Source organism: Salvia splendens, chromosome 22 (assembly GCF_004379255.2).
Source record: "Salvia splendens isolate huo1 chromosome 22, SspV2, whole genome shotgun sequence".
NCBI classification, from domain to species: Eukaryota; Viridiplantae; Streptophyta; class Magnoliopsida; order Lamiales; family Lamiaceae; genus Salvia; species Salvia splendens.
Window position 1 is genome coordinate 12,701,934 of NC_056053.1, and position 72,089 is coordinate 12,774,022.

Genomic DNA, 72,089 nt, shown 5'->3' on the forward strand with positions numbered 1-72,089 from the left:
AATGCTAAAGAGATGGTCTTGCTTAGGCAACATTAGGCGGCCATGCCACTCTGTGGTCTCTGGACTATTCGTCGGTATTGTGACCAGTAAAATTGTAAGATTTTAATGCGTATTGACTTTCTCTAGAGGGTACAAAATTTTAATTTTACAGTTGTAAGATTTTGAAAAGTTTTATGGTTAATCTAATCAAACTTCTTAAATAAGTTTATGACAATAGTAGAATACTCTGTTTTGCAGTGCAAATCAAATCGTCAATATGTCGTTCAATCCTCTTTCTGCAATACTCAAAGAAAACAAACTCGAGGGCCAAAATTACATAGAATGGAAACAAAATTTGGACATCGTTCTTACGGGTGAAGAGTACAACTTTGTATTCACAACCCCGCGACCTCCAGTGCCAGCGGCTACCGCTGCGACAGGAGTCAGAGATGCACACAGACGGTGGCATAAGGCGATTGAGATGGCTAAGTGTTACATGTTGGCATCTATGTCATCAGTACTCAAGCATCAGCATTCTGCTATGGAAACTGCCGCCGAGATTATGCAGAATCACAAGAATCTTTTTGGTACTCAGAATCGAACGGTTAAGTCTCAAGCCTTTCGGAGTATCATGTCGAAGACAATTAAGGAAGGCTCGTCTGTGAGGGACCATGTCCTCGAGATAATGGGCCACCTCAACCAGATTGAGGTGTTGGGAGGGACGATCGATCCCGAGTCTCAGGTAACAATCATCCTTCAAAGTCTTCCCCCTAGCTTCCAGCAGTTCAAGCTCAACTTCGAGATGAACAAAAGGAATTACACCTTGGCAGAACTGTTGACTGAACTTCAATCAGCAGAGGACCTTATGGTTCAGGCTAAGGCTGCCATGATGACTTCGGCACCTCGTTCCTCTGGCTTTAAGCCTAGTAAAGGAAAAAGGCAGGCACCGAACTCAGAATCGGGTAAAGTAGCTAAGGGAAAGAAGAAGAAGAGGGCAAACAAGAAGCCCACGGGGAAGTGTTTCAAGTGCGGAGAAAAGGGGCATTGGAAGCTAGACTGTCCTAAAAGGGGCAAGGCTACAGGTATGCACCAAGCTTTAGTAGTTGAGTCATGTTTGACTTTGACATCTACTTGCACTTGGGTTATTGACACAGGAGCCACTGATCATATTTGTTTTGATCCTGACTTAATGCAGGTAACAAGACGGTTACATGATAGTGAGATCGAAGTCCAGCTAGGCGACGCTACCAAAGTGGCGGCCGTTGCAGTGGGAGACATTTATTTGCGTTTTAGTAGTGATAGATTTTTTATTTTGAAAAATGTTTTGTTGATACCTTCTTTTAGAATAAATTTAATTTCAGTTTCTAAATTAGTTTTTTATGGATATTCGATTTCTTTTAATGACAATTGTGTTATTAAGAAAAATGGTTCTTATATCTGTCGTGGTATCATGGAAAACAATCTGTACACAATCATTTCTAAACAGTTTAATAATCGCAAATCAGAACTCAATACAACATCGAAAATTTCAAAGAAACGAAAGGAACCTTCAAGTTCAATGAATGAAACGTACTTATGGCACCTTAGACTTGGTCATGCCAATGAAAGGAGGATCCATTCTCTTATTCAACAAGATCTTATTAAAGGTCTAGAGGAGGAAACTTTTCATAAGTGTGAGTCATGCTTAGAAGGCAAGATGACCAAGTGGCCTTTTAAGGCTAAGGGCAATAGGGCCAAGGAAGTACTTGAGCTCGTTCATTCCGATGTATGTGGACCAATGTCTACAGAGGCAAGGGGTGGTTTTCGATACTTCATCACTTTTATTGATGACTTCTCAAAAATTGGATATGTCTATTTGATGCGTCACAAGTCAGAGTCTTTTGACAAGTTTAAAGACTTTAAGACTCTTGTGGAGAAGTATCATGGAAATAATATCAAATGCCTACGATCTGATCGTGGAGGCGAATACCTCAGTGCCGAATTTTTGGACTACTTATCGGAGTCGGAAATTGAATCCCAACTGACTGCGTCGGGCACGCCCCAGCAGAACGGCGTGGCTGAAAGAAGGAACAAGACTTTGTTAAACATGGTTCGATCGATGATGAGTTATGCACGTCTGCCCATTTCGTTTTGGGGACATGCCTTGCTTTCTGCAAGCCATATTTTAGACAATTTACCATCGAAATCCGTACCTACTACTCCTTATGAGTTGTGGACTGGGCGTAAGCCCAATCTAGCACATCTCAAGATTTGGGGTTGTTCGGCTCATGTATTGGAAAATGATCCAACTAAGCTAGGATCAAGGACGGAGGTATGTTTGTTTATAGGATACCCCAAAGGTACGAAAGGTTATGAATTCTTTAGTCTCCGAGGCAAGAAAGTCATTGTGAGTACTCACGCAACATTCTTAGAGGAAGACTATGTAATGAATCATAAACCCACCAGTGAAGTGGCTCTCGATGAGCTGATGATAAGGCTAATTTCATGCATAGGTCTAGGGCTTTAATTCGTGAAATTTCTGGGTCTAACAAACGTTTTAAGCCAGGTGTGTGAAGATTTTCGCCAGGTCCAGCAAAGAAGGGAGACAGTTGCGTGGACCTAGGAAGAAGGTGAAAGAGTGGACATTATGCGGAAAATTGCTCGACGGAGGAAGCCTAGGAGTTGAAGGGTAGAATAGAGATTTCTACGAAGACTCTAGAAGGTTATGTCCGCGTCTATAAAAGAGAGAAGCATGCACGCTGGAGAGATCTTCTCGGTTGGAGACCTCGCCAACAGCTTGTAGCTTAGTTCACTTTTCTTCACACACTTGGGTTCTTTCGTGGAAAATTCAGGGCATACTTGGGGTTCACTTCTAGCTTACACACTTTTCGATCTGGTGGTAACACCATCCTACTTGAGGGCGAAGAAACAATTTATTTTCTGTTTACGTTTCTGCTGAATTCGCCGAGCTTCGCTGTTCGAGGCTCGGACCTCTTTGTTTTCTGGATATTCTCTGTGTTTATGCAAGTTTCGTTTTAGTTTATGCCGACTGTGTTGATCTTTGTTTGTCGATTATGTTTACTTGAATTCTGAGTTGGATTGTTGGAGTTGGTTGTTTTCTAGATTATCGCAGGTTTGTGGTTGGATCTGGGAGAATGGAGTTTGTTTGTGGATGAATCGGGTTCTTAACTTGTTGATGTCGCAGGGTTGTCTGTGATTGTTGTGATCTGGAGTTGATTTGAGTAGATCTGTGAGAATCGGAGCTATGGAGTTGATTGTGCTGAGTGTTGAGTTCGGATGTCTTGGATCCGGAGTGGATTAAGCATTCGACGTGAATCTGAGTCGTGTTGGTTTAATTTTATGCCTAGCTTACGTGTTTTCGTTTCATTTCGTTCAGTTTATGTATATCTGATATACTTCCGATTCGTAGCGAGTTTCCGGCTTCCCGATTTCTATATTCTGTTCGAATCTAGGAGTATGCTCTGTTTTCTTCATTTACGTTTCTGAGTTGGATAGGAAATTGCATGAGTTTGTTAGTTGCAGCTTTTACCGTACTTACCTTATTTGAATGTCCTGGTCCCCAGTTTTTAATTCTTCCTGCCTAGTCATATTTAGTTAATCATTTACACGGTCTAGCGAGTTATTGTTTCTTTTGGTGTTGATGTCTGATTTTACAAGTATTCTGTTTCTTAGGTCTAGCATTTAAATTTCGTGCCTAGGTCTAGTGGTAGTTGTTATAAACCTCAACCCTTTGCGTGGCAGCAGCCGCTTGTTTCCAGAGTCTCTAAACACTACTCACGAATCCATCTTCATGGGATCGACCCCACTTCCCTATACTAATTTAATAGTAATTTGGGTTGAGGGATTAATTTTTGAAGGAGAGTCGAGCGTGTTCAACGACAACAACACTCTGTGTTCCTTGGGTTCCTGGACCTAGTGATCCAGTGGATTTAAGAAGCGCGGTGTCTTGATCCGACTCAGCTCCTACTTCAAATGGCGTCGTTGTCGGGGATGGATGGCGTGCTTAGTGTTAGTGTTCAGAGTCTGTGGTGTAAATAGTTTTGATTTGTTTTCTTTCTCTTTTGTTTGTAGTTTATGAGCAGAGGCTCAGGATCTACCTACTGGAGCAACTCGTCTGTGAGGAAGTACGGCCAGTTTACTTGGCAGGTTAAGGATACAGCCTCTACTGTGACCACCAGATCAGGGTTCACCACAGGAGATCCGTTCCCGAGTGAATTAACTAGCGACGAATCTTGGACGTCGTCAGGACGCGAAGATCCAGAATCCCCACCCGAATCAGAAACAGAGTCAGAAACAAGGGAAGCAGAGGAAATAGTCATGGCGCAGGTAGTAGATCCAGATCCAGAGATCGGTTCTCTCACTGCCCATTTAGATGGAGAACCAGCTCAAGCAATAGTGATGAATCCACGCCAGAGGACTATTGAGATCGAGACAAACGTGCTCGGCATCTTGCCGACGTTCTCTGGGCGTAGAAATGAGTGTCCGTATGAGTTCTTAAATGAATTCAGCAAGTTGTGTGGTATTCAGAAGAGGCCGAATGATGCAACAGATGAGGATTATCGCCTACGTGCGATTCCATTTACCTTGAAGGGGGAAGCTAACACGTGGTTACTAAGGTTACCCCCGGATTCTATTCGCACATGGAGGGATTTCAAATTGGAATTCCTAGATTATTTCTTCCCATCCAACAAGACGAATGCACTGAAGAAAGAAATATTAGAGTGTAAGCAGGATTACGACGAATCCTTGAGTCAGTATTGGTCGAGATTTAAGGGGTTATTGGATGCATGCCCAAACCACCGAATGATAGAGGCAGAGACCTACTCTCTGTTTTACGAAGGAGCGACTCCTGAGTCAAAGGATTTAATGAATTCCTCGAGTGGGGGGAATTTCACAAGAAAGAGGGGAAGTGAAGCAAGGGAAATTCTGGGAAAATTGATCGACGCTAAGAAGGCGTACGATAACCCTAGGAATGCTGTGAGAAGAGGGTCAGTGCATGCCGTAAGAGAGCAAGAAGATGATAAAGTGGAGGAAAGGATTGATAGGCTCGAGAAGGCTCTTTTGAACGCGATTGAGAAAACGAATCCACTGACTTCACAAGGGAAGGAGAAATCTCCGGGTCCAGGAGATAGTCAAATTCAGCAATATTACGGGACCCAGGAAGGAGATTATCAGGCCCAGGTCAATGCAATGGGTAGTTGGAATCCCGATGGGAGCTGGAATCTAGGAAAACAGAGAGATGCACCTTGGCGGAATCATCTGAATTTCAGATGGACTGACAATGAGCAGAATCAGCCAGTACCACAACAAAGTCAGCAGTTTGCACCTCAGCCCGAAAGGCAAGGTAACTGGTCAGGAAGGAATCAAGAGGGGCATGGCAGCTGGATCAATCGGAACCAAGGAGACCACTCAAGCTGGGGGAACAGAAATCAGAATAATCAAGGGAACTCTTATGTGCCACCGCACCAAAGGAATTTTCAGAATAATTACCAGGGCCAAGGAAATCAATACAACAACTCTTCAGGCGGTCAAGGGAACGCTCGTCAGAATCAAGCGAGTGGACCGACGCTGAGTATAGGGCCAGGGCCCAGTCAACCACAAAAGTCACCAAAGAGTATCGATGATATGGTGCACGACCTCGTCAGTTCTCAGCAACATATGCAAAGCAACCTGCAATCGAACAATGACGTAGTGCATAAGCTTCAAGATGCTCAACAGGAGCAAAAGGCAGCCATGGATATGCTGGCTAAACAATTGTCCCAGATAGCCACTACTTTGAGTGATATGAGAGGAAACGAGGGAAAGATTCCCGCCTCAGTAAGGCCACCAGATAGGGCGAATATAAGTCAGGTTACCTTGAGATCCGGGAAGGCATATGATGGGCCAGTGGTGAGAACGAAGGAAGCGATAAGCCCCAAGGAAGGTAAGGAAGAAGATACTATTCCTAGGTCTGGGAACTTGGAAGGAGAAAGTTCTTTGGTCAAGGATGACCTTAAGATAGGAGATTTGGAGAAACCCTTGCCTAAGTCAACTGAGCCATTCTTCCTCGATCCAGAGCCAGTATTTGAGAATGAGGCAGAAAGGGAGGAGACTGGAGAATCAGCTGACAGTTCTACAGGAGCAGGAAAACGATTGAAGCCTTTCCCGAGCCGGGGGGAAGCCAAGAAGAAGAAAGAAGAGCCGGTGGATTACATGGACATTTTTGGGAAACTAGACATTAATCTACCATTCCTGCAGGCCTTGAAATTGCCGGTGTTTAGCAAGTTCATCAAGGAATTTATAGCTGGAAAGGCTAGACCCAGTGGGAAAATTTTGATAGGCGAGAATGTCTCGGCAGTGATTCAAAAGCGGAGGATGCCTTCAAAATGCAATGATCCAGGTATGTTTACCTTACCCATCTCTATTGGTGACGTGAAAATCGAGCATGCTATGTGTGATTTAGGTGCGTCGATAAATGTGTTACCGCTATCTGTATACAAGAGGTTAGTAGGGGTAGGCATGGTGGACACGAAAGTTGTGATCCAATTGGCAGACAGGTCATGCATTTGTCCTGAAGGTGTGCTTGAGAATGTGATAGTAAAGGTACATGATTTCTTGTACCCAGCTGATTTCCATGTGATAAGGATGAGTGATAATGAGTCTGCAGAGTCTGGCGGAGTACTTCTAGGGAGACCTTTTCTACGGACTGCTAAAACTATCATTGATGTTTTTGACGGTACTATTTGCCTTGATTAAAATGGGGAGAAATATACATTCAGCATAGATGAGGCAATGAAAAGACCTCTTGACATTGAAAATTTGTATGCTATAGATGTTATTAACCCCTTGGTCCAGGAATATCTTGAGACAGAGTTAATGCAGAAACAGATCGAGAATTCTGAGATGGGTCATGCCATTGATAGAGAAGTAGCCAGTTGGTGTCAAATAATGAACACAAATGAGTTATCAGATGAGGAACTGGCGGAAGCAATTCTGGAATTTTGTACAAGTCCGGAGCTAGTTAGGTCAAGGAAGACACCTTATGTGGCGAGCATGAACAGTTCTGCTGAGTCTAAGAAAGGAATGACAACAGAAAAAAATCCTTTGCCCCAGGAACAAGATATCCCCAAGAAAGAATTGAAAACACTTCCACCGGGGCTCAAGTATGCTTATCTGGAGGAGAACGAAAACTTCCCGGTGATTATTAACAGCAACTTGACCGAGGGACAAGAAGAGGAACTGCTGAATGTAATTAGGAGAAACAAGAAAGCCATTGGGTGGACGCTCTCTGACTTGGTTGGAATCAGTCCAGATATGTGTATGCATCACATTCGTTTAGAAGAAGGAGCAAAGGCCTGTAGGGATCCGCAACGCAAGTTGAATCCGAACATGAGGGAAGAAGTGCTGAAGGAAGTATTGAAGCTGCTATCCCTAGGAATCATATATTCCATACCAGACAGTGAATGGGTTAGTCCCGTACATATGGTACCAAAGAAGTCAGGAATACAGGTAGTTAAGAACGATAAAAATGAGTTGGTCCCCACTCGACTTGTTACTGGGTGGAGGATGAGTATTGACTACCGGAAGCTGAACGAGACTACTAAGAAGGATCACTTCCCGCTACCTTTCATTGATCAGATGTTGGAGAGGCTGGCAGGTAAGACATATTTCTGTTTCCTGGACGGATATAGTGGATATTTTCAAATCTATGTGGATCCCGAGGATCAAGAGAACACAACTTTCACGTGTCCCTTTGGAACGTACGCTTATAGGAGGATGTCGTTTGGTCTCTGCAATGCGCCAGGGACTTTCCAGCGGTGTATGATGAGTATTTTCTCGGATCTCCTAGAGGATTGCATCGAGATTTTTATGGACGACTTCACTGTGTACGGGAATTCATTTGACTCGTGTTTGGCGAGTTTGGATATAGTGCTGAGGAGGTGCCAGGAAAAGCATTTGGTTTTGAATTTCGAGAAATGCCACTTTATGGTCCCTGAAGGAATTGTCCTAGGGCATGTGGTATCGGAAAGAGGCATACAGGTAGATCAAGCAAAAATCGATGTCATCTCGAAATTGCCTTACCCGACGAATCAGAAAGAGGTGAGAGGATTCCTAGGGCATGCAGGATTTTATAGGAGGTTTATAAAGGATTTCGCAAAGATTTCTCAACCACTCAATCACTTATTGCATAACGATGTGGAGTTTGAGTTCGATGAGTAGTGCAAAAGGGCTTTTCAGTTGTTGAAAGATAGACTAGTATCTGCCCCCATTATTAGAGCGCCCAACTGGAATCTACCCTTTGAAATTATGTGTGACGCAAGCGACTATGCCGTGGGAGCAGTGCTAGGTCAAAGAATTGATGGAAAAAGCTATGTGATCTTTTATGCATCCAAAACACTGAATCAAGCTCAGAAGAATTATGACACCACCAAAAAAGAAATGCTGGCGGTGGTATACTCATTTGAGAAGTTTCGCCCGTATTTGCTGGGGTCGAAGGTGATCGTTTTCACGGACCATGCAGCTATTAAGTACTTGCTGGCAAAGAAGGAGTCTAAACCAAGATTAATCTGTTGGGTATTACTTTTACAAGAATTCGATTGGGAAGTTAAGGATAAGAAAGGAACTGAGAACAAGGTGGCTGACCACCTAAGTCGTATCTTTTAAGGAGAGACCGAGGAAGCAATTCCAGATGCATTCCCCGAGGAGCATTTGTATTATCTGGAAGAACTCCCTAGACCCATCAATTGGGAAAAGCTCATGGCATTAATAGGTCCAGGGGATGCCGAGAAAGGGAAATGTCAGACAAACACTGAGCCATGGTTCGCTGACCTGGCAAATTACTTAGTCACTGGAGAGGTACCCAATTCCCAAGAAATCTCCCGGGCCCAGAAGATGAAATGGAAGAGTGAGGCCAAGTACTATTTCTGGGATGACCCGTATTTGTGGCGAATGGGAGCCGACCAAGTTATTCCGAGGTGTATCCCAGAGTGGGAACAGAGGGGATGTGCTGAACCATTGCCATGCCCTAGCGTGTGGAGGTCACTTTGGACCTAGGAAGACCGCAAGGAAGGTGTTGGACAGTGGGTTTTACTGGCCCACGTTGAATAAGGATGCTTTTGAATTCTGTCAAAACTGTGTGAGGTGTCAACAGACCGGGGGAATCTCCAGGAAGGACGAAATGCCACAAGTTCCAATAATTGTATGTGAGATCTTCGATGTCTGGGGGATGGACTTCATGGGTCCATTTCCGTCTTCATACGGAAACACCTACATACTTGTGGCAGTAGATTATGTTTCGAAGTGGATAGAGGCAAAAGAAACCGCATCGTGTGAAGCTAAAGAGGTAGCGAAGTTCCTTAGAGCTAACATTTTCAACAGGTACGGAGTACCCAGAGCTATAATATCTGACAATGGGACGCATTTCCATAACCGGACTATTGAAGCTCTAACGAGAAAGTACGGAGTTCACCATCGCCTCTCCACACCATATCATCCTCAGTCCAACGGCCAAGCGGAAATATCAAATAGAGAAATCAAAGCGATCCTGGAAAAAACGGTGAATCCGTCGAGGAAAGACTGGAGCAAGAGAATTGATGATGCATTATGGGCATATAGAACAGCATATAAAACGCCCATTGGAATGTCTCCTTACAGGTTAGTATTTGGCAAGATGTGTCACCTACCGGTGGAAATTGAGCACAGGGCGTACTGGGCGGTCAAGGAGATTAATATGAGTCCTCGAGCTTATGAGGGAGAGAGGAAACTGCAACTCCAAGAGTTGGAAGAATTGCGACTTGAATCTTACGAGTCAGCAATGTGGTACAAGGAAAAGACCAAATTGTGGCATGATAAAAATCTCCGGACCAAGGAACTGCAAGTTGGGCAGAAGGTTCTCCTGTTCCAGTCCCGGCTCAAGTTAATGCCCGGCAAGTTAAAGTCCAAATGGATTGGGCCATACACTGTTGTGAGTCTGCGTGCAAATGGAGCAGTAGAAATCCAGGGAAGTTCTTCAAACTCTACTCCTTTCCTTGTCAATGGTCATCGTCTGAAGGTGTTTAGGGATGCCTCGGAGATGTGTGTAGTGGACGAAGTGCCGCTACACGCGCTTCTTGATATCCGCAAACGGGTCTAGGAAGGCAGTGTTCTTAAAGATTTCCTGGGTCGAGTGACTGAAAAGTTTTTATACCCTGACCCGGGGAATCTTGAGAACACTCGTAAGAAATTTTGTAAATATTTAATCGCTTTTCGTAAATCTAGAAAAACCCAAACAAAACAAAAAAAATAATCTTCCAAAAATATTTTCGAAATACCAGACTCTTTAGGAATGTTTTTGATACTGTCATACCCTAAAACCGAGGAGTCTGGCGTTTCAAGTTTTTGTTTAATGTTTTTTCCTAAGTACGGTTTTGCAGAAGGAATTTGCTAGGGCGAGGAGTTGAGAAGTAAAGTTTTGGAGGGAGTTGGCACCAGTTCGAATTTCAAAGGACACCTTTATGGGAAGGCGTACAGTTGCTAGCGTCATGCCTGCAACCGCCTGCAAACCGTCCTCTCCCATACCTATCGGTTAATAACCGTGTTCTCTTTTCATTTTTCCTTATTCACTCTCTCTCTACATCCAGAATTCCCCAAACTTCTCTCTAGGTTTTCTTTCTCTAACCCTAATCAAAGAAATTTCTGTCCTAGTTTTTGTCAAGATTTTCTACAGAATTCTTCATGGATAACAAGCCGAGTACCGGAAACACTTCAGGATCCGCCGATTCAAGTGCGGCGGCGTTTATGGCGGATATACTACAAAAATTTGGGGGACCAGAAAAGGCGATGGAGGCATTTGCCATGTTCGCGGCGGTAATGGGGAAATCTGCACCAGCCGTTTCTACATCTGCCGTATCACAACCGGGAACTTCAGGGGTTTCAACACCCAAACCGGTGGCTGCCGCAGAACCCACCACCGCTGTACCAGAAGAAGCCGTCACTGTTCAAGAACCAACCACCGCAGAATCTCGCGAAGAAGAAGCAGATCTGACCGCGGGTTGGAGTTGTTGGCCGTACGTGAGCCTAGGTTAGGTTCTGTCACTGAGGAGGTAAATCCTGTGTTTGCCGCCGTGGATTTTGTTGAGAGAGACACCCTGCCTGAATCTGTGGGGGTGGGTCTTTCTACTGTTACTGATAGCCATACACAGGGGGAAACCCTTGTTGTGAAGGAGTTTACAGAGGGGGAAACCCCTGTTTTGGAGGAGTTGGTCGAGGGGGAAACCCCTGTTGTTGGTTGCGATGTTCCAACGGGCGGCGAAGCCCTAACTTCTGAAAGACAATCGGCGGGGGAAACCCCAGAAGTGGTTGAGGGCACCGAAGCCCAATTTGTTACGGGAAGTCCGGGTGGGGTAGAGACCCCTATTTACATCGAGGGGGCAACCCCATTGATTGGGAAGGAAGACGACCTCGCGTCTGGCGAGGCAAAGGAACCCGTCGACGACGGGATGACTATAATGGTGGATCTGACTGATGTCCCCGATGGGACCGATTCACCGGTAAACGCAAGGGAAGCAAGGAGGCAGGCTCGTCGGAGTCTGCTTGATGAGATAGACGAAACCGTCCAGCAGACGGAGGAGGACATGCTGGGTCGAGGGGCCGCAGCACCTGAGCAGGCAGATTCTCCCAGACCTGACGATGGGGAGAGCGACGAGGAGGAGCGCAGACGCGCGGTCGAGAGGAAGAGGAAGGGGAAGCAGATCGCTCCTTCCTCGACCAAGAAAGCAAGAGGGAAGTCCGCCGACCATTCTCCCTCTCCACCTGCTAAAATATCGTCCGATGCCGAGTCGGAAAGCCCTAATGAGTCCAGTGACTCCGAGGAAGAACATGGAGTGGAGCTCAATTTTGAGCCGAAAGAAATCTGGATAACTAAGGAACTGCTGAATGCGATGGGGAAGTTTGATGACCCAAAACGTACAGCGATATATGCGGAGAAGAGTACCGTGGGGAAACATGCCAAATCGGGAAAGATGTACGATTCAGCAAAGCTTAAGGGGATCTCAAGCAATGACGAGTTTCGGGGGTATATAGAGGCAATCGGCTTTGACTGGTTGCTAAAGCATAGCACCCTTGAGGTTCCGATAGACGTGGCACGGGAATTTTTCTCGACTTTCCGGTTTAAATCCACCACCGACTTGGATGCCGATTCCATTAACTTCAGGCTCTTCAATGAAGCATGTGATGAGTATCAGGGAGTGGACTGTACGAATGGGTCTGCTAACGCGTACGGAAGATGACGAAGGTTTATGGAATGAGAGAATGGTTGGTCCACCAAAACTCACGTCAGGTTTCAAAGCGCAGAGCGCATGGGAGTTCTTGACTCATCCGAGGGTGGGTCAATTTAAAACTAGTTGTTCGAAGGCTCACCACATCGAAGACAGGGTTCTGAGGTTCGCCCAAACCTTCATTAGCTACAACCTGATGGGCACAGCCAACACCGCCTTGACAACCGCCGACTTATACTTTACCTGGTGCATGGCCACGGGTGTACGTGTTCATTTGGGCTACTGGTTAGCTCAAGCCTGCCACCAAGTAACTGCCAATCCCTCCCGGCATCTATACACATGCCACCTTCTGGGAGCTTATCTGCAGCGCAATGTGATTATGAAGATCCACAAGGCTTGCCGGGAGGTGAAGATGTGTCTACCCCCTGAGGTTTTCAATATGGAGTACTTCTTCAACAAGGGGCTGCTAATCATGCACAAGAGGGATGTCTGTTTTTATGAAGTTGGTAAATCGGAGGCCCAGATCAAACAGGAACAAGAGGTGGCGGGTGTGAAGGACGTTGCTGATGCAGGTGATGCCAGGAAGCCAGTTGTGGAGGTGGATGCAATGAGAAAGGAAGTCAGTTGGATGAGATCCGAGATTCAAAAAGTGATGGAAGGGATTGTGGCCCTGCGGGGTAAAGGAAAAGACAGTGGTGAAGCTGAGAGAGTAAGGAAGGAAGTTGCCGGAGTACGAACGGGAATGGTAGCAATGAGATCGGAGGTTCAGACGGTTAGGGAGGAAATGGTGGCCCTCAAGGGGCGCGTTTCTGATCTGGTGGCAATGTCGTCCCGATGCATTGAGAAGATGACGGAGGGTGTCGCGTTAATAATGGCAATGATGAAGTGGTTGCGCGAGAAATTCCCGGACCAATATTACTTCCTGGACCTAGTGGCGGACCCAGGGCGCCAAGTCCAGGAGATCTATCTATCCGGAAGCAGCCACAAGTCACCAAGCCTCTAATCACTTCGTCCTCTACTAGACCCATGACCTTGAAGAAGACCGTACCCGGACAGACTGACGAGAGGAAAGAGAAGCCGGAATCACCGGCAAGAAAGAAAGCTAAAGTGACCCAACAAGCTGTGCCGCCCAAGTCTGGCTCCCGAGGGGGCCAGACCCCGAATTAATTTCCCCCAACCCAAGTAACTTTTACTTTTCGTCTTTTATTGCTTTCTGTTTCTGCTTTTTGTTTGTTTTAATGTTCTGTGCCAGCATGTTTGCTCTGTACATATGTGTTGCTACTTTCCACACTTAGCCCAATTTCTGGTCTAAGTGTGAGAAGGGGTTGAGCTGTTTTGCATGTTTGGTTTTGGTTGTTGTGCTTTCTCCCATTTAGCCCGGTGTACGGTCTAAGTGTGAGAAGTTTGTTTGTTTTGGCACGTTGTTTATTTGTTTGGTTTTCTGTTTTACATGTTTGTACTTCCCTATTTACCCCCCTTCACTAGGATGGCTTGGGGACAAGCTTGAGTGAAGTGGGAGGGGGAGGGAATAGGTGCAGTCTGTGACTGTAAGTCTTATAGTTTTTTTTAGGTCTTGTCTGTGTGTTACGTGTTGCATGAGCTAGTGGATACAATAAGGCAGAAATATTCCCTTAGTGAGAGCGATTGAAGATAGGATACACGTCAACTTTGATGCCCTCTTCCTTAATAAACTAAAAGCGGTTTGGATGAAGTGAGGACGATAGAGGATACCTTAGATAACCTAGCTGTGCAGCCTTACTATAAAGTGAGTTATAAGCCTAAACACTTTGAGCTAACTTGTAAAAAATAGGCAGCCACTTGACGCTTAGGGAGTAGAGTATAAAGGAGAAAAAATGGGTTATGAAGGAATAAGCTGGACAAAGTCCAGAGCTGGTGGTATAAGCTGGACGAAGTCCAGGAAAAGGAGGTATAAGCTGGACGAAGTCTAGGAAAAAAAAAAGGAGGTATAAGCTGGACGAAGTCCAAGGGGAAATAAAAGAAGAGAAAAAGGAGCTTAATTATCTAAGGGCAGGAAGTAAAAATTACCAGACCTAGGAAATATTTGCCTTACCCAGAAAAGAGGGGAGATAATAAAATGGGGAAACTCTCATAACCCAACGCATCAGTGGTGTAACTTTAACCTTGGAGCGTTTTTGGTCCTAACATCCCTGATGAGGAATGAGTGATCGAGCGAACCTAACCGCTACGAAATCCATAGGTTTCTTGACAAACTGACGAACCGTTTGGGTTGACGAAGGAAGAAGGAGGATTTGGAGACTGTAGACGATCGGAGAAGACTTAAGCTTGTGGGGACAGTCGCCTAAAAGTTGAAGCTAGTGCATGATTATGTGTTCTGTTTTGTGTTCTTTGTGTGTTATTTTCTATTCTGAGTCTGTTAGTTTTCTAGGTCTAGGTTTTTGTTTTTGTTAAATCTTATTTGTAGGATCGTTATTGGGAACCGTGCATTGAAATTCGCCTTATTTCATTTTCTTTTCTTTCATACTTGAGGACAAGCATGGTTTAAGTGTGAGCAGTTTGATAAGGCTAATTTCATGCATAGGTCTAGGGCTTTAATTCGTGAAATTTCTGGGTCTAACACGCGTTTTAAGCCAGGTGTGGGAAGATTTTCGCCAGGTCCAGCAAAGAAGGGAGACAGTTGCGTGGACCTAGGAAGAAGGCGAAAGAGTGGACATTATGCAGAAAATTGCTCGACGGAGGAAGCCTCGGAGTTGAAGGGTAGAATAGAGATTTCTACGAAGACTCTAGAAGGTTATGTCCACGTCTATAAAAGAGAGAAGCATGCACGCTGGAGGGATCTTCTCGGTTGGAGACCTCGCCAACAGCTTGTAGCTTAGTTCACTTTTCTTCACACACTTGGGTTCTTTCGTGGGAATTCAGGGCATACTTGGGGTTCACTTCTAGATTACACACTTTTCGATCTGGTGGTAACACCGTCCTACTTGAGGGCGAAGAAACAATTTATTTTCTGTTTACGTTTCTGCTGAATTCGCCGAGCTTCGCTGTTCGAGGCTCAGACCTCTTTGTTTTCTGGATATTCTCTGTGTTTATGCAAGTTTCGTTTTAGTTTATGCCGACTGTGTTGATCTTTGTTTGTCGATTATGTTTACTTGAATTCTGAGTTGGATTGTTGGAGTTGGTTGTTTTCTAGATTATCGCAGGTTTGTGGTTGGATCTGGGAGAATGGAGTTTGTTTGTGGATGAATCGGGTTCTTAACTTGTTGATGTCGCAGGGTTGTCTGTGATTGTTGGGATCTGGAGTTGATTTGAGTAGATCTGTGAGAATCGGAGCTATGGAGTTGATTGTGCTGGGTGTTGAGTTCGGATGTCTTGGATCCGGAGTGGATTAAGCATTCGACGTGAATCTGAGTCGTGTTGGTTTAATTTTATGCCTAGCTTACGTGTTTTCGTTTCATTTCGTTCAGTTTATGTAGATCTGATGTACTTCCGATTCGTAGCGAGTTTCCGGCGTCCCGATTTCTATATTCTGTTCGAATCTAGGAGTATGCTCTGTTTTCTTCATTTACGTTTCTGAGTTGGATAGAAAATTGCATGAGTTTGTTAGTTGCAGCTTTTACCGTACTTACCTTATTTGAATGTCCTGGTCCCCAGTTTTTAATTCTTCCTGCCTAGTCATATTTAGTTAATCATTTACACGGTCTAGCGAGTTATTGTTTCTTTCGGTGTTGATGTCTGATTTTACAAGTATTCTGTTTCTTAGGTCTAGCATTTAAATTTCGTGCCTAGGTCTAGTGGTAGTTGTTATAAACCTCAACCCTTTGCGTGGCAGCAGCCGCTTGTTTCCAGAGTCTCTAAACACTACTCACGAATCCATCTTCATGGGATCGACCCCACTTCCCTATACTAATTTAATAGTAATTTGGGTTGAGGGATTAATTTTTGAAGGAGAGTCGAGCGTGTCCAACGACAACAACACTCTGTGTTCCTTGGGTTCCTGGACCTAGTGATCCAGTGGATTTAAGAAGCGCGGTGTCTTGACCGAGCACTTGTATTAGTGTTCCCTGTAAGCACACGAAACACACACGATCCGACTCAGCTCCTACTTCAGCTGATTTCTGTCACAAGTTCCATTAACCAAGAACAAGTACCAAGTGTACAATCAATTCCCGAAACTTCAACTTCTACTCAAAATATTGTAGTGCCGCGCCGCGGTGGGAGGGTCTCGCATGAGCCCGACAGATACATTGGTTTGGGGAAATCTATGGATAACTCCTCGGACAGCAATGTATTAGATCCCTGGAACTTTGCGGAGGCGCTGGCAGATGTCGATCATTGCGAATGGGTGAAAGCAATGGATTCGGAACTACAATCTATGATAGACAAAGACGTCTACGATTTGTCCTTTCTACCCGAAGGCTGTACTGCTATTGTGAGCAAGTGGATATATAAACGTAAACGTAGACCCGATGGACGAGTTAAAGTCTTTAAGGCAAGACTAGTGGCCAAGGGGTATACCCAAAAGGAAGGCGTCGATTATGACGAGACCTTCTCCCCAGTGGCCATGCTCAAATCGATCCGGATACTATTGTCTATTGCAGCTTATATGGATTGGGATGTATGGCAGATGGACGTTAAGACTGCGTTCCTAAACGGCGGTCTTGAGGAGACCATCTACATGGAACAACCCGAAGGATATGCTATAAAGGGCAAAGAACACATGGTTTGGAAGCTTAAGAAGACCATTTATGGCCTCAAGCAAGCATCTAGATCGTGGAACCAATGTTTCGATCAAACTGTTCGCAAGTTTGGATTCGAAAAGTGCCCAAGTGAAAGTTGTGTGTATAAGAAAGTTGATAAGGGGAATGTGGTGTTCTTAGTTTTATATGTAGATGACATTCTTCTAATTGGAAATAATAAAAAGATGTTGTCATCAGTACGAACTTGGTTGTCGAACCAGTTCGAGATGAAAGATATGGGAGACGCGGGACACATCATCGGGATCAAGGTTCTTCGGAATCGAGAAAAGAAGATGTTGTGCTTATCTCAAGAACCTTACATCGACACAGTACTTAGTCGTTTTAGCATGCAGGACGCCAAGAAAGGTTTCTTACCTTTTAGACATGGCATCCATTTATCTCAAGAGATGTGCCCTAAAACGCCATCTGAGATACAGGAAATGAGAAGGATTTCATATGCTTCGGCAGTTGGAAGTCTCATGTATGTTATGCTTTGTACTAGACCTGATATTTGCTTTGCTGTTGGCATGGTGGCAAGATATCAGTCGAATCCGGGCCAAGGACATTGGACTGCCGTAAAGAACATACTCAAGTACCTTAAACGGACTAAGGACTATGCTCTAGTTTACAATGCAGTCGAGCTCTGTCCTTTAGGATATACTGACTCAGACTTTCAAGTTGATCAGGACTCGAGAAAAATCTACTTCAGGATATGTGTTCACCTTAGGAGGTGGAGCCGTAATTTGGAAGAGTGTGAAGCAGAAATGCATCGCGGACTCGACCATGGAAGCCGAGTATGTGGCCACTTTGGAGGCTGCAAAAGAGGCAGTATGGTTCAAGAACTTCCTTATGGATTTAGGTGTGGTTTCGAATCTGCCCAAGAGCATCACCATTTATTGTGACAATTCTGGTGTTGTGGCAAACTCGAAAGAACCAAGTGCTCACAAAGCGAGCAAACACATAGAGCGGAAGTATCATATCATTAGAGATATAGTACAGAGAGGAGACATACAAGTGGTCAAGATTGCGTCAGAGAACAACCTGGCAGATCCTTTTACAAAGGCTTTGGCGGTGAAACCGTTCGAATGCCACATTGAAGGGATGGGAGTTCGACTCATTCAAGACCTCAACTCGCTTTCAATATAAGTGGGAGAAATTTAGACGTGTGCACTATTTTTTTGTATACTCGAAAGCTGTTTTGAGTATAAGTGGGAGATTGTTAGGGTTTTGTATACTAGAAATCACCTTTCGAGTGATTGGATACTGTAAAACTCTACTTGTTATTTTTCAATGAATAAAACAGATTATTTTTGTCATAATGTTGTTATGTTTTACATTTAATGGTTGTTTATTGCATATTTAAATGTATAAGAACGTAACAAAGTCTAAGTCTTTGTTCTAGTAGACCGGTTGTGGGCGTCGTCCACTTTAAGGTAACAAGGTCAGTTCTGAACAAAGAAAAAGAAGAATTTCACAACCCAGGTATGCCTAGACTACCTATCGTGAAAGGTTTCAATGTCAGTCCGATTATTTCTAAGCCTTATTGAAATAAGATGACGTTGGTGTGGTATAGCACTGAATGGATCTAACAACAAGACGAGTCTTTATGCTATCTACTGAAAGACGAGGTCTTGATAATAATTTCTTAATCAATGTACGTTAGCATTGAGCATACGATATTGAGTATCTACTACTTTGACTTACCAAAGGTGTGAGTTTTTCGTAACCGAACGATCCAGGTATAGTGGGTAGTGGTGATCATTATCTAGCGGTGCTAGGATTGATATTACGTTGAATCATGCGCGAGGAGAGTCGTTTGATAACATCCACAAGAGGAGTTCGAAACAAGGTTTTATTATTCGGAACCTAGCTAGTTGGAGTTTGATTACTCTATGAATAATAAATAAGAGTTTCTTGCTAAGTGCACTCTTGGAGATTAAATATGTTGATTAATTAAGTTCATAGCAGACATTAATTAATTAATGGATGTTTCTATCTTAAGCGCGAGAAATGAATTGAACGCAAATAAAGGAAACCCGAAATACTTGTAATTTCGGATTTGGAAAAGCAGTGCAATATTACTTCTGTAGTGCCTGCTTGTAATATTCCAATATAAGCTTATATTAAATTGTAGGTTCAATTTAATTAGTAAAAAGCTAATTGGGTGAGGACTGATCCAATTCTTCCTTAAATCCCTGACTGGGCCCAATTTGTGACTTAATATAAATAGGAGAATAAAGGAGACAGAAAAACTTTTTCTACATAAAAATTTCGTCCCCCTCTAGAGAGAGAGTTCGAAATTTGTGCCTCCTCCGTGAGCAGTTTCTGTCTTCCATTATTCGAGTCCTAGTACGTTGGTGAGATTTGCCCACACAAATATCAGCGTATAGTCCGGGACACCAGTCAGAAGATCCGAGGTCTTGTATTGACGATCTTCACGTGGAGACGGAGCAAGCCATCATCGATTCTTGATTGAATCAACGAGGTAAATTGGCTAATTCCGTAGTAAGCATGTTTTAAGGATTTTATATGCTAAAGCATGTTTTAATTCAAGTTATGAGCATGATACATGTGATAATTGCGCGAATAGAATTTGTCTGAATAATCTGCTAAATAGATCAAATTTATGTGATCGGATATTTATGCACGCTTCCGCTGCCAACCCCTTCACTAGTGACGTGTCAGAAGGTGTTTTTGGGAAGTCCTAATGTTAATCCGTGGAGAAGTCCTTCCGATTGTGGATACTCTTACTTTACCAATTTTTCTCATTTACTTTACCAATTGTGCATTAAAACTCGTGTCGTTTCAAATGTTTCTATTTTTTAAATATGGAGGGAGTAGTACTTTAAAAATTGAAAAATAAAACTACACATGACAATTTATAGACACTATTAGATCACTAAAATCTTATAGTCTTAAATTAGTTATAGTTAGCAATTAAGGAATGGGTTAGTAATTGATCACACCTTCATCCCGGATAGTGATAAAATGCAAATTCTATAATATACTCCCTTCGTCCCTAAAGAGTATGCACTATTTCCTTTTTCGTCCGTCCCCAAAGAGTATGAACTTTCAATTTTGGAAACTCTCTTCTCTCTAATGAGGTGGGACCCATTCTCCACTAACAATACTTTAAAAACTTTTTCTCTCTCTCTTACTTTACCGATAATGCATTTAAACCCGTGCCGAACCCAAAGTTCATACTCTTTGGGGACGGAGAGAGTATTGTAGGGTAAACGTCAATTTTGGTCATAAACATTTGACCAAAATACGAATTTGGTAAAAAACATTAACTTTTTGAAAACCAGGTCCATAACAAATGAAAATGTCGCCGAAGTAGTCCTTTTTCTGACGGTTCCGTCAAAAAACTAATCAATGTTAATTGCATAGTGGCATGACCATTAGTTTTTAGACGGAACCGTAAAAAAAGGACCAATCCGACAAGGATTTCATATGTTATGAGCATGTTTTTCAAAAAGAATGTTTTGGACCAAATTCGTATTTTGATCGTATGTTTAGGACCAAAATTGACCTTTACTCTATATTGTACAAACTTCAAACTATAGTCTGGACCGATAGAAAATATCAACAAATAATAAATAACATCAGCAGAAAGAGTAGTGATTTAGGGAAACCACTACTTAAATGCATAACTAGAGAATACGAATTTAGTTCACTATAAGAGCGATTTAGTTCACTATAAGAGTGATTTAGTTCACCATACGAATGAGTGAACCAAAATGCCATTACAGTGAACTAAATCCTTCACGGAGTAAATACTTCACTATAATGGTGTTTTGGTTCACTCTTTGTTTTCAAATTCATATTGTGAACTATATCATTTTGATCTAATTGCTGAGATTTGTACTCTAGTTATGCACTTAATATTAGTTATACTTTGATCATCTCCCTAAATGTCAACACATTGTCAAATCATAATTTGAATTTTATAGAACATACTCCCTTCGTCCCATAAGAATATATACTCTTTCCTTTTTAGTTCGTCCCACAAGAATATGTACTTTCCAATTTTAGAAACTATTTTCTCTCTAATGAGATGAGACCTATTTCCCATTTGCAATACATTAATTATTTTTTTTTCTTTAACTCACCTGTTTTATTAATTTTATATTAAAATTTGTGACAAATCCATATTATTTGTGGACGGAAGGTGTATAAAATTTGCATTGAATTATATTCTGGATTTATTAATACATATCTTGTGTGAATCAAGATGATCGGATATGTGGCATATGTGTTGCCTATAGGGTGGACATTTGGATGGCACCACCTCGTTTTAACGACACCAAAAGTAAGATTGCCACTACACTTGATAAAAAGCAAACACCCATTTCACAAGTCTCAAGAATCCTCATCTCAAAACCAAAAAAATGGGTGATCGGTACTTCCCAAATGAAATGCCCGCTTACGTCGCAGAAACTGAGTCAGCCACCGCCGAATCCGATGATTCACTCACAAAGCTTCTCCATCTTCCACTCAATATGCTGTCCGACCGCCTCAAGAAAGACGCCTCTGACATCAAGCATACAGTAAGTAGTAGTACTAATTCCTAATTCAATCTTCTCTCCAAAATTCTAATCGTGTTTGCTTGTTTTAGGTACTGAATGAGAGCTGGCTGGCCTTGGGAAAACGTGTGCGCGACTTTACTTTGTACACGGGCGCTTTAGGAACTGCATTTTTGTTGTTCAAAGCCTACCAAGTCACTGGAGATAAGAGTGATCTTGATGTTTCAACTGACATAATTAAGGCCTGCAAGACTGCTCTTCAAGGCTCTCGGTATAGGATATGGATCCTCTGCTGTGCAATTTTGCACAGCAGGAGCTGCTGTTTCTAATACACAAATAAAATAATATATATTTATTTTATTTTATTTATTTAATTTATTTGATTTTTTTATTCCTCTGTGAGAAACAGCAGCTCCTGCTGTGCAAAATTGCACAGCAGAGGATCCATCTTACTTCCATTTCCAGTGTGATGCTATTCTTCAAGAAATACTCCCTCCGTTCCACTCTTAAGTATAACATTTTTTAATTTGGCATGGTATGTAGTGATGTTTTGTGAGTAAAGTAGAAAAAATAAAGTAAGAGAGATGCTAATCTATAGATATAGATAGTGACGTTTCTATATTTAGAATTGTCTCATTTAGATTTTAGAGTGGGACATTCCATAAAGGAAATGTGTTGCTTAGAGTGGGATGGAGGGAGTGTATACTATCTTCATCCACAAAAAGTAGTCTTTATAAAGACATTAGTTTTAGTATGAAATTTGAAAAGTAAGAGGTAAATAGAGAGAGTAAAAGTGGTTCATAATGTTGTTAGTGGATAATGAGACTTAACTCATTAAAGAATTCGATTTTGGTAGATGACCCAAAATGGAAAAAAAAAAAAGAAAAAAGACATGATTTAGATTTCCACTGTGTGTTTGGATGGGAGAGTTGATATAAAGGCATGTTGAGAATGTCTAGGTGTAGTACCATTGATGAAATCTTGAAAAGGTGAAAGATTATGGTGTTGTTTGAACTTTTACTGCTCTATGATTTCTTTGTGCTCCAATAAATGTTGATTTCTCTACTCTTTGCCTAAGTTTTTTTTTGTTTTTGTCTTTTACTTCCATCAAGGCATGTTGAAAATCTATTTGAGTAGTAGTATTTATGAAACGTTGAGATTTCCTTGTGATGTTCGTGGTCAGTTGATTTTTGGTAGACCTTGTGCAGTTTATTGATTCTTGGTTTTTAAAATAGGAAGGCTAAAGTTTGTTGAACACCATAAGTTGAGAGCTTTGGTATTAGGCCTCACAGATATGTTCAAGTTGTTTGTTTGTTTGTTCTACTTTGCATAGAGCATAGTAAAATAGGATTTTGATTTATCTACTTCTCACAGCTGAAGCAAAGGTGTGTATAATTGGAGCCTGTGTTGTTTAATTGCAGGCGTGTCACGTTCCTCAGTGGAGAGGCAGGCGTCTATGCTCTTGGTGCCGTGGTGGCACACCACAATGGTGATAAGGAACTATGTGAGCACTATGTATCACACTTCAAAGAGGTTGTTCAAATCCTTCCTGTTACCATGTTCATATTCCTTTTCCTTCTTGCTGATATTCGTTCTGTTTTCTTCAGATTAAGCTATCCATCGATCTTCCAGACGAACTATTATACGGGAGAGCCGGGTTTCTGTGGGCTTGTTTGTTCTTGAACAAACACATTGTTCCCAATACAGTATCCTCCAATAGAATGGTAACACCATTGTGATATCGAACTTCGATAGGCGCTTTATTCATTCGATTTTGAATCTATGCAGAGGGTTGTTGTCAATGAGATCATGAGGTCTGGTCGGAAGCTGGGAAATGTGAGCTGCCCCTTGATGTATGAGTGGCACGGCAAGAGATACTGGGGAGCGGCCCATGGGCTGGCCGGGATTCTGAACGTGCTGATGGACACCGAGCTGAAGCCCGATGAGGCAGAGGATGTCAAAGGCACGCTACGTTGCATGATCAAGAACCGTTTTGCTAGTGGAAACTACTCCTCGAGCGAAGGAAAAGAAGCGGATGAACTTGTCCACTGGTGCCACGGGGCCCCAGGCGTTGCGCTGACTCTGGTGAAAGCAGCCGAGGTTATATTACTGTCATTTACTTTCAGGTTCTTATGTATGTTGAGTCATGACTAGGCTAAGGTTTCAATATTGTTCGACATTGTGAAGGTTTTCAAAGGAGAGGAGTTTGTGCAAGCTGCGATTGAGGCAGGGGACGTGGTCTGGAACCGGGGCCTGCTCAAGCGAGTTGGGATTTGTCATGGCATCAGTGGGAATGCCTATGTATTCCTCTCGCTATATCGGTTAACTGGCAAACCGGAATACTTGTACAGAGCCAAAGCGTTCGCCTGCTTCCTCCACGACCGGTGTGAAACCCTCGTGTCGGAGGGTGTTATGCACAGAGGGGATCGTCCGTATTCACTGTTCGAAGGTATTGGGGGAATGGCTTTGCTCTTTTTCGACATGACCGAACCATCTAAGGCTAGATTTCCCGCGTATGAACTCTAGTTTACTTGGTCATTATGTAACGTATGTAATAGCTTAACAGCTTGATCATCTACTTTAGGTTTCAAGTCCTTGTAAGTTTCCTTCTGTTGCACTCCTTTGAGTCCAGTTATAGAGACTATGTAAATTTCCTTTTCTTGCAAGTTTCACCCAAATAGACCTCCCTAAGATTCAATGCTAAAATCTAAAATCCCAACTCAAAACATTTCAGGTAATGGTTATAGATGATCCATTCGAAGCATCAAATCTTCTCCTATGATGAAGACCAAGTTTTTGATAATGTTATTGATACGAGTCTCTTCTACTATATTATTTTATTTAGATATTATAGGGATTTAGCATATACTATATTATAGGGATTTAGCATATATTTCCATATATCTACACATATTATATTATAAATATGCAAGTGGAATCTCTCGTTCAATCAATTAATAAAAAGTATTTTCCCGATCATATTTTCAATTTCTACAAACTGTAGCCACGTTTTTGTCTGAAGGGAATCCCCCGCACGCAGAGCCCTACCCGATCTCCGCCGACCCTAAATCAGGGCGCCAAAACTCCTCTCGACACCGCTGCCCGACGGGGACCCCCCGCGCATAGCTGTTTAGAGTTTATCTCCTCCGCCAATCCTCACGGGCGCCGGATTGTGTTCCAATTGTTTCGATATTCGGCTATTAATTAAAAGTTGAGGATTGGGTCCTTAACAACTGGTGCTTTCATCCGTGCTCATCTTCCATCTTCATTCATCCATAACCCAAATCTAACCAATCAAAAAAAATAAAAATAAATAAGAGACCTTCTTCAACAAAAAAATACCACCGAACCCCTCCAATCCAACTTCATTCTTTTCCTTATTAGTTATGCGTATTCACCACCAATATCAGCCCCCGCACCAGATGCACCCTATTATTGCAAAACTTGATCGCCTATTGGACAAATTGGAGTCGCGTATGGACGCGAACATCCGGAGACTTGGGGAGCTTCGGCCGCCACAACGGCCTGACCCAGATCCACCTTACGGTTTCCCTGATGGTGGCGTCGCTGATTGGGACCAGCAGCAACAGCTTTACATCCGGCCTGCGTACCAGCAGCCACTGCGCCAACAGCCGGACAAGTATCTACTGCCGCCTCCGTACCAGACGAAAAGACACCGGCCGCTCTACCACCACCAAGCTCGTTATCAACTGGCCGAGCACTGTCAACCCTTCGACTACGGACGCCGCCCACGTATAGTGGGTTCCCGCATCGTCAATTTCTGTGTCCGCAGTACGCGCTTGCTCGCCAGCCGTCATGCTGGGACACGCCGCGCGCTCGGGCACCGATGGGTAGCCTAACCTATGAAGTGCGTGAATCCACTTATTACTCTCATCATGATTGGGACTTTGATGACTATGAAGAGAGCGCATCCGACTATGATGGATATGATGAGGAATTTGATGTTGGCTATCCGAGACAACCCTACCACCAGCCGCATTCGATGCGTCCACAACGCCTGCCCTATTTTACCCGAGATTCTTACGTGAAGACGCAAAGTTCGAACTCTTACAGTCACCGGCGCACCACACACTCAAATGGATAGCCTTGGCATAAGGACCGTCCATTGCTGCCGCGATCATTATCTTGCTGCTATCCAACGACTCAGCTCCGTCGGGCTGCTGCCTGCGTTGAACAGTCCGCTGTTGAGCAGCAGCCTCTGTTCCAACGCCCGCCCTCGTGCCAACATCCATTGGGTTGAACCATTGATGAGGATAAGGATTTTCGAGGTGAAGGGAAGGTCAATTTTGTTATGAAACCGAATGGATTCCCAGCCACCATTCTTCAAGCCTTGATCAAGAATTGGATGCTCATCACAAAATGGAAAAAAATAAGAGTAAAGGTCAATTTTGGTCCTAAACATATGACCGATATACGAATTTGGTCAAAAACATTCACTTTTTGGAAAACGGGTCCATAACAAATGAAATTCCTGTGATCTGGTCCTTTTTTGACGGTTCCGTCAATTTCCGACGGTCAACCGTTAATTAGTGTTTTATTGACCGGATTAGTCATTTTTTTTATTACTGTAGCTAATTTTATATTTTAAATTTCTGAAAATTTGTACAATAGTAAATGCTTGAATAAAAACATGAAAAACATGAATCAAAATCATTTTTTTATTCTCCCTCTCTTTCATTTCTTCTTCCACACACCACCAAGAACCCAATTTTCTTTCTTTGCAACTTGGTCCAAAATACGTCGGACTTGTCCGATATGGAGAGGTCACACTGTTGCAGGAGTTCCGGCGACAACAGCGGCCCATCGATGAGACGAAGCAGTCACCGTCAACCTCAGTTGCCGTTTCCGACGAAGCAATTGAATTTAGACTTTTGAATTTTGAATTTTGAATCTTGAATGTAAGCCACTAAATCTATGTTCCAGAATTCCGACAATGTTGAAATGCATATTAAGGTTTTGAAACTGGATTTGAAACATCCACATAGCATTATGGATTATAATGTCGTCGAAGATGAAGCAGAAAATAGAACAAAACACCGTCAAACTAGTCCAACATATTCATTATCAATATAAAATATTTCCTGAGCATTTGCAATATTTAGATGACTAATAATCCGAGATTAAGCATAATCGGGTCAAAATTTTGCTAATCGACGGTTGACCGTAAAAAATTAACGGGACCGTTAAAAATGGACCAGATCTACACGAATTTCATTTATTATGGACCTGTTTTTTAAAAAGTGAATATTTTGGATCAAATTCGTATATCAGTCATATGTTTAGGATCAAAATTGACCTTTACTCAAAAAATAATTCCTTGAACTGGATGGGTGGTTTTCTTGATGAATCAAAATCATCTCTATTAGATGATGATTTTGAAAATAAGGCCACTTTTGATGATAATGATTTAATAGAGATGGAGCATCAATATGTGAAGAGGTGTTGGGGTTCAGCTGATGAAGATGAAGTTGATGGAGTAGATGTTTTGTCTTCCAACGATATGCGAGGACTCTGTAACTCCTAAGATGATTGAAGATTTGAGGCCTCGTAAAATTGATAGTATTCCTCTTTGACTAGATTTCCGCATCAATAAAATATCCTACTAAAACCTAAGGGGGCGTGGTCGAGTGGCAAGGGACTCGTCCATTCTTAACCAAACGGTCAGGGGATCAATCCTTGTATTTGGATATGGAACAGCTTTAAATCCTTGGGCTAGTTGTCTCAACCATTAAGGTGCCTACAGATCAGCGTGGAGAATAGTAGCTTTAAATCCTTGGACTAACTACCCCATCTATTGGGATGTCTACAAATCAGTCCAGAAAATAATCACCGGGCTCTATCTTGGTAATTAACAAAAAAAATTATATGCTAATAATATTTTTGTCGTTTATTGAATCAATTTTGACTAGGACAATGTCCATCCATGTGTGGATCGCAGGATGAGAGGAGAGAAACTGTTGGGTACTAACATGTCCCACGTCTGAAATCTGAGGGAAGTTGGAAGGTGTATATAATCTCTGTCCAACTACAATTAGCTTGAGGCCTTTTGGGAGTGACCCAAAAACAAATCCGTGCGGGCTAGACCTAAAGCGGACAATATCAAACTAATGTTGTCGACGCTGACAATCCTGACAAGTGGTATCAGAGCCAGGTTGGCGTCGGGTCTGGTTTGAGATACCCATGTTCGAGTGGGGCCGACGATCCTGATAAGTTTGAGTCGGGCACGTAATGTGTCTCGATATGGTCTCGGTTTGAGGGGGAGGTTTGTTGGGTACAAACCTGTCCCACATCTGAAATCTGAGGGAAATTGAAAGGTGTATATAATCCTATCCAATCCCAATTAGTTTGAAGTCTTTTGGAAATGACCCAAAAACAAATCTATGCGGGCTAGACTCAAAGCGGACAATATCAAATTAACGTTGCGACGCCGACAATCCTGACAGAAACTAAGCAGAGATAAGGAAAATGAATGTTAAGCATTTCTGGATCATCTACCTGTATATATCTACATATTTATATGAAGAGAGAGATTGGTGTGTAATCAGAGAAAGTAACTTTAGATTGATCAACTTATTCTTAGACTTAAAAAGTCAAAAATGCATAAAAGCATCTAAAATTGATTATTCCATATGTCCAGAGATTGTCATGATATTAAAATTCATCAAAGATTGGAAAAGTTGGAACGCAATTTTAGTAGCCATTTTTGTAGTTTACTCTTTAAATTTTGGTTTTGAGCAGTTATATGTGATGAGAATAAGAAAGGTGTGCAGAACTCAGATGAAAAGTATTTAGCAGTACAAAAAAGGATGGATTGAGTGTTTTATTATGATCCTAAACAAGTGAATTTTGTGATACTCTCTCCCTCTCTACATAAAGACGTTCCTCAACGAGAAGCTGGTTAGTCGGCCAAGCCTACGAGCTTCTCGCTGACTTCCCACAGTTTTCGCGCCTTTTCAATGTCGCTGGCCTCCTGCGACAACTGGTTCTCGAACGAGGCCGAGTCCTTGTTCCAGCTCCAGTAAACTCCAGATTTCGTCAAGCTCGGATCGCTCACAACCTACATCATCTCAATTTTGGTCATTTGTTGACTTTTGACTAACAGAAATATACAGTGGTTTCAGTTCTTTCTTTACACGATATATTATTATAGTTATTTTTATCTCATTCACCTGTGCAAGCCTTTTTCCAGCTTCTTCCTCAGACACAAAGCCTTTGGTGATGAACTTTTGGAAAGGAGGGAAGAGCAGCCTGAACAAGGGGATGTGCTCCCGGAACAGCCCGGTCGTGGCAATGCAGCCCGGGTAGAGGGACGCGAAGGTGATGCCGGTTTCCTCATGGAAGCGGCGGTGGAACTCCTGCATTATCAGCATGTTGCACACTTTGCTATCCTTGTAGGCCTTGGCACCATCGAATTCTCCCCCGTCTATCATGGATGAGGTGTTGAGCCCGCTGAGGCCGCCTTGGAGCCCCCTCAGGTCCCCGAGGTTCGCCTTTGGAGGCACGTTCCCCGCTAAAGTATTCGTGTTCCCAGTGATGGAGCCGACTATTATGAGCCTCCTCGATGGATAGTCGGACTTCACAAGGTCGTCGAATAGTAGTCTCGAGAGAAGGAAGTGGCCGAGGTGGTTGGTGCCCACGCTGAGCTCGAACCCTTCGGCTGTGAACGATGGCTCTCTGGTCGTGGGCTGGTACACGGCCGCGTTGCATACGAGGACGTCGAGAGGCTGGCCGGTTTGCTTGAAGTTGTTCACGAACTGCCTCACGCTGTCGAGAGACGCGAGGTCCAAGTGCATGATGGTGTAGTTTTCCTTGGCCATCCCCACGGATTTCGCGGCCTTCTCTGCCTTGAGGAAGTCCCGGCACGCCATGATCACGTGCCATTTCCCGCCCTCGGCCAAGGCCTTTGCGGTGGCCAGCCCCAGCCCTGAGGAGGCGCCCGTCATGATGACCGTGCCCTTCCTCAGAGTCTTCTTGCCTTGTGCCGTGGCTGGGGCGAATGTCGGGGCTGCTGTCGTTGCCACCGCCTCTGCTCTAGTCACGCTCTGCTTCCTCGAACCGAGCTTTAGTTTCAACGAAGAATCGGCTTTGATATGGTCGCAAAGTGGTACTCCAAAGAAGCATGAGTCCTTGCCCGATTTTCCCTGCACAAATAATTCAGCATAGAATGAGAAGACGGCTTAAAAAAGAATACGACTTAAATAAATTGATGTGTTTTATTTGGAATTATTCTAGAAAACAAAACCTCTTTGTGGATGGAAAATGCACAAGGTAATAGAGCAGCAGACTGCAAAGCCATTGAAGAAAAGATCTAATGATTTGTTTGAAGCAATGGATATTTTTAGAGATACAATGTGGGTGAGTATATATACTAAGAAATGTGTCTGATTTGGACAAAAAGTGGGAGTGCTGCTTTGGATATGAAATCTAGCGTGGATAAGATAATATTTAGTGGCGGTATATGCCACGTGAAGTTTAGAGCCAATGAGGAATTGTGGTTGAGATTTCGTGTTGATATATTTGGTATTTTAATGTTGAATTATTATATAGGGTGGTCACCCACAGGTATGGGACTGGAGTATTATGGCGTTATGGGTGAATAATGCAGTGATTGCTACTGAGAGATAAGGTTTGGTGGAGGGAGTCTCGTACCATAATTTGGCTGAGAGGCTTTTGATTTATTTCATTAAATTCATTTCACATGATATCTGAGCCTCAGATATATTGGCTATGTTTTGCAAAATATGAGGTCTTTGGGGATGCACTTAACTCAAATTAACCTTAGTATGCCAAAATATGAGGCCTGCAATGTTAATGGTATTAGTAATAAAATACTCCCTCAGTTTATTTGTAGAGACAAGGAAAAATTATTTTAAATAAGTTAAGTAAGGGATAATAAAGTAAAAAGGAAAAAAGAAGAGAATAAAGTAAGAAAATGTAAAGTAAGAGATAAAAAATATATTGTTTTTCACTAAAAAGAAAATGACGAACAGAAAGAGAGAGTTAAGATTAAGTATTCAAGGATTAGACAATCCAACAAACTCGGATTTTAATTGATCCATCAACACTAAAGCAAACAATTGAATTAACTTAGGATTATTTTTATCAATGACTCATATATCCTTCTAACTAAACGTCCTTCATTGTGATATTATCCTTCATGAACCCTTGATACAAGGGAGGGCGATAAAGCAACTGAAGTACTCACTTTGTCCCGAGTCATATTTCTTTTAACTGAGTCATATTTCTTTTTAAAATCATTGTTAGTTTATTCTCTTTACTTAATTCTCTCTTCACCTCCCTACCTTTTTTCTTTCTATTTTATTCTCCATTTACTTAAAATAATCTTTCTTAAATCTCGTGAAAAAAAAAATGCATCTACTACAAAGGGACGGAGGGAGTATTTGGCTACCGATTGTGATGTGTACGTCTCCTCTACGAATCCTTAAATATAATACATTTCCAGTATGACTATGAAACTTGTATACAAGCTCAAAACCAAAATTAAAGAATTGGTAAGGAATTTTGATTGATATGACAATATCCTTAAATCTACACTTACCGATTGCGGTGTGTAATAAATCGGTTTCTAAACTCAGGTGTAACCATCTTTCTTCTTTACTCCCATCACCAAGCAACCCTTCGAATATCTGTACAAATTGTTGCATATTTTCAAACTCCATTCCCGCGCCTAAATTCAAACCGGCAATCCAAAATTCTGGAATGTCTTGATTTCTCCTCCAAGGCCTGCTGTTACTATCACCATACCCCAAGCCGACCTGTTCTGGTCAAACCCTTTCGATAAGTCCACACTTACACGAGGGCTACAGTTCTTAGTAGCTGACACGACTTTCTCCTCCGGCCCCGTCATTGAAATTCTATCATTGGATAGAGATCTATTGAGTGGGCTGTTACTGCACCCCGATGGTAAGGGTCATTCTTCACTGCCATTGGTTTCTCCAACTGGCGTAGTCGGATGGTACTCGTTTAAGAGCTCAGAATGATCATTCGTGTCATTTGGTACTCTGCTACAAGTGTCTTGGAGGCTCCATGTGTCAGACATGGACAGGCCAGGCCAAGGGATAGCCGCAGATACATCTTGACAGTGAAAAAGCTCGTAAGCCCGGGTCACCTTAACACCTTTACTTTTGTTAGGTCGGTATTCACCCTCGTGTCTCCACACATACACACATGAATCTTCACTGGCAGAGACCACATATTTTCCATTAGAAGTAAGGGAGGCTGAAATTTGGCTGTTTGTGTTATGGAACCCTAGGAAAGAGCGACCATAATACATGGGATATATGAGTTTGAACCAAATACAATTGCCAAATGATATAAAACTGAAATGTAACACGCCAACGAGAGTGATACCGTACCACAAGGCCACTATGTCAACTCATCAGCCTCCACAAAAATTCAACATGACTTGATTTATAAGAACTCAAAGGATTAAATATTTTGTATTTTATTTCAAATATCAAACAAATGATGAATAAACCATATTCCAAATCTATTTGCTGAATGAGTTCTTATAAGGCCAGCATAACGTAATTTCCCACGAAATTCTCTGGCCTATTCTTACAGAAGTTGCAATATGGGGTGCTACATGATTTCAATACTGCATTCCCAAGACATTACAAAGAGCAAGAAACTGTGTTTCCTTCAGTTCTCGAAAGAGACAAAATGACACGAAAAGTGCTAGAAGAGTAAGCCACATATACGAGCCAACTAGATTGTGTCATCAATATTTAGATTCCCTTGTATCAACCATGAAGCTAATAACCCCATTACAAAATATTACTACTTCCTATGAGTAGCCTTCCAAAAAATGCAACTGTATAAGTGTGCAATCAAGATTCTAAGGTCTAATATTTACCAATCTAGAGAAGACCACTAAAATTGAGTTCAGAAATGCAAACTTCATTGGGAATGACAGATGATGGCCCTGCCCTCTGCCCAAAAATCCCATCATATATCTTTATTTTTCCCAAGGAAAGACAAGATCTACTAGTTCAAGGCACAAAGGATATGTTCCAGCTTAAATTAGCTATATCCAGCTTAACTTAAAAGCCAATATGTTCCAGTGTTCGCAATCCATGATGGTTCAATAAAGGCATTAGTTAAAACAAAAAAATGTACCTTTGAACTTGTGAACTATATCGACACCATCTATAACTTGTACTCGGGAATCAGCCGATGTGACAATGAACTCGGATGTACTTCCTGGTGCAAACTGTGCAATAAGAAAACTAGCAGTATTCATTAATAAAAAGAAAATTCAATTTTTTAAAATAAAGGACAACGTCAAAAAATATCATCTGCTACCATAAATTAGATATGATGAGCAGAGACTCAATAACCAGCCTACATAAGAGTATGCAAGTAGCGTTAACTAGGTAATAGGTTGTATGGGTGTGATGAAGTGGTTTTTAACTGGAACCCAGTTATTTTCTTATGATGAGACTTCTTCTTCTTATTCTGAAGAGTGATCTGGCTTTTCTGTAGCAACTTATTTTCTGGAAAAAGAAATGTGGCAAGCATAAAATATAACCATAGTTGACAGCAGAAGCTCAAATTTCTAAAGAAAATGTCATACCTGATGTGTTGTATAAGCGACAGCTACCCTTGTATGAACCAACAAGTGCCCCCTATTAAAGTTTCACAAATATATTTTTGAGAACATTCTCCTGGTTCAAGGGGCTTTCCCCCAATATATATTGAAAAAATTAAGCCTTTCTTTTTTCTTTTTCTTTTCTTTGTGTCTCACCTGTCCATCAGGTGTCTAACAAGCTGCAGTGACCATTTCATGCAAATCATTCCAATCAACGACTTGGCGATCTGGAATGCTCCAGATATGCACCTTAGCATCTAAGGATCCACTGATGAAGTATCTATCATCAACTGGATTAAACTGGATACATGTTACTGAATCATGGAAAATTTAGAAAACATATCAATAGGTGAACCATATTTATGTTCTCAAGTAATATACACTATAAAGATATATGGACAGGAACTTTTACATTATCAATACAAGTATCTGACTACGATGCAAAATATTAAACCAAAGTAAGCAGTAGACTAAGCAATCTAGATGCTAACGAGGTCAACAAGTGATTATTTCTTCAATCAATGGACAGGACACTTAAAAACCATCAACCACTGGAAATACTCCCTATGTGCCTTGCCAGAGCTTTGTTAGAATAACAATCCAAACTCAGTCGCAACCTACATTATATAGAGAAAATACCACGCAACTATGTTACACCCTAACTTCATAACTATCAAGCCATAAAGACGATTCAACAAGGGCCATATATGATTTCTAGCAATTATTAGCCTATCAAATCAAATCACCATTTCACAAAATGAATATGCCACTCACAAAATATTAATGTAAATGCCATAGTCATCACATATAATATAACCTTACATCATATGATTAATATTCACATATCTATGCTCATTTTCCAAAGAATCCACGTTATTCGTCTAAGTTCCTAAAACAACCACCGCAGTGTAAATCCTCAGCATTATCTCAACCTTATAAATGATCATGAAATTTCCGCATTGATAAATCATACTACCTCCGTCTATTTAAAAAAAAATTATTTCCATTTTGGTCCGTCCCTTAAAAATAGAAACTCTCTATATTTTCTATTTTGGGAAACCATTTTCTCTCTAATGAGGTGGGATCTATTCTCCACTAACAATACTTCAATCACTTTTTCTTTGTATCGCTCTCTTACTTTACCAATTATGCATTAAAACTCGTGCCGTTGCAAAAGTTTCTATTTTTCAAAGACGGAGATAGTATGATTCAACAAAAAATTCATTCATTCCTTCCTGAAATTATCTCTCCCTAGTTCTTCTTTCTCAAATGTCTTTCTTCCCTGACATCTTCTACAAATATTTTACTCCCAACTGCAATATATGAAGCTCAACTGGAAGATATTAGTTCTATGACTGTCAGCACCTGTCTGAATTCCTTAAATTGGCATCTGATATAGAATGTAGACAACAGCAGTTCCCAACCAACACACCAAAAGGGTAGTCATCTTTCTAAATGCTATACAACAAATTCCATGAACAAAGTAACAGGGATCGAGCAATTTACCATAGTCACTGTGTGAGAAGATCTTTAAACATGATTTGCTAGTTAAATCCCATAGCCGCACCGTTTTATCCATTGAAGCTGAAAGCAGTTGCTGGAGATGACAAAGTAGAGTATGACTTATGGAACTAGATTCAAATAAAAACAAACAAAATTTTTTATGAAACAAACAGTACCATAAAAAAATTGTTCCTTGAAAAGAATGGCTGGCCAAAGTAATTGTTTCAGTAATTTAGAAAAATTATGTATCACAACAGTTGTCATAAATAAAGGAGAGGGTTTTGTAGTTTCTTAATAAATTACTCAAATTGCATAAGAAATCGTCCATGTATCTTTTACAACAAATTTCATATGCATTGGTCATAAGTAGTAAGCAGTCCGATTTAACACTTCCTACAAACTCAGCACAAGTGCAACCAAGGTAAATGTTGTCAAATCCAAATTCGTCAAGACTGTATCATTAGGCAAATGACAGTAAGCACGTATAATTTAATTGAACTCTCATTTTTTTTATTGCTTGTGCTTCTCTATCTTGTTCTGTAGGGCTATCAGACAGGATTATATACCACATCATAGGCCACTTCATTGAAGAGATGTAGCAATTTTCTCAAAGTAGTTCAACTCTTTCTCTTGGAAGGAAAACATACAAAGTGGCCCAGTATTAGGTAAATTTGCCAGACACAAAGTAGCAGAATACAATGGTTTAGTACCAGAGACGTGTCATTAACAATATGTCTACAGTTTTAGTATGCTAAGAGCTACAACACATTTCCTTTATGGCTAAATACCCAAGGAATATATTTCATTCCCTTCCATAATTTACTATATTTCATAAGAAGGTAGCAGATAGTGTATTGTATCTCCCTCGCTGTTAATACATATTTCAATTCTTATGGTGGCTCAGTTAACTTACGAAAGATACTTGCTCTTAGGCGACAAACAATGTAATATGCCCATTAAATAATCAAATCCAGTAATATTCAGTAGTCTCCACGGGCCAGAGAAACTGTTAAAAAGAAGCATTAATCATAATTCTAGGTGTGTTGATAAGCAACATAAATAAATATTTATAAAATGAAAGTATGCTAACTTTACCTGAGATTTAGACCATGATAGGTCCAGTACATCTTCTAAATGTCCTTGAAATGAACATACAGGTTTCTCCAAGAGGGAAACCACTGTCTCAGGCACAAATATCTGCTCAAGACTCAAGGATTTCCTAGTTACAGACGACCTCCCTCTTCTTTTCTTCTCAAAATGAGCTTCTAAATTCGGCGATAAAGAAGAGGGCTCTGGAGATCCATTGGCTAGAAGCAGAAGATTGAAATTCCCATCTTCCAATTTGTCAAATAGGAAATCTCCCTTCCTTTCTGTTTCCACAACTTGCCAAACATGAATCACACAGTCCTCGCCAGCACTAGCCAAATATCTCCCATCCAAGCTAAACTTAATAGCCCAAACTGAACCACTATGAGCCTGTATCTCCTGGCTCTTGTACATAGCCGTAAGCTCTTTAACTGACTTCCCATACTGCATAACTCGAACTTTTTCAGGCCCGTGAAAGGATACATCCTGGCTATCATCCGTGGCAGAGCTTGATCTCCTCCCACCCTTCTCAGACGACGTGTCCCTCTCATCACTACTACGTAGATCCTTTTGTCCGGTAACAGAACTCGCCACGTTCTTTATACTTTTCAGCCAACTCCCCCTCTTCATCGACTTAGATGCAGAGCCGAAGGTCCCATCAGAATGTAGCTCTGACCCCTCTCTGTTCCCATCCTCAACAATCTGTCTCCTCATCAATTCTTGTACGATTGGAGAAGTCCCAACACACATCTCGGACGAGAACTCCTCCATGGTCAAGTGGCGACCCGTCCCCAATTCCTTGATCCTGTTCCAAGTGCCATCTTCCTTCACCTCCTTGACCACAAATTCCATTCCATTGTCAAGATTTTTAATCATACACATGGCATTCGCATCAACCGAGCCATTACTCCCCAAACCCCCATCCAACTCCTCACTCTTCGGAATGGCCAATGAAATACCAGAAGTCTCATTACAGTTATAACCATTTCTAACTTCAACTTTTGGGGATTTATTACTGCTCAGCGGCGATCTCTCCAAATTGCTCGAACAAAGTTCCTCTTGGTGCGAATTAGACTTCCCGGCGGAGTTGGATGGAACAATTTTGATATGAGCGTCTTCACTAGGGCAAGACGGCTGAAGAATGGAGTTGAAGGTATCGTCAAGCTGGGTGAGGAGGTGGATGCGGCGCTCCTGGACAGAGGCGGGGTGGGAGATCCAAACGTCGTAATGATTGGGATTGGAATTGTAATCGTCCTCGGGTTCGGATGCGGAAGCGTTCCTCTTACATGATTGGTGGAGTCCGCTTCAGATTGGTCCACAATCATAAACCGAGAGAGTATGTGTAGTGGATGATTGAGTAGGGAAACAGAATGATCGCAAGAGTATCTAATGTAGGCGGGCAGCCCCAATAGGGAAAATTGGGTTTCTAGGGCAGTTTGCCTTTAACGTTACATAAATGTACCCATTTTGTTATATATTCCACATATGGGAAAAATGCCAATGAAATTGGCGTGTCTTTAAGTAAAAACGCCAATATAAATGGCGTGTTTACTCGTAAAGACGCCAACGTAGGTGGCGTTTTATACTTGTGGCGTATTTTTGGCGTATTCTCTCCAATTGAAATTACGTTAAAAAACGCCAACTTGGTTGGCGTGTATTACAAAAAAAACGCCTTTGAAGTTGGCGTGTATGGTGGTAGAAACGCCGAACAGATTGGCGTGTTTAAGCAAAGACGAAAACGCTTAAACACGAAAACACGAGTAGCGTGGTTACTAATTCGCAAAAAACGCCAACGTGAGCGGCGTGTTTACTTTTTAGCAAAACACGCCAACCAGAGTGGCGTGTTTACTTATTTTACGAAAAACGCCAACCGGAGTGGCGTGTTTTCACAGGCTGATATACCAACCGTGCCTCCCCCAAATCGCGAAATCTCACAATACACACACTTCGCGATTTCTCCAAGCTGCGCGCCTCCTCTCCGCGAAATCGCCCTCCTCTCCGTGATTTCGGCCTACATTCATCAATCGGTGCTATTCTTCCCCAAATTCATCTATTTTGTTCAGTTAGTATGCTTACCTTTTACATTATTAGAGTAAGTGGTGGATAGTTAGCTAGGGTTTGTAATGGGTTATGAATTGAGTATAAATATTATGCATTTTGTAATGGTTGAATGACATTATTGTTGATTATTATGTTGGATTGTTTGGGTTTAAGTGAATTTGTGTATAAATTTGATTATAAACCTAAACCCTAGGGTTGTTACTAAAAAAGTGGGCAAATTGTTTTGGTTTATGTGGGTTTTGATTGATGTATGTTGATTAGTTTGAATTGTTAAATTTGTTTATATTGTTAGGTTTGTCAAATTGAAATTGGACAAATTGAAATTGTTAGGTTAGGCAAAATTGAAATTGGGCAAATTGAATTTGTTAGGTTGGACGAATTGTTAATTTAAATTGTTAATTTTGTGTAGGTGAATTGGATTATGATTTTGAATGTGCAATGTTGTGTAGGTGAATTATTTGATGTTGGTGTTCAATTTTGTGATATTGGATTAAATTGTATCTAATTATTGAAATGGTTTATGGTTGGTTATTGTTGAATTTGGATTATGAATGTTGTGTAGGTAAATTATGGCATCATCTTCGTCCTCTCGTCGTCGGCTTGCATGTGGTCATGCGGATCCATCTGTATTATATTTTCAGAGACAACACGTCTCTAACAACATATGGGCAGGAGTTCCATCCGAATATGTACGATGCCGATGATATGAAGGATTAATTTGGGATGTTCCCATCCATCAATATGTCTTGACAATAGTGGACCAGATGGGGTTTGGGGTATATTAAGGTGTGGTAAACCAAAAGACATTGACCACCATCTTATCACAGCTTTGATTGAACGTTGGAGGCCAGAGACTCACACGTTTCACTTTTCAGTCGGTGAAGCGACTGTGACACTGGAAGACGTGGAGGTCTTATGGGGCCTGAAAGTTGATGGAGAGGCTCTGATAGATTACATCCCCCCGACGGAAGCGGGATATTGGAAGGACAGGTATTTGGATTTTCTAGGATTCATACCGGACGCATCCGAGTTGAAGGAAATGACTTTTAAGCAGACAAGCTTATCGCGTCAATTGAGAATTGAGCTGTCTGATGACCACGAACACAACATATATGCTCAGCGGGCTCGTATCTATTGCCTGCTATTACTTGGTGGTCTGATGATCCCCAACGGCTCCGGAAATAAAATTCCGTTCTTCTACCTACACTTTTTCATGGATATAGAACGGTGTTCTACATATAGCTGGGGTGGTGCGATGCTTGCTTGCTTGTACCACAATTTGTGTGAAGCGGCCGTTGCTAAGAGGACGGATGTAGGGGGAGCCTTAACTCTATTACAGCTTTGGGCTTGGGAGTGAAACAAATTGTTCAGAATGGATGGTCTTGAAGCAACAAATTGTTCATCATCCGACGGATCACCATCTGAGTCTGTACTAACCGTGTCGGAATCTTCAGAATGATAAGGTGATTGTGGATCAAGAAAGTCGGCTTTATCAGGACCTATTATGTCCTCAACCACATCACAATTGTCACGTTCCCCTAAATGCACGCCTCCAGCTTCAAAATCTTGTGTTGCAGCTAAATATGGTTCTTGGGCTCTCGTAGACGTACCAACATCAAAATCTTGTGTTGCAGCAAAATATGGTTCTTGGGCTCTCGTAGACGTACCAACATCATAACTTATGACATGATGACTATGATGTTGAGTAATTGCTGAATACTCAACATATAATTCAATTACACCTCCAATAACCATACTCTCACTAAACATTAGTTGCATGCATACTTCGTCTAGTTGAACACCTATAAACGTGACTCCGGATCCAAAGCATATAGTACGTTTCCATATTATTTGAATATTGTTTTCATATATGCTTATCCCCATCCTTTCACAAATTTTTTCCACAAGCTCATCGTACGAAATTGTTTCATCCAACATAATGAATCCTTTAGCAAAAGGAGGATCATACGAAATAACTGCTCCGGGAATTATCTTTCCACCCCAATATAAATTGATACACCACGTCATACTATCTGCAATAATGTAAAACACAAATAAATATGTATTATTTTTACATTCATCATTACGTAGAGTCAGCCAAAAAATTGACAAAATATTTCTATTAAATACACTACAATATATATTATCATAACAATCCATTAAATATTGGTAACAAAATTATATATACTACAACATATAATAGCATAACAATTGGTCAAAATATTTCTATTAAAATATATACTATCATAATAATCCATCAAAATATTAGTGTGCCCATAACAATTGGTCAAACTATTATATTAATTACACTACAAGATATATTATTACAACAATCCATCAAATATTGGAAGACTAATGTTTAGAAGAATGAGTCTAAAATTTGATATACTAACCGATTAGAAGGACTAATGTTTGGAAGAATAAGCCAAAATCAAAATCTCCACGCTCAAATCCACCACCGGATCGACCCGAGAGAAAGGTTTTTCCGCCTTGGGAAGGGTTTTTGCATTTAGGGGAGGTAAAGTGTTTAGGGTTTGCGATGTTGGGGGAGATCTGATTGGTATATGGTTCAACAGAAACACGCCTACCGAAATGACGTTTTTTATGCTAACACGCCAACTACATTGGCGTGTTTATAATTAAACACGCCAACTATATTGGCGTTTATAATTAAACACGCCAACTATATTGGCATTTTTTGTGTAACACGCCATTTAAGTTGGCGTTTTTTACGTAGCTGTATTTGGCGAAAATACATCTAAAATACGACGAGATTATAAGACGCCAATGTTGTTGGCGTATTTACTTATAGAAACGCCAATGAGGTAGGCATTTTTTACGTAGCTGTATTAGGCAAAAATACATCTAAAATACGACGAGATTATAAGACGCCAATGTTGTTGGCGTATTTACTTATAGAAACGCCAATGCGGTAGGCGTTTTTCCCATTTATGGAATAGATAATAAAATGAGTACATTTACGTAATGTTAAAGGCAAACTGCCCCAGAAACCCGATTTTCCCGCCCCAATAGGCAATAGCCCCACCCCTTTTTTTTTTCCACAGCCTCAGTTTATTTATCCGCGCCCACAAAAAAAAGTTATCCACAGCGATAAGATGGACACTTCTAATAGCCCCAAAATTTTGTATCAACTTTTCATTTAATTTTATTTTCATTTATTTTAAATCAATTATAATAAAAAATTATCAGAATGTAAATAATTAGAAAACGAGGTAATTGAGACCGACCTATGAGTTTCCAGTATATACCCTTAATGACCGGGTCGGTTGCGGTCTCATAGCGGAGGCAGTTATCATGCAGTTGTTGCATCAACTGCACATCTAGGTTCTCCCTCAAGACCTCGTGGGGACCAGGGACCATGGGCTGTGGTATAGGGGCGGGCTGCGGGATGCGCGATCCAAACGCGGCCGACGATAGGCGGGAGGAACTTCCAGCCACTCTAGCGCTTCGGATAGAGGCCTGTTGTCCCGAAAGGTGTGGGCGCCTAGAGTGTGTAGCAGAGGGCTCTTCGGTTTGCTCGTCATTGAGGCCGATTGATTGCGAGCCGCTGCCCCTGCTGTAGTCCCCGGCTATGTTGTGTCTAGTACGCTTCGCCCCAAGAGCTCTTGCCCGCCCTTGCGCACAGAGGGCGTTGAATTTTGAACAGTGCTCGAGAACAAGATACTTCTCCCACATTGTGAACTTCGGCCAGTTTTTCGTGTTGAATTGGCTCATAGACAGTGTCTTCACGTCGGCTTCGCTTCGGCCACTCTCAACATTGAGCAGGTTATTCTCGTATATGTCCCCGAATCGCTTGGTGGCCATCAAAATCCTAGACCACTTTTTACGGAGCTGTTCCCCGTCACGCAGTTTGACGCCTTGAGGTTTGAACTCGTTGTATGCCAACATGACGCGCTTCCAAAAGCTCCCCTCGGTCTGATGGGTTCCCACTATGGGGTCCGATGTGACGGCATCCCACGCCCGCGCCACAGTAATGGACTCCGCTTTGGTGTAGAGCGTGGCCTGTTTACCGCCGGCTTCCGGCGCCGTTGCCTCGCTGCCCTCGCCGCCACCGCCGCCGCCTTCCCCACTGTCGGCGTCGCTGCCACCGCGGCTGCCGCCGCCCCCGCCGCCATTGCTTCCACCCGCTCTTGTCGGAACGGGCGTATCCACGCGCGCTACCGGAGTATCCGGTACGTTCGGACTGAGCAGACCCATCATCGTCTCTAGTGCGTCTCGATCTGCATCGGTGAAAAGAGATTGGCTGGATTAGAAAGGGGTCTCCGGACGAGGATGGTTAAGCGCGCCGAGGTTGGGTCTGTAATCTCCAAACGCTGAGAGACTTAAATTCCTCTGAAAAGGTTGGGGCGTGGGAGAAGACCTCCACGGCTGAAATGGAGGAGGAGTTGGACTCGATTCCCACGGAGGGGGAGTTTGACTCCAACTCCACGGCTGAGACGGATTGCCGCCATATCCCGGCGGCTAGGAAGGATAGCCGCTATATCCCGATTCGTCAGTGCCGGGTGATTCGTCGTCTCCACCATGCATTTTTAGAGAGTGAAAGTGTAGAGATTGAATGAATGGAGAGTGTGTGAAAAGGGTGTAAAATGAGTGGTATTTATAATAGAATTTTTGGAAATTTTTTTTTTGACCGGTGTGGCTAGCGCGCCTGTAGGCGCCGCGATCGGGCACCGGCGCGTCCTCGCACAATTCTCGGCGGAGGCCCTTCCGCCCCGGAATTGTCGTCCGCCTCGGGGCAGACGTCCTCGCCACTATAGATCGGCGGGGCGGCGGCGGGAATGGGGCGGCCGGCGCGCCGCCCCTATAGTGGATACTCTAAGTTTAACGTTGGGGAACTCAGATCCGATGACGGATGTATGTTTAGTTGAGTTGAGTTGAGTTGAGTTGAGGGCATCCGTCGTTTTGAAGGGATGAAATTCAAATATATTTATTTGTTTATTTGATATACAAAAACATACAGTAGTTGCGTAACAGTGTGCATCAACTAAAACTCAAATTTAATCGTATACAAACTACTCATGATCAATGACGAATGTGTGTTGAGTTAGGCTTATTTAAAGGGAGTATGAAAATGAAATAAATTTATTTTGTACTACTCTTTCCATTTGCCATTAATATTTTGTTTTTCGTTATCCACCAATCAATGAATATTACATTTCACTTTTATTATTTTTATATTTTATTAACCTTACATTTACTCACATTTTACTTTTTCTTATCACTTTCTATCACAAAATGAAATAATTTTTTAAAAATCTATGAGGCATTTATTTATGGGAGTACTTTCTCCGTTCCATAGTAGTGGAGGGAGTCGTTACTTTTCATCACGCTATTTAAGAAAAATTGTGTCAATTGAGTTAAATAAATGAAGAATAAAGTAGAAATTAAAAAGGTAGAGAGATGAAAAGAGAATAAAGTAAGAGAGAAGAAATGTGTTGAATTTTACCAAAAAGAGAAATGATTTTATTACTATACAACATATCAAAATAACAAAATGACTTCAGTATTATAGAATATATGGAGTAATATTCAAACATAGAGTAGGCCAGCATGTGGAGTGATAATATACTTCATACATTTATGCAGTTGACATAGCATAATAGTGCGCATCAACTAAAACTCATATTTAATCACGCTAATCTGTATACAACTATAGATGATCAATGATTATATAGTTTTAGTACCTGCTTTTCATAAAATGTAGGAATTTAAAAAACATACAATGTACTTAAAATTCAACCACAGTTAAAGGCCTTGGATGCTGATACCGTTCTGCATATTATTATAAACAGGGTAAATAAATTTTAACCGATTTTATTAGAACTTCACTACTATAAAGTGTGTGTTTTTTTTAAAATGAATTATGAAAATGGTATGTCGATAATATAGGATGCATATTTGAGTTACTATATAAAAATAAATTACATTCAAAGTATTTGAACATATTTATAATTCACTTGAGATACTTTTTTCATTATATTTGAACATTTTTGCTCCTTTTTACTTTTTTATACATTTAAAGGGTATTTTAGCAAATCTAAAGTACTCCTCCTTGTTATTATTTTTTCTAGTATTTATAAGTTATACTTTCTGATCTCTCCACTTTCTTCCTATTTATTTTTGGTATTTTTACCCTCCAATTCATCCTTAAATCATTTATAATTACCTAATTCATAAAAATAAAAATAATTCCAACTAAACTAAACTCTGAACATTTTCATTCTGTGTCTAATTTTCTCTCCCCATTTTCATTAATAATTGTACTCAATGACCGGCGACGCCCAACTTAGTGTTTGTCCCAACTTCAAGAGGACAACTCTCAACACAGGCAACACTCCGGAATGTCCGCAATCCGTACTCCTTGGATGAAACAGATAAATTGTAGAAGATCCAATTGTGGGAACCAACTCAAATTCGAAAAAGTTTTGGATCAGGTGAATAATGTAAATGGGGGAGAGAGAAGAAGATGTGGAAGTTCTTTTGGTTTTGAATTCAATATTTTGATGAATAATGTAAATGTGAGAAAGAGAATATGTTGAATTGTGGAAGATGCGCATTTTTCTTTTCAATGACACAAGATGTAATGGTCTTTTTATATAGTATCTTATAAAATATCAATATATAATTTTAATATATTTAAATATCTTAACTGTTATTGTATCCTTTTATATTATCTTTTTTAAACTATAAATTAAAATATTATTAGACCGAAATTTAAAATATTGACATGGAACAGAGAAAATGGATTGTGGCGAATCTTAAGAGCACTACTGTTAATTTATAGGACGGGGACGGAGGGAGTACTAAATTTGAAAACCAGTGTTTCGGGTACCACATTTGTTTCTTGAGTTGTTATTGTTTTGTTGTCGAGCGCAAGGAGAGAAACATACACTGATTTGTGTGATCTAACGTAGAGAAGGAAGATCAAACAGCATATCAACACATAAGAAGAAAAACACTATTCACGTATGAACAGAACAGAACAGAACAAAACCAAACAACAGCAATGTTGCATGCATATATGTAGCACAACTAAACTAAACTAAAATAAAGAGATGCATAAAAAAGTATTCCACAATATGTGATCCACCAATTCAGGTCAGCTCACTTAAAGGCTGCCATGCCGATTGCAGCGTCTCCTCCGCGACCTCCCCTCGACTTCAAATAGCTAACATAGTAAAATTCAGAGACGATGGCAGTGAACAAAGTCAACGCCGCTCCAGCAGCGAAAACTCCCTTCCTCACAGTCTCGCAAGAGGGCTCATTATCGAAGAAGAATCTCCTGTACTTGGTGTGGTAAGCATTCCTCACTGAACCAGCAAGCAGGCAAGCCTCAGCAATCAGAAATGTAACCCTGCATTACAAATACTCCAATCTCAATTACTCTCACTTATTTTCATTTTAACGACGCATACAATGAGCAAATATAATGAGTGCGTACCAACAGAAGATGAAAAGAAGAAGAGCACAAGCCCTCGAGCCTCCGGGTTTCAATGGATTCCCACAGCAGAAGCATCTGCTTGCAGCCATTATAATCACTTGGCTTGTCATCAGTAATACAAATGCACCAACACCATAACCAGTTGCAATGTCAGAGCTGTAAACTCAAGACACAATTAATTTATACAATCAGGAGCCATCCATAGTGTATCCTCTTTAGTTTTCTGACAAATTCATAGAGCTCAAGTTACAGTGTTTGGATTTCATTTTAATTTCACCATATGGTAAGAAACATGGCATATTGAATGAAGAGAAAATTCATAGAGTTTTGAATAGATAAGCCATTAATCAATCATCTAGATACACGTCTTTCCAAATTGAATTTCTTCAATTGAAATTGATGTAAAATTATACCATCCTCAACTTCACAGTAAGTATTCTATGGTGGTGTTCGGTTTCATAAATAAAATAGTAGACAAGATATTATCGATAATAAAGTTGTGAAATTATTTTTATTGGAGGGATTGGTTATGACTAATTATCACAGTGGATACCATCTTACAAACCGAACAACCCCTACCAATATTAATTAATTTAGGAAGCATTAAACAAAAGAGATGGAGTATCATATTTAAGAGTCTAAACAAAAGAAACTAGTTAAAAGTTAAGAGCATACTTAATTAACAGACCCCAACTTAATTAACAGGTTTGTCAAACAATTTATGAATAATGTCGCGAGATTCGGAGAAACCATTTTCCGCACGAACACTTGACCAACTCTATTGTTAATTGTGGAATTTGCAAAAAACAAATTAAAAAAAAAAATACAAAGGGGAAAAGGAAGCTTACGGTGCTTCTTCTCTGCTCAGCAGCGACGGCCAAACCAAAAGCTATAAGATCGAAAATAAAGACAAGGATGAGTAAGATCTTGGTAGCCATTAAAAGATCTGCTGGATCTCTTCTCAATTGCTCCTTCAACACCTACCCAGACTTCGTCTCCACATGTAGTCTGATATAAGGAAAAGTTAAAGAGTAATTAACAAGCTGTGTCAGTGTCATTATATTTGTTTGACTAAAGGCTGATTTTGGTCCTTAGCCTATTGTAATTTTTTTATTTTTATTCAAAATATTATCTTTTGAATTATTTAATCCCTCACACATAAAAACGAGTCACATTTAGTCCATTTTGGACGGTTCCGTCAAATTTGACGGAAATTCCCCCCTCCAGCATCTCCGCCGCCAAGCTCCGCCGTACCATCACCTTCGGTCCTCCTCCTCCTCCCTCTTTCTATCTATGTCATGTCCTTCTCTCGCTCTTTTCTTCTCAATTAGAAGTTCCAAATAGAAACACGGCCATCTCAGTGTCATCCTCCTCTGCCTCATAATCGATTTCGCAGCACCCTCATTTCTCCTCGTACATGCCGGCTTCCGACTACCGGTGTTCTGCCGCTGCTGCTCACCGTCAAGTCGTCGTCTCGCCTCCTCTCCCTCTCCCTCACCCTCGACCCCTCCATCGACCACCTCCCCCTCGCCCTCGCCGTCGTCCAGGCACCCTCCGCTACGGCTGCCTCCCCCGCCGCAGTTCCACCTCCTCCTCTCAAATCGTGATTGCGGCAACACCGGAAGGCGGCGTCGTCGCTAATTTTGCCAGAGATGAAATCAATCGGATACACCCCCGATTGCGGCACCTGCAATGACCTATTTCTGACTCTTTCAAAAAGCGGTCAATTTGGGGAAGCGGTGGAGGTGTTGAAAGGGATGGAGATGGCGGGATGCGTCCCCGATTGCGACAGCTACGGGGGATTGATTGCTGAGTTAAGCGATGTGAGGAAGGTGGACGCCGTGGCGGAGGTGGTGAGGGAGATGCTGTAAGGAGGGGGTGAGGCTGAGGGATGAGACGGTGACGACGGTAGGTGAGGCTGAGGGATGATGGAAGGTGGACGCCGTGGCCGAGATGGTGAGGGAGGTTTGGGTTTAGGGTTTCCGTCAAATTTGACGGAACCGTCCAAAATAGACCAAATGTGACCCGTTTTTATTTGTGAGAGACCGAATAATTCAAAAGATAATGTTTTAGACTAAAATAAAAAAATCGCAATATGTTAAGGACCAAAATGAGTCTTAGCCTTTTGTCTGTTTGTTTATACTCTTCAAATGAAGATATAGTATTTATTTTTTTATTTTTTTTAATAGAAAATCTGTTTGGGGGGAGAAAGACACCTCAACTCTTTACCTGCCACTTACAAATACTTATCACCTAACTTCCAATGGTTGTGTGACAGCCCTATCAATGCATATTGGTATCCATACATATATAAGAGCATCCCAGCGGTGTGCTCGTTGGGACTGCGGAGCTGTGCCGAGCCCTCGGTCACGAGCTCCATCCGATATTAACATATAGAAATAACGATGAATTATGATGCCATCCACATCTCTGTCTCAATATCGTCTCATCTCTTAACTACTCATGGCTCCACTGCACTTTTTACCTCATCTCTCAACTAAGAAACAACACCTACAACCTTCCATCTCTCAACCATCTCATCCCTTAACTATTCATTCAATTTCATTTTTTATTTTTATTTCCAACAAATTCAATTAATAAAAACACACTTCATTAAATAAAACAAAATTACAAATTAAAATCCAAAAAAAATAAAAAAACACATAATTAAAATCTTTAAAAAAAGACATAATTTAAAATACTAGAAATTAAAAATTGCACACTTAAATTATAAAAACTACTCCGCCGGCGAATCATCCCGCGAATGCGATGGCAGTGCACCCATTTGAGGCGGAATACCACGTTGTCTTGCCAGATACGCAATGCCGGCAATATTGGCTTGATATTGGTTAGGCCTCATGCGGGAAGTGTCAGCCATCGTGGCGGTGAAGTACATGGACATTAGGGAGGGCGGCGGCATGCCTTGGGAGCCCGCCTGACTTGATTCGCCTCAGCCACTCCCTGCGCGAGCTCTAGCCGCCTTCGCCGCCTTGTTCCCTTGCGGCCGACGTCGTGTGCCGGAGAAGCCCCTGCATCGGATGTCGGGAACTCAACCTCTTGTGAGGCGTTGCCTTCCCCGCCCTCACTAGACAAGTATTGGCCACTCGAGCCCGTGCTGGACTGGACACCGCCAACCCACCTATCAACCTCTTTGACCGACTGCCAAACATCGGCATATTTGAAATCTTTGCGGGTGTCGGCTTTACAGACTCGCAAAACCGCTCTCAGAATGTCGGCTCCACTAGCTTCGCTTTGGTAATTCTCCGCTTCATGCTTGTAGATCCCACAAAATATTTTGATATCTTTGTCGGCTCGCTCCAAATGACTGCGAAGCATCTTCATGTTGCGCTTGAAGGTCCCCCTCGGCTTTTGCTCATTGTTACGGCGGTGACCTTATCCCAAAAACACTTGCGGCATTGTTGATTCCCGATGATGGGATCGTACGACGTGCTGATCCAAGCGTTGAACAGAGCCATCGTCTCCGCGGAGCTGTATGGATGATGGCCTACATCCTCCACCGCCTCGTCCTCCTCCTCTTTCTCCTCGTTTCCGGATCCACGACCGGCGGAGCTTCCACCGCCTTGTCCTCATCCTTTGCTGGCTCGTCCTCTCCGCCTCCTCCTCTTCTAGCTCTGTTCGGATGGTTTTCCGGAGTGTGTTCCTCCGGAATATTCTCCCTAATTTGAGATAATCCCTGCGTTTGCCCATACCTCGGGGCGGAGGGACGATAGTATGCATCAATTGGAAAAGATGGTGTTTGGTACGCCGACGTCGACGAGCCTTGGGTGCTCGGCGACGAACCAGAACCAGAAGCACCCAAAACATTGTACATGCCCCCAGTCGACAAACGCGTTCAAGTTGTAGCCGCCCTCACCGCCGGAGTTTCCGTCACCGGACAATTTTGCAGAAATTGGAGATGAAAGAGAGATGATATGATAGTGATGAGAAGAAAAAAAGATGAGAGATAGTGTGTTTGTGTGTAAAATGAAAGAGGTAATGGGAGTATTTATAGAATAAAAAAAGAAAAAAAATAAAAAAAAATTTAAATTCAAACGGTAATATTACCGTTTTAAAATTTTAATTTTTAATTTTTTTTTTCAGAAAATCAATTTTTTTTAAAAAAATTTATTTATTGCGTCAGCATGAGGACTCCGACTCGCGGGCTGGGGAGTGGGCGTCACGCCGCGCGCCAGAGCTCGCCAGCTTCATCTCCCCAGAGAGACACGCGACACGACGGGGGGCCTGCATCGCTCTCTCGATGCTGGCTCGTCTCGCGGAAACGAGACCGAGCCCCTATCGAGATGACGATGAGGATGCTCTGATTTATATGAAGGATATTAGAGTCAAAATATTGATTCGTTGCAAAATTAAAATAAATTAATAATTGAACAATTTATAGACATTTTAAAACTGGTCATGCAAAACCAATAGTATTTAGTAAAAGTTTAGAAATTTATAGAAATACTCCATGTTTCACTATGCACAAAAAGTCAAAATCGCAAATAAGAGAAGTTTATTGATATTTTACTTATTCATTTCTATTATAATAAAACTTTTTGCTTCCCAAAATATAAAATTTAAAAATACTTCATTTATATTCTCTACGTCACTTAAAATAATCACGTTTTCATGTTTTGATTCGTTTTATAAAATCAGTCCAGTCCTACTTTCATTTTTGGCAAATTTTCTTTTTCATGATATGTATCTTATTTTACACTGATAATACTATAATTAATTATTTTTATTATCTATTTTCAATCTCATTAATTTTATGTTAAGATTAAAATTCAACCGCCATTAAAATTTTTATTTATTTTAAAAATAAAATAAAATAGGATTCCCTCCGTTCCTGTGTAGCTGAGTCGTATTCCTTTTTGGGTTGTTCCAATAAAAAGGAAAAAGTAGAGAGATGAAGAGAGAGTAAACAAGAGAGAGTAAAGTAATTTTTTGCTTAAAAAGAAAAATGTTTCATTTCTAATGGGATAAAGTCTATAGGACTGTTGTGGGAGATTGATAGGTACATTATTTTTCCTGAATTGAGTCTAATTGACAAGTGCCAAGTGGGTTTAGAGGTTCACATTTGAGCACTCTATTCATATATTGGAGTTGTCATCTATTCATTACCTACCAACAGCTTCCTTTACAAAATAAACCTGCTCCTATATTTCAATTTTTACATTAAATTGCCTTTTACTCTTATCAATTGGTGCAGTGAACATAGAAGAAATCATGGTGGTTACACGCAGTATAGAAGCACGTCTTCAAGGATTGGAGAAGGCATCGGAGGAGCAAAGTCGCGCCGTCTAGGAACTACAAGAACAAATCACCACCATGGGAGACGATATGAAAAATATTTTGAGAATGCTGGAAAAACAGAACGGTGAGACATGGAGCAGCCACTCCAGCAGTCAAGAGACCGACGGCTCAACCCCACCAAACCAAGTTCTCATGCTCCAGTAGTCCATGGAGCTTCCTTCTTTCGACGGTACATATGTTTTTGGGTGGCTCTCTCGAGCGACTCAATATTTCATTGCCTATCAACCAACGTGTCGACTTGGTGATGATTGCCTTATCGGGTCCAGCCACACCACACCGTGGATCCAATTAATTTTGCGAAGGTGTCTAGATCTCTCTTACGATCAATTTTTTGCAAGAGCTGCTCAATCGATTTGGTACAAATCAGGCACTCGATTGGTGTAAAACACTTTGCATGACACAACAAGAGGGTACACACACATAACAGAGTTAGAAGGTTGTCTTGTGCAATTCAGATCACTATCGGGAAATTTTTCTTGGAGGATTGAAACCAGAAATCCGGATGCACCTTAAGGACCCTAATATCACAAGCTATTCAAACGCTCTTCAATTGGCAAAACGCATTGATCAAATAACTTTTTCAGTGCCTTCAGATCGAAACCAATCAGGGTATGATCGAAACCATCAATGCGACACCATTGAGATTGCTTCCGATATCAACGGGGATATCAGCGATTACGCCATCCCGAAATCAGCTGCGTCGTTTTCAACCGATCGATGCCACCTAAAGAGATTCGTAAACATATGGTGGATTGAAATTCACTCCAGGTCACAGGTGCCCACCGAAAGCTCTCTAAGTGCTAATGGAGGAACCTACACCCTAACCCCTCTGACTTATATATTTATAATAAACAAATACTAGTCACGTATCAAATACAAGACCAACACAAATAATCGGAAACAATAATACCATAAAATAGTTCATATCCATATGCATATGTCACTTTGTTCAATTTATTATTCCGTGACAAATCAAGCCTGGTATCTGCCCGGGATTTCCAATATGATTTGACCCGAAGGTCCCACTATGATTTGACCCGTAGGTCCCAATATGATTTGACCCGTAGGTCTCACTGTGAATTGACCCGTAGGTTCCAATATGTCCACTGTGATTTCAGATCCAGGACAAGACTATAACAAATCCTCTTTAATGAAATGATTCACATAATTCTAATGTCATATAAAAACTATTTCCATTACACCACTCATATTTCTTTTGCACCAATCATATATCCATATCATATTCCACAAAATAATTCTAAATAACACATAATTATATTAGGTTCATATCATACAATCCAAATATTCACTCCAATATAACATATAGCAATCAAATATATAACATATGTAAAATTAAAAATCAAATATATAATATAAGTAAAATTAAAAATGTGATTTATGTCCTCGCCATTGTCATTGATAATTTAACCTGAAGTCCAGAATTTGTCTTGTATCTACAGCTTTCTCAATCCTGAAACTGAAAATATATGAGAATTTCATTTTCTAAATCCAACCCCTCTCGTTTCTTTTCTAAAAGTTCCTCTCGTTTTTTTTGTTTTTTTTAACTCTCCTAGCTAAACTCATAATTCTCCTGATTTCTTTTTCAGTTTTTTTGCTCCCCTAGCCAAATAAACCGACTTTCATATATATTAGCTAAATTTCTCCTTTTTTGTGTTAAAACGTGGACTTCAAATGTACACATAATTGCAATCCTACACTTCTATATCTACACGTGTGAGTTGTGACTCTATAGTGAGTCCTTATCACTAATTTCATATTCATGCATATGTACATATTATATTATTATGTTTACATAGTACTTCCACAAAGACTCACATACACACACACTTATATTAAACTAAATGATAATTAAGGAAAAATATGTATATTACACGCATATAACTTAATTAAGTTAGTCATTAAACATAATTAAGGAAAAATATGTATATTACACGCATATAACTTAATTAAGTTAGTCATTAAACTTTATAATTATGAGATGTGATCAATTGCTAACTCAACCTTTAATTGCTAACTACAACTAATTTAAAACCATAAGATTTGTAGAGATCATGTGGTCTATAAATTGTCATGTGTAATTTCATTTTATTTTTATTTAAATTTAAGAGTGAACTACATAAACCATCCCTGACGTTTCTATTTGTTTCACTCCAGGCCTCTGACGTTTAAAAATATCGCCACAAGTCTCTGGCGTTTAACATAATCACATATCATGTTTTTTCGGACTAAAAGGCCCTTCAGCCCTAAAAGGGCATTATGGGCATATCACACGGACTTCTGCAGTGGCTGCCTGCATGCTGCTGACGCGATTTGATGGCTGACGCGATTTGACAGCTGACGTGATTTGACGGCTGTGCGTCAGCGGCCTCCATTTGTGATTTAACAAACACATATCATACTCCATTTGTGATTTTACTAAGTGCTTTGTATTCTTCTCATATATATAGTTTTGTTTTTTCATTTTTCATCACTTAACAAGTCGAAACGTAGGTAACGAAAAAATTAGACTACAATTGTCTACAAACCTCTTTTCAAAATGAAAATATTGAATCCAATACCATAAATTCTTCATGATTTAAGGATTGTAAATTATTCTTATTTTTTATTAAAAATATATCTATTTCGTGTGAATTTCCAATCAAATATTTAGAAATGTCAAATCGAATATATACTAAATCAGTTCAGTATTTTGTATTTAATTCGCATCATAAAGTTCAAATAGAATTAAGCAAAATTATTTGATTCATCCGCAACCTTACATACATCTCACCTATTTTTTCAATATGAGGTCTCCTTTGTGCTTAACCTCATAGTGTGGGCCACAAAATACAAGGCATTAATCACTTCAATTAATCCATAACCATGTAATAAATAAAATTAAAGATCATTTATTTATTTTCTCTATATAACTTTGACTAAATAAAATTGCAAATTGAAATTTAATTCTTATGTATTTTTTAAAATTAATTTCAATAACTAACTTTTTATGCTAGAGATGCAACACGTATGAGTTTGGAAATTACAAGAAACCTTGACATTGTTGTTCTCAGAGCTGAGGAAGACTAACAGTAGTTTCACTTTGGTAGTTTGTCACTCATAATAGCGTATGAAGTTAGATTTTTTTACTCTTCTTGAGTGAAGATAATCATTTCTAAAACACATGAGCTTTTAAGTCAACACAAACTAACAAGCAAAGGACTGATAAATCTATTGCTAGAGTAACTTCATTTGGGAAGACATGAATTCAGGTCAAGATCTTCATGGTTGTTGTGGTTTTGGCATCTCAAGGCCGGTTCGATATCCAGTTAATCCGGCAAGAGGTAAACCGTATAACTGTAGAGGATAAGTGATGGGTGCTGGTGGAACACATAATCCAGCATAAGTTGGCATAATCTGTGACCAAAGTATCAAAAGTTGTTGCACATAAATCAAAATAATAAGCTGTATTTGAATTTACATTAAATAATAGCACTCCCTAACAGTTGTTCCCAAGTTGTATTCGTCAAGTTATTCCCAATTGGCATAATCAAAATAATAGCACGCCGGGAAAATTCAAGGACAAATCCATCACGATGCACCGCCAATTCTACCGCTGCCGCCTATTTAAGCTTCCAGTCCTTTGTTGAATTAAAGTGAGAGAAGGAGAGAGAGAAATTAATTTCAAACACTTACAATATAGATGCACATGCACAACACTGAGAAACATCAAATTTGAGTCGACAAAAGTGCAGGCCTAATTTCTGCAAAAGTGCAGCCTCCCTGCAGAGTAGGCCTGCAACAGAGGGCAAGATGATTGAAATGCCCTTCAAGGCAAAAGGGCCTTTTAGTCCGAAAAATGGCTACAAATATCTGATATGTGATTATGTTAAAGGTCAGAGACTTATGGTGATATTTTTAAAAGTCAGGGGTATGGAGTGAAACAATTGGAAACGTCAGGGACATTTTATGTAGTTCACTCTAAATTTAAAAAGATAAGAAAACTACTAAAATTAAGGTTTTAAATAAAAATGTCAATATAGTGTATTAAAGATATCAATACTATTCATTGAATATGTCAACACAATTTATCATTGACATTGTATATCTATTGTATTGACATATTATCATATGTATGTTTACATTAAACTGCTACGATATAAATACGAAAATTAAAAAAAAAATTAAATTTTGACATCGGAACATATGCAAGTGAGATTTCATTAAAATCCTTATAAAATTATCTTTAATTTGACATGTGTTGTGTGGAAAAATAATTTAAATTGAGATAGTTATAATCATTTAAAGTTTCGAGATATTTTTTAAAAGTTAGTTATAACTAACTTTATGTTAATTGATATTAATATCCGTGTTGATACTTATGGTGCAATGATGTTATACCTTGATTTAATAATCCAATGCATATCATTTAGTCGTAGTTAGCAATTTAGGGGTGAGTTATCATTATAACACACCCCATTTAACTTATATATATAAATAATTATATTTATTACTGATGAAAATATAATACCCACTAAATATGTATATTGTGCATTGACAATAAAATAGTACTCTAATGATGCATGTTTCGGGTTGGGGATGTTAAACATCGACCTGGCGATGAGTTCATATTTGAAGAGGAGAACGAATAACAAGATGACCTGGAAGGCGTCCCAGCCGAACAAGTGCGGCTCTCATAATTATCATCTCATGGCTCGACAACCATCAAATCATGAAGTTATTCAGAACCCTTAACAAAAGCAATATATTATAGATGGTTAATAGTAGCACGAGTCACTATTTTATTGCAGATCGTCTGGCAGAACGACTAAAGCTTCATATCACTCCCACGGTGGTTTTTTCTGTTATTCTGGCAAACAGATTGCGCGTACAAGCTGGCGGAATTTGTCACAACGTGCCTATCACTCTCAATGATACCATCTTCCGAGTACCATGCTGCGTTGTTCATTTAAGCCATGTAGACGCCATCCTATGTATGTAATGGCGATGAGGTTAGGGTAAACTAGAAGGCTTTAACCATAGATTTCAGTCTTGCAGGGAAAGTAATATGGGTACCCCACGCTAAAACGTAAAGGAGTGTACGGTGCAACAGTTGTATGCCCTAAGTGAAGATGGTGAATGTTGGATGTTATTGACCATGGAGGGTGCAAGATCAGGAGTACCATGGTGCTCCTCCTCGGCCAATAGACCATCGCATTCTCCTGATATCGGGACCACAACCTGTTTTTATATGCCTTTATCGATACAATCACATGCAAAAGGATGAAATGGGAAAAGATGGTGCAGTATTTTTTATCACTATAATTACCTGTAAGTATTTAAGGCAGAGGAAGTATAGCAAAGGGTAAGCACAGAGATATCGAACATAGGGAATACGATCACCGACTGACAACCTAATACTAGATTTCTTATACTATTTGGAGACACAGTTTTGGGGTTGGTTTAAACAAAGAAAAACAATAATGAAAGCATTAAAGAAAACAAGTAAAATAATCGCAGATAAAACACTTGAGGAAACATATAAAGACAAGGGAATTCCAATGATGTGCTTTCACAGTTATGGTTTATACAAGATACAATTTACGATATCCTAGCACAGTTCATGCTTAACTAGAACGAGTCACATAAGTATTGCCCATGTGGCACAAAGTAGATTATACAAGGTTGTCTGGCTTAGATTATTAACTCCAAAAACCTTAATTGGACCCTCAAGATGTCCCCACTCTCAACTAACAATATCTTTTAGGGGGAATTATTTGTAGCGTTAATTAAGTCCGTCTAACATGCAAATCCTCTCTCGATTACTTTGCAAGCAAATAAATTATCATAGAATGTGTCACTCAAACATGAAGCATTATCGAACAACTTAGACTAAAGCAAACATGAAAAAACGAATATCAATAAATAGGAATTATATAAACCAAAGTCAAAACTAGCATATCCCCTGAATTCTACAGATTTAGCTACCCATAGACAAATAAACTAAACCCATAGTTTATAGGGAAACTATAGAAAACATTAACAATTAAATAGATAAAACCCAAAAGATGAATCTCGTAGTATTGATTTCTCTTGATTCCAAGTTTCAAACTTCAAGTATGGTGGAAAGATGATGAACGATGTAAAGGAACTCTAAATCTTTTATCTGAAGTATAGAATACAACAAAATGTTCCTTTGATGAAGCTTGGAGGGAGGGGGAGGGGTATTTATAGCTTTCAAGTCGTGTACCAAAATATGGTAAATCTTCTATCCCAATATGGTAAGTCTTAGAGAGAAATTAGGTAAAAATTCTGCGCTGCCCAATTCCAGCGGACTGCTGTAAATGTTCTGACTGGTGCAACTTTCGGCGGTCGCTGGACGTGTTCTTCGCAGGCACAATTTTCGAGATGGACCGCTGCATGCTCCAATGGTCGATGGGTACCGGCGGCCACTGGCTGAGGACCACTGTTGGCCGGCGCGAATGCTCCAGACTTCTGAATTCGAATTTTTACTATCTTTTTAGGCTCTATTTATACATTTCTAACAAAACACGTCAAAATACTAGAATAGACAAAATGTATAAATGATGGACATGTATTGCAACTTTGAGACTCAAAATGGACCAAATAAATGATTTAAAACAGTTCAAAATCTTAGCGTATCAAAAAGCTAGTGGAGGAAATATTAGCAGCTGGCATCATCAAACCGAGCACGAGCCCGTACTCTAGCCCAGTCATCAAGAGGAGACTAGATGGGTCGATTGAGCATTACAAGCCAAGGTTAGTAGCGAAAGGGTACACCCAATCCTATGGAGTAGACTATGCAGAAATATTCTCACCAGTGGCGAAGATGAGTACTATTCGTGTCTTATTCTCCATTGCTGCAACCAAGGTATGGTCGCTACACCAGTTTTATGTGACCAACGCCTTCCTCCACAGTGAACTTACAAAACCAACATGGAGGCTCCACCTGGATTTGATAGAGATTTCAAAGGAGGAGAAGTGTGTAAACTCAAGAAAACACTTTATGGAGTAAAACAGTTACCGAAGTGATAAAGAACTATGGATACAAGCAGAGTAACTTGGATCATACTCTGTTCCTCAAGAAGGAGGAATGGAAGATCACCTCTCTGATCATCTATGTAGGTGATATGATCCTTACGGGGGATGATGAATAGGAAATAAATTAGCTAAAGAAGAATCTATTCACCGAATTTGAGATGAATATGAAATAAATCAACTAAAGAAGAATCTATTCACCGAATTTAAGATGAAAGACTTGGGCCTCCTCAAGTACATCTTAGGAATTGAAGTGCTACGATCCAAGAAGGGAATGTTCATTAGTCAGAGGAAGTACATCTTGTATCTCCTAGCTGAAACATGGGAATGTTGGATTACAAGCCTGCAGAAACTCCAATGATGCAGAATCATGCCTTCTACTGACCGAAGGAGCCGAACTCACTCATCGAACTAGACACCAACTCCTGGTCGGTAAAATTATCTATCTCTCTCATACTAGGTAAGATATTGCCTATGCTATAGGGGTAGTAAGCCAGTTCATGCACAAGCCTCAAATTGATAACTGGGAAGCGGTGTTGAGGATTGTGCATTACTTGAAGGGAACCCGAATGATCTAGTCTTACCTTTGTAGGGAGAAATCTAGTAACTTGGCGAAGTAAGAAGCAAATGGTGGTAGCTCTATCCAATGCAAAAGTAGAGTTTTGAGGAATTAAGAGTGGACTCACGGAGATTATTTGGTTAAGGAAGTTGATGACATAACTTGGACTCATGTCAAAAAAATCGTACAGACATTTTTGTGACAATAAGGCAGCCATCAGTATATCTGAAAATCCAGTGCAATACGATCGAACGAAGAATGTTGAGGTAGATAATCATTTCATCAAGGAAAACATAGAAGCAAAAGTTGTAGACCTTCCCTTTGTTTGAGCAGAAGATTAGCTAGCACATATCCTCATGGAGTATTGTGCAAGTTAAAAATGGGTAATCCAATTATTTAATTTGACGGGGAGGGTTGGAAAGAGATCAAGGAGATATGACGAGATCAAGTAATTGATTACGATGATCACTTAATTGATTATAATCAATCTTTTTCCTGATTTGTAGCCAGAGTAAATCTTAGCATATGTAATTATTATGTAAATCTTACCGTATGTAATTATTCTTTGGCCTATTTAGGCGTGTAAATCCCTCCACTATCATATACAAGTTGAATGAATATATAATATGTAATTTTCAACAAACCATTTAGTCGCAGATAAATAAATTGAGAAATATGATAGTATGCCATTTTTGTTATAGGTACAGTTTATATGAACAGATGTCGTTTCCATCATCACCATCGTGCTAATGAATTGAGGTCTAAGATCTTCTAAATCTTACTCCATGTTAGAGCTGGTTAAAAATATTGCAGTTTCTACTCTGCACCTTATTCTTCGTTGTTTTCTTTCATGAATATTTGCTAATATGGAGAATCATACATGAGACAAGTTATATTTATTTGACACTCTATTTCAAACGAATCTTCTTGTTTCGTTTGATTTGGAAATTTATTGGAATACTTATCAAATTAATATATGCAATTACATTTACAGTTTGGTGCAATTTTCCTACAAAACAGAAAGTCCCACCAAAATTTAAATTCTTGAGCATTGCAGTAATATGCTAAAACTTGTTTTCTTAAACTGCACATGCAATTATAATGTTTTAAAATCCTCTCCACCAAAGGTATAATTAACCATCTTTTAAAAAAATAAAAATAAAAAATTAACTCCTATATGAGGAAATTACAACTTATATCAAGAGGACTCAAACTCGGCATCTCATACAATAATGTTTAAGCTCCTTGCCGCTAGGACAAAGGCTCTGGACAGCATAATTAACCATCTTATACCTCTATTTAATGCAGCTCACAGTGTCAGAGTGTCTGAGGAATCGAACACAGGGAGGAGTGTTGATGCATGTTGAATTTTTGCTATGAAAGGCCGTTTGAGGGATGAAACATCATTTTTCCAGTTTTTCGATTTTTATGTAATTAAAACTTAAAACTAATATTTTGTGTACTGAAAAATGCGATAAACAATAATGGATTCATGTCTTCATACATTACATATAACTATTTGTATTTATGAACTCTTCCGCTGCAACTCAAAGTCATTGTTTTTTTAATATATGTGACGTTAAGCTTATACTATTATATTCACCAAGTTTAATTCTGTTATTCCAGATTATAATCAATTCTGCCAAATATTCCTCCTCTCTCCTCTACTCCTTTAATCCTCCCATAGTAGTCACGGTGACCCCGAGCTTACTATCTTTAGTAAGTGCAGTTGTGACGGCCATGGTCTTTATATTTCTTTATAAGAGCATCTCCAATAACCGGCGTCACCACCGCGACGCCGATTTTTCGCCCACGTCGGTTTGACGCCGAACCATTGGAACCGGCGTGGGCGAAATCGGCGTCAAAATCGGCGTCGCCATGCCGATTCCCGCGCTGACGCCGGTTCCGACGCCGATTCTCACGGGCGCCATTGTGCGTCCCGGATCGGCGCCAAACCGGCGTCGGATTTAAATTTTTTTTTTTTCGAAAACACTATATATACGCGCGTTGAACCTCATTTTCATTCGCACCACTTGTTTTAACGAGTACTCTCTCTCTACCTTACTTTCTGTACAAGATCAATAACGAGCAATGGAGAACAACTACGAAGGTACTCCAGTTAATCCAGGGGGATGGTCTCAGACTCCCCCGCCTCCCGGTGTAGGGTCTCAGACGCCCCCGACTCCCGGGGCAGGGTCCCATACTTCCCCGGCTCCTGGGGGAGGTGGTTGGCCTCCGATGAGCGGGTACTACAACATGTACCCGTGGCAGCATATGATTCCGGGGTGGGCACTCGGCATGCAGCCCCCTATGCAGATGATTCCGGGGTGGACACCGGCGGGAATAGCCGCGGCGTAGGTGGCGACGGAGGCGGCGGCGACGACGGTGAAGAAGCGCTGGGCGACGACGGAGACGAGGACGGCGGCGATGAGTGATTTTGTTTTACTTTTTTAAATTAATGTACTTTTTAATTTTTGTACTTTTTTTATATTATTGTACTTTTTTTAAAAAGTAATGTACTTTTTAAATTTTAATATTATTATTCGAATTTTCCGTATTTGTCTCGTAAATTAAATTTCGTATGTTGATACAAGTGTAAATTAAATTATATAATTGTTATTAGTGATGTGGATAGGTAGTGTGAAGGCTATGTGAGGGCTATTTGATGTCCAGTTGATGTGGCAAGCTGATGTGGCAGGAGAATTGTAGTGCTGATGATGTGGCAGTGTGAAGGCTATTTGAGGGCTATTTGACGTCCTAACCTATTGGAGATGCTCTAAACTGAACTACATAAATGGTACTTGAACTATCAACTGTGAATAAAAAGTTCCTAGACTATAATAACATCATGTGAGATCCCTGAACTTAGGGTATAATCACACACATGGTACCTTTTCACTATTTGGGCTAATTTTCGATCGAATATGTCATCCAAAGCATAGAGGACATTTTTGGACTTTCATAAAATTGTAATACCTAGTAGCTTGTGCTAGTATTGTACTATCTCTCTAGTATTGGATATGATGTTTTCCTATAATTTGAGTATCTTAAATGATATAATATTTCATTTCAAGTTTTCAATCACTTTATATCAAATCATGTTTCTCTCTTTTTCTTAAAATTTTAGAAAGTAAAAAAAATATTAATAAATTCTTATATATATTAATTATAAAATTTAAAATTATAAATTTAATTATTAAAATTACTTGTAGCTAAATTTAATTTTGATTGTAGTTGAATATTTTTTAATATTAAAAATTATAAATTTAATTACTTAAATGATTTGAAACTAATCAAGATAGTTAAAAATAAAATACATTTACCAGACCTTAACTATTGAAAAAATAATAAAAAAACGTAAACAAAAAGTTCCCGATAAAGAGAATATTTGGTTCAAAAACAGACTTATATAAATATGAGAAGATGAATGTCTCTATATACAAATGTGTCAATTGAAATACAAATGAAAAGAATTAAATTTTAGTTAAATCAATGCTCATATCTTTTCAGGTATTAGAAAGTAAGGTGAAAAATATCGTTTTAGGTATACAAACAATAAGAAAATTTTATCCCTTATACTAGAGAAAGAGATGGAGAAAATATCATGTCAGGTACTCAGGTACCCCTATTTTATTAAAGTCTAAAAATGCACTCCATGTCTTCGGAAGAATTTTTGGTCGAAAAAGTATTATGGATGTGATTATACACTAAAGTTCAGGGAGATTCCATGATATTTTTCAGAGTGAACTACAAAAAAAGTCCCTGGATTATAAGTTTATCTCTCCAATAGTCCCTGGACTTTAAAAAAGTCCCTGAACTATAGACTTATTTCAAAATCGGTCCTTTTGACATTTTTCCATCCAAAAATGTCCTTTTGGGCTATTGGGCAATTTCATCTTTTCACATTTTTTTTAACTTTATCAATATTATATTATTTCAATAATATACTAAATCTGATATTATTTCAAAATAATCTTCTTCTTCCCTTTGTCATCCTTCATTTTGTTTCATTTTTTAAATACTATCAAATTTAATTTTATAAAATTAAATTTACAATTTAGATTTTTAAATATCAATTAATTATTTTAAGATCAAAGGTAAAAATTGATCCTAAACATATAGTCAGAATACGAATTTGGTCCAAAACATAAACTTTTTGAAAATCATATCCAAAACATTTGAAATCGTTATCGAAGTGATCCTAAATTGACTGAACCGTTAATTTCGTACGGCGATTTTTTTGACTTAATTAGTATGAAGATGCATAATAATTTAATAAAATTAAATTAAATAAAAAAAATCAAAATAGAGTCCTCTGCTCCAAAAATCTACACCGCCGTCGCCTCTCTCGGCCCCCAAATCAGCCCCAGCACCCGCCGCCTCAAGATCAACAAGCCCCGAAAAGGAGAAACACATGAATATCACTATGGAACGTGGAGAGGAGATCACCGACTAATTCCAAGTCTGGAAATTCAAATGGATCTGGATTTGGAGAAAAGTCAAAACCTCTCACATATCCCATCTCCTCAGCTCGCCAAAATTAACCAGCACGCGGCGGAAATTTAAAGGGGAGAGAGATTAAATTGTTGAGCAGCGATGGACAGTTAAGGTTTCAGAAATTGATTAGAGAAAGATATGAATGCGAGTAAGATTAATTGAGAAGGAAGGAGAGAAGAGAGGGCATTGATGGTTGAGTTGGGAGACGGAGAGAGGATGACAATGGGTTGGAATTTCTTAGCGTTTTATTAATCTTTTATTTAATTTTGTTTAATTAATTATGCATTAGTATATTAATTAAGTTGAAAAAATCATTAATTAGGCGTTGACCGTTAGTTTTTGATGGAACCGTAAAAAAAATGACCACTTCGACAATGATTTCAAATGTTTAGGACCACTTCGATAACGGTTACAAATGTTTAGGACCCGATTTTTAAAAAGTGAATGTTTTGGACCAAATTTGTATTCTGGCTAGATGTTTAGGACGAATTTTGACCTTTACTCTTATTTTAATTAAAATTATCATTTTTTAAAATTATTGTAATTAAAAATCCAATTTAAAATTTAAAATTTAATATTAAAGCCCGGGGACTGTTTATGTTCAAAGTTGAAAATTCAAGTACTATTGTAATTCACTTTTCTTTATAAAGGAGATGGAACAATTTTAGTGAAGATTTTTGATAGATATGGCATTATTCTATTTTGGTACCCTCTTTGTCCCAATTAAGTTGAGTCATACTCCTTTTTGGGGATGTCCAAATTAAATTGAGTCATTTCCTTTTTTGATAAAAAAACAAAACATCCAATCGCTCTTACTTTATTCTGACATCTACTTTACTCTCTTTTCTTACCTAATTTATTCCTTTGTCTCCTACTCTTCAACCAGTTTCTTAATCTCCGGGCTTAAATGTTTTGACTCAACCTAGTTGGGACGGAAGGAGTATATCCAAGCCTAAATGTGGTATTTCATGTTTTGGCAATTAATAACTCATTTCTTTCTCTTATTTTATCCTCTTATCCTCTCTTACTTCATTATACTTTACTCACTTTCTTTTTTCTACTTTATTCTTTCCTCTAATTTAATATTATAATTTTATTCATTACACACCATTACCTAAATTCTGTTGTAGAATTGTCTAAATTAGGTTGGAATAAAGGAAGTAATATATTATTACACGAGTAAAGTTTAAATACTATTATATTGTTAATTAGATATTCTTTTTACATATTTAACAAAATGATTCTTAGGCTGCGTTTGGAACACGGAATTGGTATTGAATTGGAATTCAAATTCTATGGAATTGAATTGGATGGAATTGAATTCTAAATAAATTCTAAATCCTATGTTTAGTAAAATGAAGTAATTGATATGTGATTGAATTTGAAGAATTTATGCATACACATTATATACAAAATAAACACTCACACACACTTTACACAAAATACACATACTATATACACACTAGCACACACAAAATACACACTTCACACACTACACACTCTACACACACTATACACACAATACACACATTACAAACACAATATACACAAAGTACACACACTGCACACACCATACACAAAATACACACAATCCACACTCTACACAACATACACACACTGTACACAACATACACACACTACACACCTTGCATACACTATAAACAAAATACACATTGTTCACGCATTATACAAAAAAAATACTTCACACATTGCACACTCTACACACACGCTATGCATAGAATAAACATACTACATGCACTATACACAAAATATACATACTACACACATTACACATAAAACACACACTACACACATTTTACATAAAATACACACACTATACACACACACTATTCACAAAACACACTATACACACGCACTATTCACAAACTGAAATTTCAAATTTGGTTCAGTTTTTTAGTTTTTTGGTTAGTTCAATTAAACTTTTTAAAAATTTTATTTTTTCAATACGGTTTGGTTCGGAACGAAAAAAATCTAAAAAAAGAAAAAAATCAAAAAATCGAATGCTTGAAATATGTGAAATGTTGAAGTGTGTGAAATGTGTGTAGTGTGTTGTGTGTGAAATGCGTGAAGTGTGTGAAATGTGTGTAGTGTGTGAAATGTGTGTAGTATATATAGTGCATGAAGTGTGTGAAATGTTGAAGTGTGTGTAGTGTGTGAAATGCGTGAAGTGTGTGTAGTGTGTGTCGTGTGTGTAGTGTGTGAAATGTGTGTAGTGTATGAAATATGTGAAATGTTGAAGTGTGTGAAATGTGTGTAGTGTGTGTTGTGTGTGAAATGCGTGAAGTGTGTGAAATGTGTGTAGTGCGTGAAGTGTGTGTAGTGTGTGAAATGTGTGTAGTGTGTGTTGTGGATATATAGTGAATTTATCTAATTATGACTCTGAAATTCCAATTTTCTACTTTTTGATATGGAATTCAAATTGTGGAATTGGAAGATTTGGAATTGAAATTCAATTCCAAATCCAAACATTTTTGTGGTACCAAACATTGGATTTGGAATTGAAGGCTCCAATTCCAATTCCACACCTCCAATTCCATGCTCCCAAACACACCCTTATTGTATTTGAGAATTATTGCAATTTGATGATATTGTTGAATGCCACTACTCTCCTTCTTTCACTACAGCAATAAAAAAACAGTGTGGACGATGTCTGGTAAGAAATTTTGAATTCGATCAATGACTATATATACTTGAACCCTAAACCCTAAATACCTAATAAAATCATTCACTACAAAAAAAGCACAAAATAGTGATGGAATTAGTGACAGTGTCCAATAGCTGAACAATTAGTGACTGACACTTTTCAGTCACTAATTTGTGATAGATTACTCTGTCACTATTACGAAGCAGTCTCCTATGGATTCCGTCATAGTAACTTTAGTGACGGAATATTCCATCTCTAAAACTTTTTAGTGAAGTTCATTAATGACGGATCTGCCGAAACATGATCTGCCACTAATCTGTTAGGTGAAGAAATTTCACTAATTAGTGATGGAAATATCCGTCACTAATTAGTGAGTTTTTTGCAGTGATTAATGTAAATATTTTTGACCAAACAGATTCGCGTTAACGGAAAAAAATAACGGAACATGAATCAAATTTTTATATATTACTAATATTATAATAAAATGTTGAAATGAGTTATTGGAATGTGAGGTTGATTTCTAAAAGTTATCTTTCGTCATTTATAGTCTCATTTTGACTCGGCACGAGTTTTAAAAATTTGTTCAACTTTGTAAAGAAAAATAGGGAAATGATTTAGTGGAATGTGATCCCCACTTTTATATACTGGTTTTACAATATAATGTGATTGTAATGAATTAGTTGTGTGGTGGAATTCATCTACTAAAAAGAGAAAAAAAAAGAAAATAAGACTTTAAATTGTAGACACCCCAAAATAGCAATAAAACATTTTTTACGTACATCATTAAGCTAGAGTTGGAGGTGCGTTTTTTCCCATCATTAAGTCGTTGTCGGCCGTGAGTGAGCCCGGTGGCTCCTCTAGGAAGAAGCTTGGGTCGTACTTAGTGCAGTCACAGTTTCAAATAAAAGACATTAGGTCCAAATTTGAGTTAGGTAGTTTGGACAATTGATAAATATAGAGAGAAAAATTTAATCCCAAATCTCGAAAGTTCAAACCCATATTTTGAAATCTCTCCAAATTTATATAGATAAAGACATCATAAATTTGTAATTAAATAGGCATTATGTTTTTAAGGTCTTAAGGAAAAATTCTCATCAATCATCATCTCCATCATCGCTTCTCCTCCATCGAGTCCAATCCTCCTTTTTGCTGACAACTCTCAAGCAAGTTCTCCCTGTTTCTCTCCGATGAACAACTGCTCCTCTAACCGGCCTTCCCCTTCTCAAAACCAACTCCATTAGACTTATATATCTTTCCTAATAAATGGATGCTTCTTGATATGAAAGTAGACAAAAATGTGCCTCTAATATTAGACAGAGATTTTCTAGCAACATGCAAAACTCTTATTGATGTAGGTAGAGGCGAGATCACAATCAGTGACAACTACAGTCGCTCCACTTACAAGATTGAGAGCGAGGTGCTTAAGTATGAAGCAAGGAAGGAGCGCGAATGTAGGGCGGTCATGATGACCGACACATCTAAGCCTTATAGGCCATTTGAAGGGGAAAATTCTTCTAACCCTTCTATCATTATTGTCCATACTCCGCCCCAATCTCCCAAAAAGAGTACACCTAAGTAAGCTAAGCTTGTTAGGTTTGGTATACTTAAAAGCATGTTTCGAGCAAGTTCACGCGAATATAATCTTGCTTGTATACGGAAAACTCTACAATCCGCGTTTAACCCAATTCAGTATTATTCGAGCAGTATCGCACGAATAGGATCAGTATATTATTACATTGTGTTTGCTTGTGCATTTATAAGATGTTTTATAAACATTTAAATGTATAAGAAGCAAACAAAGTCTAAGTCTTTTGCTTAGTAGACTGGTTGTGGGCGTCGTCCACTTTAAGGTAACAAAGTCGGTTCTATGCAATGCTTTGCAAAAGAAAAAGAAGAATTTCACAACTCAGATAGGTTTAGACTACATATCGTGAAAGGTTGCAATGTCAGTCCGATTATTTCTAAACTTTTCTGAAATAAGATGACGTTGGTATGGTATAGCACTAAATGGATCTAACAGCAAGACGTGTTTTTATGCTATCTACTGAAAGACTAGATCTTGATAAAATACTATTTCTTAATCTGAATATGTTAGCATTGAGCACACAGTATTTGATTATGCACTACTTTGACTTATCAAAAGGTGCGGGTTTTTCGCAACCCAATAATCCTGATATATTGGGTATTGATGATTAATATCTAGCGGTGCTAGGATTTCTATTATGTTGAATCGTGCGTGAGGTGAGTCTCGTTTGATAATGTCCTCAAGAGGAGTTTGAACAAGGTTTTTATTATTTGGAAACTGGCCAGTTGGAATTTAATTATTCCATGAATAATAAATAAGTGTTTCTTGCTAAGTCCACTCTTGGAATTAATAAGATGTTAATTAATTAAGTCCATAGCAGACTTTAATTAATTAATGGACATTTATATCTTAAGTGCGAGAATTAAATAATAAACAAAACGGAAACCCGGATTACTTGTAATTTTGGATTTGGATGGGGAGATCAATATTACTTCTGTAGTGGCTGCTCGTAATATTCCAATATAAGCTTGTATTAAATTGTGAGTTCAATTTAATTAGTAAAAAACTAATTGGGGTGAGCCCATATCTAAAACCTTCCATAGATCCCTGACTGGGCCCAATATGAACTTAATATAAATAGAAGAATAAAGGAGACAGAAAATACAATTAATGAAGTGGAAAATTTCGTCCACTCCTATACATAGTAGAGGACGAAAATTTCCCAGCTCTCATCCGTGAGGAATTTTTGTCTTTTTATTCGAGTCCTAGTATTTTGATAAGATCAGTCCACCCTGATACCGAGATACAGTTCGGGAACCAGTCAGAAGATCTGTGGTCTAGTATTGAAGATCATCGTGGAGAAGGCGTGAGCAATCGACGATTCTTTGGAGAATCAAATAGGTAACTCTAAACCGTAGAATTCATGTTTTAGGATTTATATTCTTTAAGCATGAATTATTTGCGTTCTAGCATGCAATTATGTGTTAACACGTGAATAGATTAATCTCATAATCTGTCAAATAGATCCTACGTCTGATTTATTTGTTTTGTACAAGTCTTCCGCTGTGCAAGGGGCTCCAAAGCCCAGCAATTGGTATCAGAGCCAATTTTTGGCTCTGATTAATTTCATGTTATGTGAATTGCTTGAATGCATGTTCATGTTTTGTACGTGTGAACAAAGTTTGAATATGGGACGCAACCCTTGTTTTGATCATCCTTCTTTGCGCTATTTTGGAGACGTGAGTTTTCTTTTCAAACTGTTTCCAAATATGTGATACGCAACTGCCCAATTCGAACAAATTGGGGAATCAATTCTCAATTATGTAATGATTACATGCGATATTATTTTCCTTATCTTACGTGATTTGGGGATGGAAATTTTGGGAATTATGATCAGTGTGATGGGTTGGGCAGTTTCATGAGCTTCCCTATTCGGCTTGATCGGAACAGCTGCTCTGGTTGATCGTGGCAGCAGCGACCGCTGCAGCGATAGAGTAGCAGCAGCAGCAGAAACGACGTCGGCATCGATGGCGGTCTGAGTGGGAGCCCTTCGGGGCGGTTCCCAGGCTCGAAAGAAAGCGCCCCTTCATGAGAAACCGGCGTCGGAGCAGGCTGGGAGTCCTCGTGAAAATCAAGGGTAGGCTGCATCGGCAGCCCAAGCCTACGGGCTGGGCAGTTTGTGTGACGCGGCACAAAAACGAAGGTCTGCCAGAGACAGCAGGTTTCCGGCGGCGACAGCTTTTCGAGTGGGAACCCTTCTTGGACAGTTTCCGGGCTCGGAGGAAGCAGTTGTCGCAGCCGCTTTGAAGGCGACGTCGGAGCAGCAACGACGCAGCAACAACTCACATGTGTAGTCTTAGAGATTGTTGATTTATGTTGAGTATATTGGTACGTCTCTACATGGGGAATGTATTTACGTTGATGGATAGTTTTAAGTGGTTCTAAATTGTTGATTTTGTTTCACATGCTCACATATTACAATTTAGGATGCTTATTTGATACAAACTTGCACATGAATGATAATTTGTGATGTATGCTTAGTTGAGTGCAAGTTTGGGGGAACCCTTGTTTATTTCTCTATTATTTGGTGCTCTTTTAGAACGTGAATTTTATTTTGTAGGACAATCACAACAAGAGGGAAGCCCAAGAATGCAAAGAGCTACGGAGTTAGCCTTTAAGTGTAAAAGTGCAAGTTGTGAATAGAAAAATTCAAAAGTGTGCTCAATCTAGAAATGATGTCTAAGTAAGAAAAGAAAAAGAAAGAAAGGTTGAGAAGGAAAGAAAGAAATATCAAAGGATTGGAAAGTGAGTTGAAAGAAGAATAAATGTGCCTTGGGTTTATAAGAAAAGTGGAGTTTATTTTACTCTACTTGAGAGTTTATTTGACTCTACTTGGAATTTTATTTTTAGCCACTTGTTAGCCAAATATTTCTCACCTACCAAAGAGCCTATATTATAACAAAAAATAGACCTTTCGGACTTTTGATGCTTAATCACATCTAGTAGATGAGGGATTAGACTTTGAGTAAGCCTATGGTAAACTTTGCATGATGTATGATTTGAGTGCTTAAACACATTACCTTATACACTTTGAGAGTGAAAGAACACTTCCCATCTTAGGAAGTTTGCCACATATGAGTGCATGAATTCAAGGTGTTCCACGAGTTAGTAATGAAAGTGCACTAATAAGCCTTGCTTGATTTGATTGCGTTAATACATGCTTGATCTATCTTTTCCATACTTTGAGGCAATTATGACGTCTAGTCCTTGTGCATTCCGTGCGTCTATTCTTGTGTCTTCTATGTTTTGTTCGAGGACAAACAAAAATGTAAGTTTGGGGGAGTTGATACGCTCGGATTTTGCACGGTTTTAAGACCATCTTTTGGTCCGTTTTTAATGTCAAAGTCATATTACATGTCCATTATTTGCATATTTTGTCTATTTTGGTACTTTGACATGTTTTGTGAGAAATGTGCATATTTGAGCCTAAAAAGGGAGTCAAAACGCAAAGTTGGAAATCTGGAGTTGTTCTGCATGTCCAGCGGTCCGCTGGAACATTGTTGACGACCGCTGGCGCCCAACGACCGCTAAGCCAGTAGCGGCCCGCTACGGGAAAGTTGTGCATGAAGTCAAGACACGCCCAACGACCGTTGGAGGACGCGTGGCGACCGTTATCGAGAGTCCAGAGAGTTATGGGATGATGGATGGCGACCGCTGAAACAAGTGCAGCGACCGCCAACCAAAGGTCAGAAGCCTCGGATCAGCTCATGGCGACCGCTGGCCAAGGTGCAGCGGCCCGCTAGGAAAAAGCGGCGAGCAGATTTTTCCTACTTTCTTCCCAAGATTTACCATATTTTGCAACCATTTTCCTTATCTGAGAAGAGGCGATTTCTCCCATATAAATAGCCCCCAAAGCTTCATCAAATCAAGTTCCTCTCTTCGCAAAAATACTTCTAGAGTTCAAAAGTTAGAGTGCTTAATTGTGTAAGGAGTTGTAGAAGGATTCAAGATCATCAAGGCTACAAGGATTCAACCTTCGGGTTTTATTTGCTTTAGTTCTTATTTTTTCATTCTCTTCCCTTCAATCTATGTTTTTAGTTTATTCTATAATGTGTAACTAAATTCATATGATTCTAGGGATGTGTTAGTAATTTTTGTTGGTTTATACAACTCCTATTTCTATTTAACATCCGTTTGTCCTTACTTTGTTTCTTCCTTAAGTTGTTCAATAATACTTTACGTTTGAGTGACATATTCGGTGATGATTTAATATAACTTGCTACATAATCGAGAGATGAGGTTTGCTACATAATCGAGAGATGAGGTTGGCAGGTTAGATCCACTTAATAGACACTACAATTAGCTTCCTTTAAAACGGCACTGTTAATTGAGAGTGATGACTTTATAAGGGTCTTAGAAGCTTCTAGGTGTTACGTATTTAGGATTGACAACCCTAATGTTTGTAATCAACGTTTGCATCGCATGAACATAAACTAGGTGACTTGTTCTATCAAAGTAAGAACTGTGCTAGGGTGTTGTAGTTGGAATTTGTATAACCATAATTGTGAAAGCACATCCCTGAAATTCCCTTATCTCTATACTTTTATCTTCGTGCTCTATTTGCAATTAGTTGTTTCTTTGTTTTCAAAAATCTTCCAATCTTTCGGTTTTCCAAATAGTAATTGAGTTTTAGTAGATGATAGACAATTTGTGTTTTCTTTCCCCGTGATCGATATCCGGTACTGACCTTTAGCTATACTATTCCTACTCTGTATACTTGCAGGTATTTATAGTGCTAATAAAAAGTGCATCAAGGCCTCCTCCGAAACTGAATAATCTCCTCAAAACTTGTTTCCATGTCTTTTTTACCATCCAATCCGCTTCCTACACCAGAAAACTTATTTTTGCGAGCATCAAACCACATAAATCAAGTAAAGCTATAGGAATAAAAATAAACTATTTGATTCACATCAACTGCTTCGGCAACTCGCTGACTTGCAACTCAGTGAGTCGCTAAACATGCAAATCCGGATTTTAACATTTTAGATCCTTTTTATGCCTTGTTTTGGGGCTAGTATGAATAGACCCCTTAGTGTATTTCTTCATTTTAGACTTTGATAAATATTGTAAGCCCTTGTGAGTTTTTATCTTTGAGGATTTTATCTAATTCCTTTTTGAAGATTGCTTGCGTTTTTCCTAGATTGAATCAAGTATAGATATGCATCAATAGTGGGTGTATCCATTGAGTAGTGAGGCCAAAGGGTGATTAGAATT

General features: G+C 39.8%; 3 protein-coding genes and 1 pseudogene across 3 annotated transcripts; 1 reads left to right on the forward strand and 3 right to left on the reverse strand.

Annotated features, from left to right (window-relative positions):
- Positions 1 to 21,180: 21,180 nt before the first annotated feature.
- On the forward strand, positions 21,181 to 24,119 carry LOC121787495 (lanC-like protein GCR2). The gene is made up of 6 exons (XM_042186229.1): positions 21,181 to 21,477; positions 21,546 to 21,724; positions 22,875 to 22,986; positions 23,061 to 23,177; positions 23,242 to 23,553; positions 23,641 to 24,119. The coding sequence occupies exons 1-6, from the start codon at positions 21,319 to 21,321 to the stop codon at positions 23,977 to 23,979; spliced, it is 1,218 nt and encodes a 405-aa protein (XP_042042163.1). The 5' UTR covers positions 21,181 to 21,318; the 3' UTR covers positions 23,980 to 24,119.
- A 4,142-nt stretch (positions 24,120 to 28,261) lies between these two features.
- LOC121785772 (protochlorophyllide reductase-like) lies at positions 28,262 to 29,877 on the reverse strand. The gene is made up of 3 exons (XM_042184203.1): positions 29,717 to 29,877; positions 28,644 to 29,615; positions 28,262 to 28,531 (listed from the first exon to the last, which is right to left on the reverse strand). The coding sequence occupies exons 1-3, from the start codon at positions 29,768 to 29,770 to the stop codon at positions 28,373 to 28,375; spliced, it is 1,185 nt and encodes a 394-aa protein (XP_042040137.1). The 5' UTR covers positions 29,771 to 29,877; the 3' UTR covers positions 28,262 to 28,372.
- A 1,012-nt stretch (positions 29,878 to 30,889) lies between these two features.
- LOC121787226 lies at positions 30,890 to 37,034 on the reverse strand (annotated as a pseudogene).
- A 7,666-nt stretch (positions 37,035 to 44,700) lies between these two features.
- LOC121786017 lies at positions 44,701 to 46,209 on the reverse strand. Its single transcript, XM_042184525.1, has 3 exons — positions 46,046 to 46,209; positions 45,198 to 45,353; positions 44,701 to 45,110 (listed from the first exon to the last, which is right to left on the reverse strand). Exons 2-3 carry the CDS (start codon positions 45,305 to 45,307, stop codon positions 44,861 to 44,863), a joined length of 360 nt encoding a protein of 119 aa, XP_042040459.1. The 5' UTR covers positions 45,308 to 45,353; positions 46,046 to 46,209; the 3' UTR covers positions 44,701 to 44,860.
- Positions 46,210 to 72,089: the final 25,880 nt, after the last annotated feature.

What these genes read in the sequence shown, in the direction of transcription:
- LOC121787495 (XM_042186229.1), top strand. Translation starts at nt 21,319, where the DNA reads ATGGGTGATCGGTACTTCCCAAATGAAATGCCCGCTTACGTCGCAGAA. An exon ending in CAGTATCCTCCAATAGAATG is followed by an intron (nt 23,178 to 23,241) that starts GTAACACCATTG and finishes GAATCTATGCAG; the next exon opens with AGGGTTGTTGTCAATGAGAT. An exon ending in CTCTGGTGAAAGCAGCCGAG is followed by an intron (nt 23,554 to 23,640) that starts GTTATATTACTG and finishes GACATTGTGAAG; the next exon opens with GTTTTCAAAGGAGAGGAGTT.
- LOC121785772 (XM_042184203.1), bottom strand. Translation starts at nt 29,770, where the DNA reads ATGGCTTTGCAGTCTGCTGCTCTATTACCTTGTGCATTTTCCATCCAC. An exon ending in CATTTTCCATCCACAAAGAG is followed by an intron (nt 29,616 to 29,716) that starts GTTTTGTTTTCT and finishes TTATTTGTGCAG; the next exon opens with GGAAAATCGGGCAAGGACTC. An exon ending in CTGGAAAAAGGCTTGCACAG is followed by an intron (nt 28,532 to 28,643) that starts GTGAATGAGATA and finishes GAGATGATGTAG; the next exon opens with GTTGTGAGCGATCCGAGCTT.
- LOC121786017 (XM_042184525.1), bottom strand. Translation starts at nt 45,307, where the DNA reads ATGACAAGCCAAGTGATTATAATGGCTGCAAGCAGATGCTTCTGCTGT. An exon ending in CTTCTTTTCATCTTCTGTTG is followed by an intron (nt 45,111 to 45,197) that starts GTACGCACTCAT and finishes TTTGTAATGCAG; the next exon opens with GGTTACATTTCTGATTGCTG.